The sequence below is a fragment of the Triticum aestivum genome, chromosome 1B (assembly GCF_018294505.1).
Source record: "Triticum aestivum cultivar Chinese Spring chromosome 1B, IWGSC CS RefSeq v2.1, whole genome shotgun sequence".
NCBI lineage: Eukaryota > Viridiplantae > Streptophyta > Magnoliopsida > Poales > Poaceae > Triticum > Triticum aestivum.
In genome coordinates, this window is record NC_057795.1 from 63,084,433 (window position 1) to 63,156,521 (window position 72,089).

A 72,089-nucleotide genomic window follows, 5' to 3' on the forward strand; every position below is an offset into this window, starting at 1 on the left:
AAGACAATAGGTCCATCAACTGAATACAGGGACCAATCAATGAAGAGATCATCTTTCTACAACAAACACACAAACACAAGATATCCCTTTGGAAATGAACTAGGTTAGACAAGCTTTTATCTTCCAACTCTCCAAGTTGTCGTTTAGCTTAAACAACTAGCTCAGGGGTATCCAACACGGATTCTTGGAGAAAGGGTGGTTTCGAAAACCAACTTGGTCACGAGCTCAACATAGCAATCAGGTGACAACCTGGTGATACTTCCGAGAAGATAATCAAAAAATCACGAACCACCGATATGCGATTAAGCTCGAGAACAATCTTGCTTTTCAGGGCAAGGCGAGATGATCAAATAAGCAAGGGATTGGCATAGCCCCTTCTCATTGACCGAAAGGTGCATCGGAAATAAGGACTAGGTAGCACGATCTATCTTAGAATGATGATTCAAGAACGAATACGCTAAGAATGAAATTATTGTCCTTTAACTACCAAGCAACAGAGTTGCTAGGAGTATAGATTTCACACATCATAGTTCACCTGTCGGCATTCCGGTTGCAACAACATGGAAACCGAGAAATGAATAATGAGGGCGAGAAGTATCACTGTATCAAGAGTTCATAAGATGATGTGTAATTCCTATGACTTTCTTGACATAAAGAGGGTAATACTTCAGGGTAGAACAGAACAAAAACTAGATTAGTATTTTGATCTGCGGAGTATGACTACTTTGACCCAATCCTAGATATGGATGAGGTACTGGAGTTCATTTCTCCTAGTCATTCTGGGATAGAATGGCTTGACGGAACACAAGAATAATAGGCATCGATGAACGAAGACACGCATACTCTTGACTATCAATTGATAGACGAAGGTCAAAACACAACTAAGGAGGGACAACTCAAAGGACCATATATCTTTCTGAGTTGTGGATGCATAGGTTAGTATGTCGAACAAGTTCAACATATTTCTTCCGGATAACCCATGCGGAAGAGGAAGGACTAGCAGATCCACAACTATGAATGGAGGACTCATCAAGAGCACTCTGGTTGTGATCTTTTGGTTCAAAGAACTTCTGCCATAAACGGTTCATAGTACTTGGAAGAAGGAAATACCACGGACCTCGAGGACTAACACAAAGGTCACTAATAACCTAAGGGAGCTAGCAATTACTATCAACATGATGTAAGTAGGGTGAATCTCGGGTTCAAAACCGAGAAGTGGAATACCTACATACTAAATGGCATCACGGGATGCTTTCAAAAATGAAGGCCAGAATCATCACACTGGGAACGCAAAACAAGACTAGATTACAAGGTGGTTAACTAAGACACCTAGGGTCATAATAATAGCTCCAACTTATATATCGAGGCAATGAAGTACCTCAACACACTGGCTAGTGTGGTTAATCTGACCCAAAAGGACATCGAGAACAGAAAGAAGTGATTTGCAAATGCATCAGACTATTTAGAAACCTGGGATGACTCGGACAGCATAACGACTGTAAATGCTCAAAATGATTTGAGACATCCTACAAAATGGTGGCATAACCACTCGATCATCACAATATCAAGGTTCTGAAATCAACTATGAATACACGGAGATAGTAGGAGTTGAACTCAAGTTTAGAACCATCACTCCTATAGGTCTACAGATTAGTAACATGTGATCCTGATAGAAAGAAGAGATAGCCTAGTTCCTTAACCCCCGTAGGAAAGAAAAGATGACTCAGATCAGAAGGCCGCGAGGTAAAGGAGTAAAGAGAGCCTTACGTTCCATCCCACAATCAATTCCCTTATATAACTAAAGAATTTCTAGACTCAACTTCGACCAGTTTGGCTTGGTAATCCTACAGGCAGTCAAGCTCTGATACCAAAGCTGTCAGGACCCCGGCTCAATGCCACATCAATCCAGCATGTAACACATCATATCACTTTGCGGCCTCACGCATGGTATCCCCACGGGTGTCGCCTTACCTTTGCCCAGGACCGTTTGCGCCTTTTGGCACACGTATATGATAGTGTCGCTAGCATCCACATGATAAGGAGCCCGGGCTGACATGGCTAGTCGTAAACCCAAAGTGGCACAAACTTACAGGGATAGGCATCCATGACCCAGCATCGAACGTGTCAGTCATCAGTGAGTGAATCCAGGCTGAAGCACTGGGCTAGCAGGACTCCGGTGAACCGGGCTGTAGCGGGCTAACAGGACTCCGGTATTCATCGCGTGACATTTCCCCGAAGGGACAGACACAGGATCGAAGAAGGACACATGCCGGCTAGCCTAAGTGTTCCGGAGCAGTAGCAAGCTACCATGGCTCAGTCGAAGCACTAGGAGACATTTCCCAGTAAGAGAGGCTACTAAGGATAAACAACTAGATAGTCAGATCCCACACATACCAAGCATTTCAATAACATACACACAATATGCTCAATATGTGCAAATACATCATGGCATCACAACATGACTCTACAACTCAAGTATTTTAATCAATAGGCTCCGGGGAGCGAGATATTACAAACATGGGTCTCATGACCCAACATTCAGAGCATACAAGTCAAAGCACAAGCGGAAGCTTAACTTGTCCGAGTACAGACAAGTACAAATGAAAGAAAACTGAAAAGCCTGATTATCTACCAGATCCTGCCGAGGGCACAAGATCGTAGCTGAGGTAACAAGCTAAACATCGAAGTCCACGCGGTACTACTAGCGAGACTGAAGTCTCTCTGCAAAAACATAAATTAAGCAACGTGAGTACAAATGTACCCATCAAGACTTACATCAGAACTAACTACATATGCATCATTATCAACAAAGGGGTGGTGGGGTTTAACTGCAGCAAGCCAGCTTTGACTCGGTGGCTATCCTGAACTACGACTGCAAGTAACTCTTTGAGGTGGCGCACACGAGTCCACATATTCACCATATCAATACACCACTATGGATCCACTCCCGTCTCCCTACGAGAGCGCCATCCATAGCACTCACGCTTATCTTGCGTATTTTAGAGTATCCACTTTCACTTGTCTATGAACTGTACAGGCAACCCAGAAGTCCTTTACCGCGGACACGGCTATTCGAATAGATCATATTAACCCTGCAGGGGTGTACTTCTTCACACACGCTCTCACCACTTACCGCCGTTTACACGACATGTACTCGGCAACCTTCAACCGGAAGCCCAGCGAGGGTGTCGGCCACGACCTGACTAACCACACAAGTCCCTAGTCCATGTTTATCACCTATTCGGGTTCCATCCGCAAGGAGATCTGGCCGGGGTGTCGCTCACGGCCCCAAACGATGTGTGCAGGGTTCCCAAGTCCACCATCCGGGTGCCACTTGGTACACCGGGCCACTGTGCCTAGTCTGTCCCAAGCCCACCTGTACTGGGTGCCACTTGGTAGACTACTAGCACTACCTACAAACACCAGAAACTAGTTGCAACTCCTGGACAGAGATCAAGTTGATTAATAAGTCGAGAGGGGTCGAGTTACCGGAACCCAATGTGTGGTAGTAACTGTTCATGGATCACAAACACAGAACTCAGTTCCTAAGGACGGCTTCAATGAGACAACCCACCATGTACTCCTACATGGCCTCTCACCGCTACCTTTACCAAATAGTGTTCACACACTTAGCTCGCACACAGTAGGACATGTTCACACACCTCCAATTCATCCCCAATGAATCAGACCTGACTCAACTCTAAGCAGTAGCAGGCATGACAAACAAGCATGAAAGAGTAGGCACATCAGGGCTCAAACAACTCCTACTCATGCTAGTGGGTTTCATCTATTTACTGTGGCAATGACAGGTCATGCAGAGGAAAGGGGTTCAACTACCGCAGCATGTAACAGCTGAATCATTGTTGTCCTAATGCAGTAAAAGAGAGCAGGAGCGAGAGAGTGGGATTGTATCGGAATGAACAAGGGGGTTTTGCTTGCCTGGCACTTCTGAAGATAGTATAGCTCTTCATCGGTGTCATCGATCTCATCGTCGGTACACGTCTACTGAGAGGGGACAAGCACCGACAACAAAGAAGAAACACAATCAATGCAATGCACAATATGATGCATGATCATGACATGGAATAATGAGTGTGTTGGCCTAATGCAACTACAACAGATTAAATGGAGTTGGTTTGAATCCAGGATTCAAATTCAAACCCCATATGTGGATATTCAAATGCCATTTATATGATTTGTCCTAAACAGTACTCATAAGTTGTTCTAACATGCATGAAATCAGTACAAATGGATAGATTGGATTTTTCTGATCATTTTTCATATATAAATTATTTCATTCTGAGTTACGGTTAAATTTCTATGAATTTTAGAAGTTTAGATCAATTTCTGAAATTTATAAATCATTTCTGATTTATTTTAATTCCAGAAAATGTTTAATGCGTCAGCATTAGGTCATGCTGACCTCAGTAGGTCAACAGGCGCCGCCAGGTCAAACCTGACTAGTGGGGCCCACTGGTTAGTGACTCAGTTAGCTAACTGAGTTGATTAGGGTTAAACTAATCCTAACAAAAATGTCAGCAGGGCTGGGCCCACATGTCAGTGGCTCAGGTTTAGTTTAGCGAGGGAATTAGCACCTAACAGTGGTGATTATCACTAACTAGCATCTAACTAATCCAGCTAGTGCCAGCCCCACATGTCATTGACCCAGGTGGGGCCCGACCGGGGTCAAAGTGGGTCAAACCCAGGCCGGCGGGGTCAAACCCACCGGCGACTCGACGCCGGCGAGACCCGAGACGGCGGCGCGGCTCGGAGTACGCCCACAGGGCACGGACGAGGCCGTTCTTGGGCTCGTTGGAGAGCTCTTGCAGGCGCGCGTCTAGTGGTGGTGGAGGCCGGGCCTATGGTGGCCGGAGCCAATGGCGGCGAGCACGAAAGCGGCGGCCGACGTTCGGGTGAGTTGCGAGTTCGGTGTTGCAGCTCGCAAGCGAGCCAACTAATGCGCTGGGGCTGCTCTACGGTGTGCTACGAGCGTGTTGGAGTCGCCGGGGTGACCAAATGGTCACCGGAGCTGCGTCGACGGCGAGCTCGGCCGGCGGCGTGCTGTGGGCAGCAAGGGGGCGATGGCTACGGCGAGCAAGAGGCAGCGGGGTTAGGGGGGTTAGATGCAGGTGCTCACAGCGAGTCCAACGAGCGCGAGGGCGAGGTCGGGGACGTCCGGTAGCTCCCGAATCGGCGGCGATGGGCTTCGGTGGCCGGCGATGGAAACGGCGATGGTGACGATGAAGCCGTGCGTCTGAGGCCGGGACAATCGTCGAGGAGGAAGAGGCAGATGAGGCGGAGCTCGTGGACTAGCTGGCTTGGCATGGGGATGCTGGTGGACGCGGCAAAGGCGAACGACGACGACGGTGGTCCTCGGGCGTCGCGCGAGAGAGCGAGGGAGAGAGGCAGGGGGCGAATGAGGTGTCCACGGGGTCGGGGCGGCGACATGGAGATCACCTAGGTGTCCAGGGGCGTGGGCGGCAAGCAGGTGGCGTCGTGGCGAGCTTGTGCTCGCCGGTGTCACCTCTGTGCCTGCCTGGCGAGGAAGAAGCAGCTGGCTGGCATGGGCCAGCACAGTGCTGGGCCTGCCAGGTGGGCCGGCCAGGTAAGTGGCCCAGGTAGGTGTTCTCTCTCTCTCTCTAAATTGTTTTCTGTTTTCTATTTTTCTGTTACTTCTGGGCTTTATTTAAAATACAAAAACATTTTCAAAAGTCCTGAAGATAATTGTGGGCTCTATTTGGAATATTCCCAACAGCCCTCACTTAAGTTCAGAATTAAGTGAGCATTTAAAATATTATATAGCATTTAAATGCCCAATTGCAAATAGCATATGATTTAATCCAGAGCCCAAATATGACATGGAAAAAGGTGCAACACCTCTGGTTAATCCAACTAGGGATGTGACAAGTAATTTCAAAAAAATTCCTACGCACACGCAAGATCCATCTAGGTGATGCATAGCAACAAGAGGGGAGAGTGTTGTCCACGTACCCACGTAGACCGAAAGCGGAAGCATTATGACAACGCGGTTGATGTAGTCGTACGTCTTCACGATCCGACCGATCCTAGTACCTAAAGTACGGCACCTCCGCGATCTACACACGTTCGGCTCGGTGATGTCCCACGAACTCTCGATCCAGCTGAGTGTCGAGGGAGAGCTTTGTCAGCATGACGGCGTGATGACGGTGATGATGAAGTTACCGACGCAGGGCTTCGCCTAAGCACTACAACGATATGACCGAGGTGGAATCTGTGGAGGGGCCCACCGCACACGGCTAATACAACTGTCAACTTGTGTGTCCATGGGGTGCCCCCTCCCCCGTATATAAAGGAGTGGAGGAGGGGGAGGGCCGGCCCTCTATGGCATGCCCAAGGGGAGTCCTACTCCCACCGGGAGTAGGATTCCCCCCTTCCCTAGTTGGATTAGGAGAGGAAGGAAGGGGGAGAGAGGGGGGAGGAAAGGGGGGGCACCCAACTCGGATTGGGCTTGAGGTGGGCGCGCCCCCTCCTAGGCTCCCTTCTCCTCTCTTCCACTATGGCCCAATAAGGCCCATATAATACTTCCCGGGGGGTTCCCGTAACCTCCCGATACTCCGGTAAATGCCCGAACTCACCCGGAACCATTCCATGTCCAAACATAGCCATCCAATATATTGATCTTTATGTCTCGGCCATTTCGAGACTCCTCGTCATGTATACTATGAAATCCGGGACTCCGAACAACCTTTGGTACATCAAAACACATAAACACATAATATCGATCGTCACCGAATGTTAAGCGTGCGGACCCTACGGGTTCGAGAACTATGTAGACATGACCGAGACTCATCTCCGGTCAATAACCAATAGCGGAACCTGGATGCTCATATTGGTTCCTACATATTCTATGAAGATCTTTATCGGTCAAACCGCATAACAACATACGTTGTTCCCTTTGTCATCGGTATGTTACTTGCCCGAGATTCGGTCGTCGGTATCTCAATACCTAGTTCAATCTCGTTACCGGAAAGTCTCTTTACTCGTTCCGTAATGCATCATCCCGCAACTAACTTATTAGTCACATAGCTTGCAAGGCTTATAGTGATGTGCATTACCGAGAGGGCCCAGAGATACCTCTCCGATACTCGGAGTGACAAATCACTACTAGGGAAAAGCCTAGCAGCAACGTGGGTTTTAGGCCTCTCAGTAGCGTGGGGACCGGCGCTACTAATAAGGCACTACAGCTAACTTATAGCAGTAGCGCCTATTGTCCCACGCTATTGCTATACATGAATAGCTGTAGCGCTCTTTAGGAAAGGGCGCTGCTGATATTATCTGCAGCGCTTTTTACAAGGAGGCGCTACTGCTAAATTTCCCCCCCCCCCTCGCTACTACTAGTTTTATTAGTTTTTTCCCTACATATTTGTTTTGTATTTGATTAGGCTTTATACAATAATCTTTAGCATATCATACACATACAAAATGTAATCATAGCATATACATACAATTAGTCTCATCAAATCATGTCATCATCATAATCATCATCCAACACAAAGTGGTCTCTCGTCATCATCTCGAAAATAGCGATACAAGTCTCGATTACTTGCAAATACATCGTCATCCATCTAAACAATGATATACGCGAGAAGAGCTATCACTTTGAGTACATGAGTTCGTATCTCTCTCACACATTAGCGTGAACCTAACCTAACTACTCCCTGTCGCTTGAAAACTGGAAACCGGTACACCTGAGCCTGACACTCCGGCCACTCGTCGTATATATACTCCTGGCGTAGCACTTTTTCGCCATCTATGATCTATGCACCTGCATCGTCACATGAGTCGATGATATGCAACATATATAGTTGAGCAACAGAAAGAGACAGACTTGGCAAAAATAGAAACAACATATCATAAGCATAAATAACAAAGTTCATCGTACCCAAAATGCCCTAACTAGAGTGATTTTCGCTAGTCGAGGAGGAGGACAGTTTAATTACATCACAAATAAAGTTTCACCGTGCATAACTCAAAGTTTTGTCATACAGAAAGTATGGACTAAATGGACACATTGTCATATATCGACAATCACTCCACCATGTCGTGCCATCCATCCATGTCAGGGAGATAGTCCTCGAGCTTAGTGAAAGGCTTCATGTCGAAACGCTGAGAGGCTATCCATGTTTGGACGTCTTCCCGTGACATTTGTCCTTCTCCATAGAACATCCCTGTTTTTCCGACGACCTCCTTCATGATGATTTGGGCAAGTTCGTGCTGGATGTTATAGAACTCAGCTCAAAGTCGATGATCCTCGATATCTCCTATGTCCTTTGCCCATTGCAGACTATGGGCATCGCTGGATCTAGGTGACATGCGAAGGTTCTGGTGATCCCGTCTGTACTCCAGCATGTGGTGTAGGACATAGAATCCATCATTAAGAGAATCGTTTGGTTGCTGGATGCAGCAGAAGTCAGTCTTATGGCTGAAGGCGACCCTGCTGCCCCTTCTCTTCTTGTCCCTGACCTCTCCACCCCTTGCTTGGTAGTAAACCATAGCACTGTAGAGAACATCCTTGATGTGGGTGTAATCCTTTTTGTGAATGTTCTTCGACCTAAATCTAGCCATGTTTACCAGAACCCTGTCCTTCATCGTTGCTAGCCATGTTTCCTATGATTAAATCTAGTCAATTAATTCTAGACCTAATAAAATGAATAATGACACAAAAGAAGGCCTATTGTTTTGCAGGAACGTTGACTCCTTCCTGGTGCGGCAAATCCCGGGCACTCGATATGTCCTAGTTTGTAGCACAAGTCATGCCGAAATTCACGGAAAATTTCGGCATGACCTTTGCTAAAAAGTGGACAAATCGAGAACCTGAAATTTGCTGGAATGGAAATGAATCAACATTCTGGCAAAACATATATAGGCCACTCGGCTTCATTGAAACAACAAAGCCACTTGGGCACAATCGAACCACTTCAATGAAAAGATATAACATGACCACTTCAATGAAAAGATATAATCAACAATAGAAGTCTAGGAAGGGATCATCTTTAAAATAAAACTTGCCTAAATAACCTAGATAATTAACCTAATTAAACTAGTTAACCTGACTAGTTCTCTGTCAAAGCCCTAACTAAATTTTTGCACTAACCTAGATAATTAACCTAATTAGAATAGTTAACCTAACTACTTCTATGTCAAAGCCCTAACTAAATTTTTGCCCTAACCTAGATAATTAACATAATTAAACTAGCTAACCTATGCATGAGAGAGAGAGGAGGGGTGGGGGCTTACAGAGGATAGCTTTGGTGGTGGCGAGGGAGGCAGGGATGGCGAGGGAGGCAGGGGCGTCTCCGGTGACGGCGAGGGAGGCAGTTGTGGCGAGGGAGGATCCGGTGGCGTCGACGGCGGCTCCAGTGGCGTTGATGAGGCCGCGCGGCTCTGTGGCGTTGGGGGCGGCTCCGGTGGCGTCGACGGCGCACGACTCTGGTGGCTCCGGGGGCGTCGACGTCGGCAGGAGATGGCGGCGAAGTGGGGCGATGGCGAATCGGGAAGATGGCAGCGGGGTGGGTCGAGAGATTTGGGGGACAAGTGGTGGCCGGGGGGAAACGATTTTTTGGTTAAGTCAAAATTAGCGGTAGCGCGTTTCGCAAAACGCGCTATAGCTAAGGTAGCTATAGCACTTTTTACAAAACGTGCTACTGCTATAGCTATGTAATTTTCTTCCTTTTTTTATTTTCTTTTCTGTTTCTATAGCGGGGGTCTAGGAAACGCGCTGTAGCTACGTTAGCTATAGCGCCTCTTACAAACACACGCTACATCTATGCCTTTCTCTGTTTTTTCGCTTTTTCATTTATTTTGCTTTACATTTTATTTTTTTTCTTTCTCCTTTTTCTGTTTCTTTCATTTTCATTTACTTTTCTATTTGTTTTTCATTTTATTTTATTTCCATTAGCAGTAGCGCTTTTCTTAGGAAACGCGCTGCTATTCATGCCCTAGCGGAAGCGCGCTTCCTCCAAGCCCGCTACTGCTATGCGTAGCCTATCGTTCCACCAATGGGAATATTAGTAGTAGCGCTTTTACGGCCACACGCGCTACTGCTACAATTGTATCTGCAGCGCAGTTTTTTCTGAACGCTGCTGCTATCTAGCACTAGCGCCCTTTTTTGAACCGCGTTGTTGCTAAATTTCTATGTATAAGGTTTTCCCTAGTAGTGAATCCTAATCTCGATCTATGCCAACTCAACAAACATCAGCGGAGACACCTATAGATCATCTTTATAATCACCCAGTTACATTGTGACGTTTGATAGCACACTAAGTGTTCCTTTGGTATTCGGGAGTTGCATAATTTCATAGTCATAGGAACATGTATAAGTCATGAAGAAAGCAATAGAAAATAAACTAAACGATCAAGTGCTAAGCTAACGGAATGGGTCAAGTCAATCACATCATTCTCTAACGATATGATCCCATTAATCAAATGAAAACTCATGTCTATGACTAGGAAACTTAACCATCTTTGATTCAATGAGCTAGTCAAGTAGAGGCATACTAGTGACACTCTGTTTGTCTATGTATTCACACATGTACTAAGTTTCCGGTTAATATAATTCTAGCATGAATAATAACCATTTATCATGACATAAGGAAATATAAATAACAACTTTATTATTGCCTCTAGGGCATATTTCCTTGTTTTTGCTTTTCTCTTTTATTTGTTTGTTCAAGAAACCAAAAACTCCAAAAATATTTCAGTGTGTTTATCTGAATTTCTTTTCTTTTTATTCGAGTCGTACCGAGGAGAAGACCACGATGAAAATGTTGAGTGGCTCTCATATGAATAAATGTTAATGTAATAAAGAGCCATTTTACCTTGTCTTCTCTTGTTGAATAAAATGTTTGCAGATTCCAGCTTAGTCCACGGCACTCTTGCACTATTATTATTTTCACATCGTTCGGTCGTGCAACTGAAAGGCAATAATGACAACATCCGATGAACTGGCCGTGGCAGAGAGAAACGGGTATGAACTTAACTTGTTTTGTTTGTGTAAATATGTTTAACCTAGTATCCATGATTCAGCCCGTTATAATTAAACATGTTTGCAATGTCCAATGTTACTTATGCATAATGCATGGTTATGACTGTTGTTGCTCTCTAACTGGCCGCTTCTCAATCTAATTGCTAGCCTTCGCCTGTACTAAGTGGGAATTCTTCTTGTACATCAAAAACCTTGAACCCAAAGTTATTTAGATGAGTCCACCATACCTACCTATATGCGGTATTATCCTGCCGTCCTAAGTAAATTTACATGTGCCACCTCTAAAAACTTCTAACAAATATCCTTTTTGTGTGCCTGGATTGTTCATGGAACGACAGTAGATGGTCATTATCTTCCATGCTAAGCGGGTTATTCTCAGGTTGAGTGTTTATTCACTCGCCATCGCACAAGAAAAGGGCGGTAATAGGGATGCCCAGTCCCAAATTGCAAAAGAAATGATCTCTCAAATAATCAAACAAAAACTCCTAATGGAGTCAAAACATTTACTTTTTATTGCTTGGGAACCGCCACTAGCTCGCTTAGCATGGAAGATGTTGATAACTGATGGTCATGAAGTAAATGAGAAGGATGCATGTCTCAAAATATCTTTTTTTGTAATTAAATATCATTTACCTTTGTTTTAAAAACTTGAGCTCTGGCACCTCTGCAAACTGTTTCCCTCTGCGAAGGGACTATCTATTTACTTTTATGTTGTGTCATCACCTTCTAAAACAAGCGCCAGAACCTGAGAGCACAACTGTCATGACTTATGCATTGTGTGTAGCTAATGTTGGATGCATCATGACTGGATATTTTCTACCATGAATTACAATGTTTAGTCACTGCTTGAACCTTGGAGGTGCTCTGCATTTATGTTTTACGATCTCAGAAAGGGCTAGCGAGATACCACTATTGTCATATTATATCATGGTTGTTTTGATAATGTGTTGCTGTTTGAGATATCTTATTATTGGTCGCTAGCTGATTATGTCATTGATATGAGTTAATATAATCTTTAAGAGTTATTGTCGGCATGGTTAGTTATAATATTAGCTGAAAACCTGGGTGCTGTTTAATCTTATTTATGCAAACAAGAGCAAAAGAGTTCGTAAAAGTTTTTCTTTTTCACTTTCAGTTTATCAACTGAATTGCTTGAGGTCAAGCAAAGGTTTAAGCTTGGGGGAATTGATACGTCTCCAACGTATCTACTTTTCTTAACGTTTTTCCTCTTGTATTGGACTCTAATTTGCATGATTTGAATGAAACTAACCCCGGACTGACGCTGTTTTCAGCAGAACTACCATGGTGTTGTTTTTGTGCAGAAATAAAAGTTCTCCGAATGGAATGAAACTTTGCAAGGAATTTTTATACCAATAAAGAGAATTTCTAGAGCCAAGACCCACTAGAGAGGGGCACCTGGGTGGGCACAACCCACCAGGGCACGCCCCCCTCTGCTGGCGCGCCCAGGTGGGTTGTCCCCACCTGGTGGCCCTGCAGACCCTGAAACCGACGCTATAAAATCCTATTTTCCAGAAAAAAGGAAGAAAGAATTATCGCGATCCACGAGGTGGAGCGACCGTCACCTCCTGTTCTTCATCGGGAGGCCAGTTCTGGAGTCCGTTTGGGGCTCCGGAGAGGGGGGTCTTCGTTCTTCATCATCACCAACCCTTCTCCATCGACAATTCCATGATGCTCCCCACTAGGAGTGAGTAATTCCTTCATAGGTTCGCTGGTCGGTGAGGAGTTGGATGAGATTCATCATGTAATCGAGTTGGTTTTGTTAGGCTTGATCCCTAGTATCCACTATGTTCTAAGATTGATGTCGCTATGACTTTGCCATGCTTAATGCTTGTCACTTTGGGCCCGTGTGCCATGAACTCAGATCTGAACCGTTTATGTTTTCATCATTATATCCATGTTTTAGATCCGATCTTGCAAGTTATAGTCACCTACTACATGTTATGATCCGGCACCCCCAGAGTGACAGTAGTCGGGACAACACCCGGTGATTACCATAGTTTGAGGAGTTCATGTATTCACTATGTGTCAATGCTTTGTTTCCGTTCTCTATTAAAAGGAGGCCTTAATATCCCTTAGTTTTCAATATGGACCCCGCTGCCACGGGAGGGTAGGACAAAAGATGTCATGCAAGTTCTTTCCATAAGCACGTATGACTATTTACGGAATACATGCCTACATTATATTGACGAACTGGGGCTAGTGCCATATCGCCCTAGGTTATAACTATCTCATGATGAATATCATCCAACAAGTCACCGATCCAATGCCCATGAATTTATCTTATATTGTTTTTGCTAAGTTACTACTGCTATCATCACTGTTACACTTGCTACAAAAATACTGCTATCACTGTTACCGTTACCATTGCTTATGTTACTACTATCAAAACTATCATATTAATTTGCTATTGATTACTTGCTGCACATAATTAATCTCCAGGTGTGGTTGAATTGACAACTCTGCTGCTAATACCTTCAAAAATTCTTTGTCTCCCCTTGTGTCGAATCTATAAATTTGGGTTGAATACTCTACCCTCGAAAACTGTTGTGATCCCCTATACTTGTGGGTTATCACACATCTACTTCACATGCATAAAGGTGAATCATCTCATTTACACATGTACATCTGTGCCCTTCGAGGATGGTATACTACTTGACCCCTCTCTCATGTGAATACATAGGTGTGAGCGGAGCTACACATTCATATAGGAGGAGTCCAAACTCAAGAGAACAACAACACCATCCAAGAGGGAAGCTTGGCAGCGGAGAAGGAACTGTTGAGAAGAAAGCTAAGTTCCACCAGCATCGACGGGTGTCCACGAGAAGGCGACATGCTGCGAGCCTCTGGATACCCCGGGCGCATGGGCCTTTGGACCCCGTGTGCACGGGCTAAGTCCCTAAGTCTCTGGATACCCCGTGCGCAAGGGCTCTACTTACCTCGTGCGCACGGGGCCTCCTGCGTGCAACTGTTGGGCTTTGCCCATGTAGTCCCTATTATGCCCCTACTTACCCCTTCATGTCTTGGACCTATATATACTCCTCCTCCACCTCATTTGTAGGATAGCTAAGAATATATCTAGACATTGGAGCTTAGCTCATGTACCTCCCCTTGTGGGATTCCTCTTGAGAGAGGGACACTCCATTGGAGTTCAAGACCTTCATTGGAGAAGATACTTAGGGATTCAAGACCCCTTCTAGGGAAGGATCTATCTAGATCATCAAGACCTCATCTCCATTGGATTTGGGACGAACTCTACCTTGTATCTTTTCCTTTGATTGTTCATGTACCTTGTGGATCTTGTGTGTGTGATTGTCTAGTGGATGTGTGATTCGACTTGTTCTTGAGTGTTTCTCTTGTGATTTCCCCTCGTGTTCTTCGTGTTCTTCGCGTTCCTCTTCGTAGCCACCTCCAATTTGTGAACATCCGGACAAATTGGGGCACTTTGGCCCATGCACTACAACATCATGGTATCATGAGCCATGTTGACACGAATTTGGAGCCCCATCCCTCATGTTCTAGCCTAATTGGTTAAACAGGTACGGTGAGGACATCGCCCATCCAATTTTCTAGATCTAGTCTATGAATCAAGCCATATATATCTAACTTGGGTTAAGGTGTGATGGCTTGTGTAGAAATAAAATGGTAGCATGTGACACTTAGGTCGCGCCAAGGGCTTGGTAGTGGGCTCCGCAACGTGTCCATGGGTTCCTGTGATCTGTTTTCATTGCATCACGGTGGAGTCGGAGACGTGGTAGCATCGTTCAGGCGATGATAGGTCACAATGGATTAGATCGACGCAAGCCATCCACATCTTTTCTTCTAAGTTCATCTTCAAAATAAGGATATGTTTTTTAGAAGGATTACATTATCTATAAATCTAGAATTTAGATAAATATACACACACATATGAATATATTCTATATCTTCTTTATATTCTGATAAGAAAACGAAAGGATAATAAGAAAATTCAAAAAAAAGAGGGTATTGATATATATTATGATCTCATGTGCTCTTCATGTCCTTCATGCAAGTTTGTTTGATTCCTATGCATACTTAGCTCTTCGACTAAAGAGGGCATGAAAATAGGAAGGCCAACCACTACATAAAGCACGTATGTGTTTGTCTGTCATGAAGTTAGGGTCGCTATGCCGTGAGGGGGTGGGGTGATGGCGATCACATTAGGGGCGGCTGAATTTTCTTGTTTTGATGTGTGGACTTTGTTTTGTCGTGGCCATGCCGTTCTCGGGTGGCCTAAATCTTGTTGGCTGACCGTTGAATCTTGTAGGAGTTTTTCTTATTTTAAAACTGAAAACCTTTTACTATTTTTGTTGGTTCTGTGCACATACGGCTAGCTTCTGAAAATCAATCTCTCTTTTTTTTTTTGAGAAATTGTGAAAATCAATCAAAAGGGCAAAAAATCTTCGTTTATGCGTTCTGGTTGTGTGTAGTGGGCTTTCTTTTACTTGAGCTCTCGTGGGCCGTCTCTTCTCTCTCCGGATTGACAAAGAAAGGAGTGTCACTCCACATTGTGGGCTGCTGCTGCTTCGACCCCACCACCTCCCCGCATCAGCTGTGACGAGATGAGCCGCCGCCGCCGCCCATGCTCGCCGCCGCCGCCGCCCGCGCCGGTGCCGCCGCTGGAGGACGACAACCTGCTCTCCGAGATACTCCTCCGCCTCCCGCCAGACCCGTCCTCCCTCCCTCGCGCCTCCCTCGTCTCCAAGCGCTGGCTCGGCCTCGTCTCCGACCCCGGCTTCTCTCGCCGCTTCCGCCTCCACCACCGCCACAACCCTCCTCTCCTTGGTTTCTTCGAGGGCTTCCGTTTCCATCCTACCATGGATCCCCCCAATCGTGTCCCGGATGGCTACTTCTCCGTGCGCATCGACACCGGCGGCATGTTCAGGAATCTTGGATCCCGCCATGGCCTCCTACTCCACTTCCACGGAACAGGGAACCAGCTCCTGGTGTGGGACCCCTTCAACGTCGCCCAGCACCGCGTAGCCGTTCCCCCAGGGTTCGATGAGAAGAAGACCTTTATCGGTGGGGCGGTGTATCGCGCCGCCGGAGAGATCCAACACTTCCAAGTGGTCTTGGTAAGCGCAGAGACAGACGAGCTTCAGCATAGACAGGTCATCGCCCGCGTTTACTCGTCGGAGACTGGCGCATGGGGTGATCGCATCTCAACACCATATCCATCCAGACTTCCCAGCAAGAATTGTATGGGCTTTACTCTGAGTGTGCTAGTTGGGCATTCCCTTTACTGGTTGTTCGTGGACATATCGACTGGCAGAGTGGATGGCATAGTTGAGTTTGATTTGGAGATGCAGATCCTAGCTGTGAAACCGGTGCCAGTCGATATTGCCAAGGAAAAACAGGGCAAATTCCAGGTTATGCGGGCAGAGGGCGGTGGCCTTGGTATTCTCTTTCTGTTTAAATTCAGCGCCCAGTTATGGAAGATGGAGACCGCTTCTGATGGTGTTGCATCATGGGTGCTGGGAAGAACCGTTGAACTGGACAAGCTACTCCCCCTGGGTCTAGAAGAGGAAGAGAACTCAGAAGAGGAGTGCTCAGAAGTGGAAGATAACGATTTCCCATTCCCAGGTATACAAGGGTTTGCTGAATACAATAATGTGGTTTTCCTGTGGACACATATCCACAACTTCACAGTCCAGCTTGAGTCACTGCAGTTCAAGAAAGTGTCCAAAATACACATGTTGGCTCGCTATTATCCATTTGAAAGTGCCTATGCTGCAGGTATGCCTTTACATTGTGGGTATAACAAAAATCTAGATATTATTTGTAATTGGTTGATCGAATTCTATTTTCACATCCTTCCGCTCTAAGCTAATAATTTTAGGTGCCATATGAATTGTTTCTTTTGCTACTTGATGATCTTTTCTCAACATATAGCGATTTTGTTCTAGTGTTTCTTTTTGGATGTTTGTGTGGTGGTGTTCTATGTAACGGTTATGATTTGGAAAAAACAACTTTTAGTGGTAGCTAGCCAGTTCTGATTTTCTGGAGAGGTGATTTTACTATATCGTGATTTTTAGTTCCCTTAGTTGAAACCAGTTGTGCACCTCCTTTGTCAAAAAATTAGATAAAATGTAGCAATGTTTTTCTTTGTTGTTCTCATACTCTATTATGGACTTATATGGTTTGAATCAGAGGTGTGAAATTCATTATCTGTTTACTCTGTTGTCATCCTAGAATGAAACAATGACAAAGAGATAAGCAGTTTTTGTATAATAATTGAACTAAATTTTATTGTTGGCTGCCTATTGGCATATTCAAGAATTGTATAACGTTAGTATTAATGCATAGCTACAGAGCAGATGCTTCTCAAGATGAGATACATAACGTTTGGAAATTGAGACAACTACATGACAAAAAAAACAGCTTGCACCAAGTGAGATGTCGAATAGGTAGATTAGTTGGCACATTATGAAGCTTTCATTCATTCAATATTGTTATCACTGGTCTTACGAATCTTAAATCCACAATAATGACTTGGTTTGATACTTGAAAAACATTTGTTCTGCCAGTGGCAAGTTAGAAAAATAATAATTTGAGTTTATTTCATCTTTGCCGGTTAAATGTATTTGAACATATGAATAGTCATGATCCTTTTTATTGCTAGAGTTTATCAGCATGGCTATATTTTATTTTATCCGATATGGCATGGAGCGAGCTTAAGTATAATTTTAGGTAACTTGCCCCTTCAGGTCAGGTCAGCTAATAGTCTGAGTGCGCATATTCTTCATTTTTATGACACTAGTTAGTAAATTCTTTTTTGAGAATATTCTCTTTATTTGATAGTAGATGGGTATATGTTTATCTACTCATCGTCATGATATTATTAAAACTGAGTTATTTTCCTCAAATTATATATGTGTGCTTATCCGAATATCTCATCGATTTCCCCTCGTATCTACTTAATCTGATAGGAATGGTACTATTAGTGCATAGCTGCAGTGCAGATGTTTCTCAAGACGAGATACATAATGGTTGGAATGCCCCCTTGTAGGCACGGGCATTGGTGGTGGACATGATGGAGCTAAACTTTTGCACAATACCTAAGATGATTGGTCAGATGGATATGCTATTGTGATGTATTAATAGAGTAAGTAAGCTTATCTTTAAATAGTAGCACAATGAAATATTCCCCTTTCTTCTGCTTCATTGATAATTTCTGTTTACTTTTACGGGTTGCAACATTGCATTTGCTATTTTTGTGGCTACAAATCGATGAGATCCAAGTGTGATTTTAAGTTGTCCCCTGCACACAAGTAATTGATGCCCAACAATACTGAGCATTTGGTTTTGAACTTTTTTTTTAAAACTCGGACCTATATAAATTGCCATTTCACATTGCTTTCACTGGGATTGTTGTAATGCCGAGTGCTTGGTTGCAATTTTTTAATAATCTTACTTGATACATCTGGTTGTTTTCAGTAACTCTATAGTTTATTTTTTTCTCATCCTCACTAATTACTCCCTCCGTTCCTTAATATAAGACCTTTTAACTATTTCAAAATATTGACTACATACTCCCTCCGTCCGGAAAAGCTTGTCCCTCAAATGGATGTATCTAGCACCAAGTTAGTGCTAGATACATCCATTTGAGAGACAAGCTTTTTCGGACGGAGGGAGTACATACTAAAATGAGTGAACATACATACTAAAATGTGTCTAGATACATACGAATCAAGAAAAAGCTAAAAGGTCTTATATTAGGGAACGGAGGGAGTATTTGAGATTGAAAGCATGCAAAACATTACAGCTAAATCTTGCAAATACAATTTTGAGATAGTATCAAACTTATAATATTCTCACTGTAGTTTTTCACCATCAGTTTGTAACTAAAATTTACATATCAGATTTCTAAATCCAAAGTGAGAACTGTTTACTATACTACGTTAAGGTTTTATCTTTACATTTTTTCATAAGAGAATAATAAATCTGAACACATAGTTTTTGTTTTTACCTTGGCTGCCTTGACTATGGTCTTCCCTAATACCTTTGTTAAACCTCTTCCAAGATTCACCTTGAATACATCCCTTATGCTCTCTCCATTCAGACCAAAGTACCTAAATCAAAGGTCTTCCACCTCGAGAACTTTTGGGTTGACCACCCAGGCTTCACAGAGTTATTCCGACAAGCTTGGAGTCTCCCTTTGAAACACTGAGACGGCAGAGGCACATCTCTTACATTTTCTACTCCCTCCATTCCAAAATAAGTGTCGTGGTTTTAGTTCAATTAAAGGAGCCTTTCAAATCTGGAGCAGAAATCTTTCCCGACTCTCATCGCTATTGCAAATTGGAACTTAGTCGTCAACCTTATCAACGGACTTGAAGAACAAAGGCCTATTCTTGACTTTAGGAATTTACCAACCCCTATATATCACCTCTGAATTGATATGGTATCTGCTATTCTTGACTCTTTAGTTAAACGTACGTATTACAATGTAATCTGTTGTACATGGCAGTCACAAGTGGAGTGAATCATGACTGAACAAGGAGCAGTTCCATCCAAATAAATCTCATATTTTGAATGAAGGCAATATAAATTGCTATAAGTGGAACACTTACATAAGTCAATTCTAGTCTAGATCAATGGGGGGCTGAACGAAGTACTAATAAATGATTAATGCTCCGCAGGTAGCAAGGGGTGCAGAGATGGGCGTAGGCTCTTCTGTTCCGTGTGGCCGAGATGCAGAAATGGCTTGTTTGGCTGTGATCATTTGGCGTGTCCCTCTTCGTACTACTCGTAGCGCGCACCGGTGAACTGAACTGTGCAGATAGTGGGCTCGTAGGAATTTAATCGCCTAAGGTGCTGACTAGCGTCTATTATTATGCTGAAACTTTTATCGGGTCCTGGCTAATGAGTGTTGGATGTTGAACTGTAACTGCCTGCCTGGTGCTGCTTTCCTTCCTCCTTTTCTTTGATGATGAGATGCGGCTACTAGAGTATTGGTTGAGTTGGCTTCTGAACTGAAGATACAAGATAGTCTGCTCTGTGTTGCCAGTTGTCAGGCCACGCGTGTCATTTGTTCACTGTCATCTGAGAAATACGCTCCCTCCATTAAGCCAAGTTTAAGCCCTGTAAACTGCTCAGCCCTAAAATGTTAAGCGGAGAAATACACGTCCTTCATTAAACCAATATTCAGCGCCTTATGCGCTGGTTATATGAGGTGTTTGGGCAAACCGCCCCCCCCCCCCCCCCCCCCCCCCCCCCCCAAAACCCCCTTGGGCTCGGCCCATTTAACACCTTATTTTTTCTCACCGGTTTTTTCTAGAGTGGTTTCCCTGCTTTTTTCCAGGTTTTCTTTTTTTTCAATTTTTTCACTCTTCTTCAAAATTCGTTTTTTTCAAAATCGTGAGCTTTTCTTAAATTTTCATACATTTTTCAAATTCATAAATATTTTTTTAAAAAAAATCAATTTTCCATCATTTTTTTCTTCGTATTTTTCTTCCTTTTTCTTTTTTTCTCAAAATCCCTTAACTTTTTTCAAAATCCATGAACGTTTTTAGGAATTTTGATTTTTTTTATATATGTGAACTTTTTGAATTTTTTTAACTATTTTCAAATCCACAATTATTTTCAAATTTTGATTTATCTTCCATTTACGAATTTTTCAAAAATCAAGAGTCATCGGTCAACCAGTCAACTAGTCAATGGTGAAAAGGTCCACCTGTCTGCCGGTCAACTGATCCATCTGGCAACCCATCAAAGGTCCACTTGTGAATCCAGCAGGCATAGCTGGGCCGGCCAGCACGCGCGCGCGAGCGCCAGTTGGCCTAAATGGCGCTTAAGGCGCTGGTTAGAAGCCCTCATACTGATGCTGCCGGAGACACGGGTTCAGCGTCTGGCCTGGATAGACATCGGGAGACCACGCTAAGGCAGAACCTCCTCTATGCTTTGGTTGGTAAGAGAACATCTATCTCTACTCCTATAAAAATGTGAGTTTGTGATGATGGTGTGTCTGCCTTTGTGTCATTTGCATCGTACGATCTGAAAGCTAAGGCTGGGAATGAAATTGGTTGTACTCAAGCTAAGCAATGCTCTGGAGGTTTCTCGTTCTCTCACGATACAAACGAGACTTCGAGATAATACGCCCCGCATCACCCGCAGCACAGCCCTGTCCCATCTCTCAAACCCCCTGTCTTGCCTCCTGGCTGAGCGAATCCCCGTCTCCTCGCACGCCATGACCTGCGAGATGCCTGACGCATAGGGAAAGGCCAATTCCACCTGCAACACCACCACCGGCGTGGCACCTTTTGGTCCTCGTACGCCTGCGGCAAGTTCACGTGGCGGCCGAATTTCGTGTTTTGACCCTTTTTGAAAAGTATTTCAGGATCTGACCCCTGTTTGAATTTTTTTCGAGATTTGACCCTTTTGCCTACCGCCAGGGCCCATGGCGATAGGGTTCGATAGCCTACCGCCACGGCCCATGGCAGTAGGAAACTTATCCACGTCAGCGCGTGGAAACGGCGCCGTCCCCCTCCGTCGCACCCTACCGCCAGGTGCCCTGGCGGTAGGCTGTCTAACCATACCGCCAGGGGCCCTGGCGATAGGGTCCGGGCAGTTATTTGCCCCGAAACCCCCGCGCCCCTGCCCATCTCCCCACCCCTCCCCTCCCCCCGTCGGCAGTTCATCCTTTTCTCCCCCAAGTCGCCCCTCTCTCCCTCTCTCATCTCCTCCACTCCCCCCCTTGGATCTTCACCTATTCTTCACCGTTTTGGCGGATCGAGATGGCCCCGAGGAGAGAACCGTAAGCTCCTCCGATCCCTCCAATTAGTTTTTGCAAACTTGCTACCGATTTGACGCATTATTTGCTTGAAATCCCTCATGTTTTTGAACTTAATTGAATATTTTTTTTCACCTAAGATTGATTGTAGTTGTAGTTCTTAGTTCTTTAGTAAGTAGTGGTATTGGATATGTACTCTAATCAATAGTTCATATGTTAGTGTGAAGATGAACCCTAGTTCATAATTTTTTTTGTTAAAAAAATTATGATGTAATGTTGATAAAGGGATGAACCCTAGTTTGATGATGCATGTGATATGATGATATGATCTAGTGTGAAGATGAACCCTAGTTTGATGATGCATGTTGATATGATGATATGAAGATGTTGTTTGGAAAATTTTGTTTAAAAATATGAAGCTATGATGTATGTTGGAGGTTTTTTTTATATGATGCATGTTGATATGATTTGATCCATCATGTGTAGTAGATGTTGTTGGAGGAATATGCTTAAAATTTTATCTTGATATGATTTGAGTTCATTGTTTGTTTATGTATGCTTATGCTTATGGTGCTTTTGTTTATGAAACTCTATTAAGGCGGCCACCTCTTGCGGACAACATCGGCCCACGGTACTGCATGCTGGACTGGGCATTCGACAAGGGTCATCGTGCCCGTTTCATAGAGAACGGAGAGGTAAGTGATATGAAAGAAATTTTGATCAAAGTTCTCGGATTGATGAAAATGATTTCCTAACTTTTTGGCGTTCACTTTTTGACAGACGCTCCAGCCACTGCGCATGAGGGGTCACGGGGTTCATGGGCATATGGACTACGACGAGCGCTACGCGCCGTTCTTCAAGAGAGCCCGTCTGTTGGGTTTCGTGCTGCAGTTCAAGCGTCAGCCGCCGACGCTTGTCCATGTGGCTCTCACAGCTCTGATTGACCGTTGGAGACCGGAGACCCATTCTTTCCATCTGCCATGCGGGGAGATGACGGTGACCCTAGAGGACTGGGGGATGATTACTGCAATGCCGATCGAGGGTCATGTACTCACCGGTCAAGTGGAGAGGGCCAACTGGGAGGAGAGGGTCACCACCCTCATCGGCGACTGCCCCGGTGCCAAGAGTAACCGTACATCCGGTGTGCCGTTGATCTGGCTCTCGGAGCACCGGAAGACATGCCCCCAAGGCGCAGATGAGGCGACTGTGGAGTTGTACGCGAGGGCCTATATGTGGTATATTCTCTCGGAGGTCGTGTTTCCAGACAGCTCCAGGAACTCCGCCAACTGGGCGTATCTGTTCTTCCTAGTGGACTGGGATGTAGGGTACAGTTGGGGGACGGCATCTCTCGCCTACCTATACCGTTCGGTAAGAGAGTGTCTAATTGCATACCTACCTACGAAAGTGTGTCCATGACATTTTCTTATATCTGATCCTCATTTGATGTTTTGCAGCTTTACGACGCAACGCAGAGGACGGGAGACAAGTCCAATATGGGTGGCTTTGTCTGGGCCTTCTCCATTTGGATGTGGGAGCGGCTGCCGGTGGGGCATCCGGAGAAGTTGCGAAGACGCCCATGGGAAGACTATGGCGAAGAAGGCGACGAGACTCGAAACCCCACCGTAGCTTACGAGTGGGACATTGTCAAACTCTACACGGGCCTAAACAAGACTTCGTACAAGACCTACACCAACGATTTGGACGCTTTGACGCATACGCAGGTATATGAACTCGCCCAACACCTTTCTCTTTGATTCCGACTATTGACCGAGAGTGCGAACTTACCAAGGTATATGTAATAGGTAATCTGGTGCCCGTATCGACAAGAACGAGAGTGGGACTTTGATCTGAACGTGATGTGCGATGCGGACCGTGGTCTCTGGCGGTGCATCGTGCCCATGATCTGTGTGTACGCCGTCGAGTGGCATTTGCCACAACGCGTGGCCACGCAGTTTGGGATTTATCAGCATACCCCACCGGGCCAGCCCACTGATACCGGCGGCCACGCGCTCCACCTGTGAGCTCTTTGTTCTCCGTGAGATTATCATGTTTCTTGTTGCTTATGATGATCTCATTGCGCTTATGATGATTCTTGTTGCTTATGCCTTGCAGGATGAGCCGGCAGAAGAATCAGTCGATCACAGACTGGGGAGAGGAGCATAAGACTCATGTGACGGAGTGGAACCGACGGAGGTACCGTAAAGACGTGGAGAGGAGAGTGACTAACTGGGATGATTACCTGGGCCGACACATGAGGTGGTACGATGATGGCCAGAAGCACCGTCTTCGTCTCAGGCCTCGATGGACGGCGGAAGACATCGCGGAGCTGGAGTGGGCTGACCCCGATGAACAGGCATACCAGACCGGCATCAGAGACATGCACAGTGGATTTAGGGAGTTTGCACCCCTCATCAACAGAGTGGTAAGTTCGAACCGACGGTTGATTTAAAATATTTTATTCGTCATCGTGACTGACTTATGCCGTTGCAGTCCGGTGAGCTGAACAGATGCATCTTCGATGCCTCAGATGCACTAGGTGATCTTCCCGGGAGCATAGAATCGGAGACCAGAGTCAGGGGGACGATGAAGGTACATTTTCAGCCTCCTCGGAACAGATGCATCTTTTTCACTTGCAATCAGTCGATCTGATACTTATTATGACCTTGCTTCATTGTGTGTGCAGAAGTTCGTGCAGCGTTGTCGCAAGCTGGTAGGGCTGCTTGGGTGTGCTGGAGCTGGGTCAGTTGAAGCTTATCAGCCTGTAGCCACACAGGGTATCATCGGCTCATCAAGCCATGCTCCCTCGTCGTCTAGGTTGGTTGGGGAGGAGGAGGATGAGGAGGAGGAGGAGGAGGAGGAGGAGGAGGCCACATATGAAGAAGGGGAGGAGGAGGATGAGAGCAACGGGGAGGAGGAGTACGATGAAGATTATGGACCTCCAGCAACTCAAACGTCTCAAGCATCTCAGCTGCCGAAGAAGAGGAATCCGAAGACGAAGGATTTGCTGAGTCCGGAACCTTTCCAGAGACCGGTTCCTCGACGGCCCAAGAAGAAGACCGAAGAGACTCGTTCAAAGAGTAACGAGGACCGTACCTCCAAGAGGGGAAGGAGCAACTGATTATGCTCTTCGATAGTTGGCTCTTTTAGTTTGGTTGAACTTCGTTTGGTTGAACTTTTCTAGTGGTTATGAAGCTACGTGGAACTATGTGTTTGCTATTTGTGGATCTATGTGTTTGCTATTTGTGAAACTATGTGGAACTCCGTTTACTAATTAGTTGAAGTTCGTTTGAAATGTTCTATGCACTTCAAATTTGTTAATGTGTATGTGATGCCCAAGTTTAATTGTTTGAGATCTGTGATATTGTTGTCATATTTGTGAAACTTGCTATAATATTACTGTCATATTGAATTTGAAAAGAAGCAAGCAATTGAACTTAAATTCATAAAACACAGGACCCTACCACCAAGGACCCTGGCGGTAGGGTCAGACAGCCTACCGCCAGGGCACTTCAATTCTTCGTTACAGAACATTACACTGAAAAAACAGGACCCTACCGCCATGGGCTCTGGCGGTAGGGTCGCACAGCCTACCGCCAGGGCCCTTCAATTCTTCGTTACAGAAACATTACACTGAAACAACACCCTACCGCCATGGGCTCTGGCGGTAGGGTCGCACAGCCTACCGCCAGGGCTCCTGGCGGTAGGTGCTTAACCACGTTCAGCGCAGTCAAACGGCCGCCATCCCCCTCCGTCGCACACCTACCGCCATGGGCCGTGGCGGTAGGCTATCTAACCCTACCGCTAGAGGCCCTGGCTGTAGCAAAAGGGTCAAATCTTGAAAAAAATTCAAACAGGGATCAGATCCTGAAATACTATCCAAAAAGGGTCAAAACACGAAATTCGGCCTCACGTGGCCGGCGTTCCTGGTTCCTCAAACAGGAGCCCCCCCCCCACCACGTGGGATTCGAGTGCCCAACGCTACATGTACGCCTGCCCCTCCACTCTCTTACCGCCGAAATTCAGTTGAGCGGGCGTCCCAACTCTTATCGTACAGTCGTAGTTGTAGTTAGGGTCTGAATAAATGTGTTCTGGACTTCTGGTTGTAGTTAGGGTCTGAATAAATCTCTCTTTCTCCGATAGAGAGATGGTTGGCTGATCCCGTTGGAAAGATCATAGTGCCGTCCAGGCATGCACTCCCGGTCAGGCCAACTGGCAAGAGGTTCAGGCCGCCGTTGTCAAGCAAGTTGAGCTGCGGGCGCTCCAGGCTGCTCTCCGCTATCATGGCATGCCCAATATCGGTGATGATATGTACGTTAGCATCCGCCTTTCGCCGGCCGGGTCCCTTGTGTGCTCATGCATATCAGCGGTGTCCCATGTTTATTCTGACAAGCACTGCGAGGTCTGAAATGTGCATGTTCTTGTGACAACGAGCACTTGAAGTACATGCTTCAAATCTGGACAGTATCTTCAGGGCAAGTTTGTATGCTTGACATGGTTGACTATGTCAAATCTCATGGATGAGTAATTGTATCCTCAGGTTACCGTATTATCTGCAGGGCTAGATCCAAAATTTTGTGAACTAGCATTTCCTATAGTTCAAAGCTGCAACTTTACTGCCAGTATTGAGGTGGATGGCCTCTGTTTTAAATTCCACATAAATCTGCTTAACTAATAAAGTAGCAAATATGAGGCTGGGTCACTGTTACCATTGATCCTAATGCATCTCCTGTATATGATTTTGTAGCAATAATATTGTCAAAGATAGTTGTATGGGATAAGTTGGTGACTAATAATCTAAGTACATGGAAAAAACTCGAGCGTCTTATTGTCGTGGCAACAATGTTACATGCAGAGCGCATAAGTGCGCATGCATTGTTCTATGCACATAGTAATAAAGCGAAAATAAATTTTGCTAATAGGATGCACTTTAATTAACTAGATTGTGGCTTGCATACTACAAACTTTAGTAGGATGCACTTAAACGGTTTAACCCGAATATCTGAGCAGCATGTGAATTAAGGCAAAGGATATTGAAATTTTTGGTTGAAGTTATATTGTTATTTGCTTTATATGGTATATCAAATACTTACAATTTTTTTGTGGAAGATCAATAATGATTTCCCTGGACCAAAATCTCCATGAATCAAGTGAGGATGAAGCACTGGAGAATTAGAATAATAGGACAATGTTTTAATTAAGATACGTTGAGTTGCGCTTGGACTACGTTACTTTGCTTTGATTAATATTACATGAATGATGTCGTGGACAATGATGGCAAATGCTTTTATGATCCTTGTTGTAACGGAAACCAAGTTTCATTTATGAAGTGAAATCTTAAGGTGGTGTAATGCCAACAACACTTCAACGATATGTAAGTTGGTGTGTTTTCTAGGTAAAGTAAAATGTAACAACTTCGACGCGTGTTAGGTTTGCAAATAGTTGTGCACATGTGTTATCTAAGATATATCTAATCATAATGTAGCTGGTGTGAGGCTCCACATAACTTTGTGATGTTAATAGCGTCATATTACAAAGAGTTTTTTGGCTATGGCTAAAGCTTAACCTTTTCTTGACCAAAGTCTTAGAATACACGCTTGGGTTTGTACTTTTGTGATTCCACTTCATTTCATGTGATTCCGTAGCGTAGCACGTGCATGTTACTAGTGTTTTCTTGAATTTGGAGCACCGGGAGTACTCGAGCTTGGGAGCACCTGATATTTTCCCGGTGTGCTGCTGTAATGCGTTGGTAGGATTCACCATTGGGTTGCGGGGAGCAGGTTCTCGAGCTGGGGCGAACGATACAACTGCATGTATTGCAGGCGTTGTAGGTTGTTACGCGGCTATTGCACGACCCATTTGTCTTGCGTCCGATGGCCCAATCGTAGACCTCATATCATCCATTTTGTATCTGTTTGACCCCATTTTTTGATCAAACTTGCTCGTGATTTGGGTTTGAAGTGGACACAAACCGAACGTTTTTTGTGTCTATGTTATCCGAATGTGTCCTCTGCATGTGCGGCCAGGCTCACCTATCACACACCCACCCACCTCCCACCTCTCTCGCGTCTTCTTTTTCTCTCTTCCCCACCACACCGCCCACAAGTAGCAATGCTAGGCGTCGAGGCCTCTGGCGCTCCCTTCGGTGCCGCTCAAGGCCAGACGCGGCGGCGCCACCTCCGGCATGGCTCAAGGCCAAGCGCGGTGGCGCCCCTGTCTCCCCAGTCGAGCGCTCTCGGAGGCCCGCATCTCATCCCGATCCAACGCATAGCAGGCAGGCAAGACACGGTGAGCGCGACGGGGCGAGGGCGCGGCGAGCGCGCATGCGAGGGCGCGACGGGACAGTGGGACGATGGGATACGAGCTAGATCTGGCGAGCGTGCGGGCAAGGCACATCGCATGACTGGCAACCTCAACCACGGCAGCACCGGGCGCTGTTGCAGCAACCCCGTCGGGTGAGCACGGCGGGCGCGCCCGAGCGCGGGAGAGCGGCTGGGCGGGCGAGGCGGGCGCGCAGGTGGGCGCAGGTAGGGGGGGGGGGCATGCGAGCTTGGGCAAGGCACATGGGAGCGCGATGGGGACGCAGATGAACACTTTTTGAGATGATTCGGCCGCGTTGGGAGCCTCGGACCAAAGCCGAACATGGGCGTAAAGTAAAAAAATGTTTTCCCATTGCGACGTATGGGTCTCTTGATTATAACTTAAGTAAATAATATTCTACTAATCGTTTCTTATCCCGTAGCGTAGCACGGACATCTTACTAGTCATTTACAACACCATTAAGAACACATCAATCAAACTTATAAACTACTCCCTCCGTTTCATAATGTGAGACTTTTTTGACACTACACTAATGTAAAAAAAAACATCTTACATTATGAAAAAAACATCCTATATTATGAGACAGAGAGAGTATCATCTATCAATTAGTACAATTCTACTAGGAATATGCACTGAATTAGGAATTTATATAAGCTAATATACGTATGCTCAAATAAATCCATACAACACTCATTCTATATTTTTCCTAGCTCACCCAAAACCTAAAATAAAACTGTGTCTAGACAAAACAAAAGGAAATACCTAACTGTAACTTCTTTATACGATTGCTTTTAAGTTTTGGCTCTCACAATTTATTCAAAAATTGTTGCCGCCGCCCTCGTTGTCCACGTATAGGTCTTGTGAGCCATTGCTGACTTCCCATGTTACACGTGAGAGATAGCGTTCAAGTGCATGAAGTTCTTTCCATCCGTTCAGATTTTTGATTGTGTTGACGAGTACATGAAGCTTAACACTTTGCATCAACTTTAATAAAAGATTGTGTGCATTACTATAATGCAGAGGCCTATGGTTTGAACCTCCTTTTCAAGAGAGAAAACTGGATGGACCCCTAAGTGAAAACAAGACTTGTGAAGCTACAACGAGCACCGCTATTCCGCTAACAACATGAGTACCTACCTCTATATGAGCGTTTGGGTTTGTACATGCTATGAGGATTTTGTAGACACCAACAATCTCAGCACGACATCGACAAAATCTGCAAGCCGAAGGAGAAGACTTGCTTGGTCACCAAGTCCAAACCTACTGCACATGCACGGTCGTCACTGACTAGTGACTACTCCCTCCGTTTTAAAATAGATAACTCAATTTTGTACTAACTTTAGTATAAAGTTGAATTATTTATTTTAAAACAGAGGGATTATTTGTTTGTAGTAGGAGTACAAATGGAGTACTACTCTAGTTGGAACGACAACGCGTTTCCTTGCGCGTCCGGCCGAGGCAACGAGACAAGAGCGCAGTCAGTCTCAAAGCCCAAGACCCAAGTCCTAAACAAAACAAGTCTTCTTGGACCGCGTCTTCATCAGTGTCGAAACCTCCAACGAAGCTGCCACTCTGCTTTCTCGCTCGCCCTCTTTGATTCTAGCTATATATAGGGATTGCAGCCTAGAAGCGAAGGGCACTCTGCTTCTCACACACTGCAAGGTCCGCCTCCTCACGCACTCCACACAAACAGACGCAGCAGCCGGCATGACGCAGAAGATCGTGATCGCGGTGCAGATGGGGAGCAGCAGGTGCCGGTCCAAGGCGCTGGCGCTGGTGGCGGCCACGCCGGGGGTGGACTCGGTGGCGCTGGCCGGGGACGGCAAGGACCAGGTAGTGGTCGTCGGCCATGGCGTCGACTCCGTCAAGCTCACCAGCGCGCTGCGCAGGAAGGTCGGACACGCGGAGCTGCTGCAGGTCGGCGACGCCAAGGAGGACGGGAAGAAGCCGGCGGCCGCGGCCGTGGTCGAATACTACCCGTACGGCTACTACTACCCATCGCAACCGGCGCCGCTCAACTTCTTCTACGGGCAGCACTACCCTGCTGCTGCCGCCGTCGAGGCGTACGGGTACCCATGCTCGCGGCCGGAGCCGGGCACCTGTTCGGTAATGTAGAGCACATCACATGCTGATAGTGATAGGGTAGCACGTTGATTACTTGTATGGACCTTTGCCGGTCGTACTTGACGATCAAGAGCTCGGCACCTCTCAAGTTCTCATGGTGGTATCGGACTTGAGGAAGGAGTATCTACTAAGGTTCAGCTAGCTACTGTGTCGAGTTTCAGTTAGTTAAGCTTCCTTCGATTTCAGGTCTTGTGTTCTCAAAGAGCAGAGTTTCTCACAAAAAAACAAGCGGACCGTCAGCATGACAAGTCCGGTTTCGAGTCCAGCAAAATCTGTCACGCGCCCGGAAAATGAATATGATTTATACAACATGGCGCGTGACATATCTTCTGCTCAACTCCGTAATCGGCAGGCGGCAGCCCTCAACCTCAGCGCTGGTCTTTTTTTTTTAGAAAAGGGGTATAACCCTGGCCTCTGCATCAGAACGATGCATACGGCCACACCTCAACGATGGTCTATTTAGATGGTTATAACAAGTATGTATAATGGTAACGGTTATCTAGAGACGGGGAAAGAAAGTAATCGAGCTTGCTAGAAGTTTGAGATTGGCAAAGAATTCTACCAATTTTAGATGTTTCAACTGCCAAGCTCACCCATTATTACCTCTAGTATTCTTTGTACTATTAAGATTAAAGATGAATAGATTGAAAGTTTTTCCAAAAAAAAACAAACAAAGAAGAAGCACACACGTTATGAAGATAGAAGGATGGTTCACAGGTGTCTTGTCATGCAGGTATGCAACATCACACTGCAGGATGAATGTGTCGCTGTTGCTTCAAGATGCTTCTAACCGGACCTGCAAGAATATGCTGGCATGTCTCGTGCTCGTAGTATGATCACATCACATCACATTTCTTGTGTTGTACTTCCTTCGTCTCAAAATAACTGTCATAAATTTAGTACTACCTCCGTCTAGGTGAATAAGTCATTTGCGTAGTTCTAGATCGTCGATTTGAGGAATTAAATATGTGTTATATGTCATGAAAAGTATATCACTAAATTTCTACACGTATGTAGTTTCTAAATATATATATTTTGTCATATATAATACATATTTAGATAGTTAAATCATCGACCTAGAACTACGCGAATAACTTATTCACCGAGACGGAGGTAGTACAACTTTGTACTAGAGCTAGTACAAAATTAAGACACTTATTTTGAGACGGAGAGAGTAACATGATCTTCAGAGGCAATATGGCCAAGCACTTCGGAAAAATTAAAAAGAATGGCCAGGAACGAGTGCTCTGCTTAATAGTGGAAAACATCCGTGCTGCAAACGACTAACACTGCAGGTAGTTGCAGAGGTGCTAAGCTTCGTGCGATAGCAATCTCATCATTCTGATTTAAAAGAAACATGTCGTTGTTTGAGCTTTTATAATCAATTAATTGGAAAGATGTTGTTATTTGTTAAGGTTATCATGAAAATAACTTGAAGGAAGCTGGATAAAATAAGGACGCCGATAACGCCCACACGTGTGGGCGTTAAGGGGTCTGCCCACACAATTTGTGTGGTGTTTTAAGAAGATCAGTCCACACGTCTACATGTAGGCAAAACAAGTAATGCCCACATACCTCCTTTTTTACCTCGCGGTCCCTCTCACATGCCTACGTGTGGGTAAAATTGATAACGTCCACACGCCCGTATGCCAGACCTCCTACCTTATGGTCCCGCACGCCCCGTGTGACAATCATCACGCGTCGCCGCAGTTGCCATGGTCTGAACCCTCTTCCATGTTCATTTAACTACAGTTACTATGTCACTGAACTACAGTTGCCATGTCGCTGAACTACAGTTGCCATGGTTGCTCAACTGCAGTTGACATGTATGGTCTGATCTACTGCAGTTGTCATGATTTCAAAACTTTAGGAGTTGCCACCTGATAACCCACAAGTATAGGGGATCGCAACAGTTTTCGATAAGTAAGAGTGTCGAACCCAACGAGGAGCTAAAGGTAGAATAAATTTTCCCTCAAGTTCTATCGACCACCGATACAACTCTACGCACGCTTGATGTTTACTTTACCTAGAACAAGTATGAAACTAGAAGTACTTTGTAGGTGTTTTTGGATAAGCTTGCAAGAAAGTAAAGAGCACGTAAATAAAGACTAGGGGCTGTTTAGATAAAGACACAACTAAACTAGTAAAAGTAAAAAGCTTGTTGTCACGAGAAACTTATTTGTCCCTAGGCAATTGATAACTAGACCGGTAATCATTATTGCAATTTTATTTGAGGGAGAGGCATAAGCTAACATACTTTCTCTACTTGGATCATATGCACTTATGATTGGAACTCTAGCAAGCATCCGCAACTACTAAAGATTCATTAAGGTAAAACTCAACCATAGCATTAAAGCATCAAGTCCCCTTTATCCCATACGCAAACAACCTACTTACTCGGGTCTGTGCTTCTGTCACTCACGCCACCCACCATAAGCAAATCATAAACATATTGCAAACCCTACAGCGGGTATCCCTCACGCTTGCGCGACACGGAGGGCACCATAGGACAGCACCAATAATAAAACATACAACTCAAACCAATCACGATCATCAAATAGCCATTAGGACAAAACAGATCTACTCAAACATCATAGGATAGCCATACATCATTGGGAAATAATATATAGCGTTGAGCACCATGTTTAAGTAGAGATTACAGCGGGTAAGAGAGAGGTTACACCGCTGCATAGAGGGAGGAAGAGTTGGTGGAGGTGTTGGTGAAGATGACGGCAGTGTTGGTGAAGATCGCGGTGATGATGATGGCCCCCGGCGGCGTTCTGGCGCCACCGGAAGCAAGGGGGAGAGCCCCCCCCCCTTTTCTTCTTCTTCCTTGGCCTTCTCCCTAGATGGGAGAAGGGTTTCCCCTCTGGTCCTTGGCTCCCATGGCTTGGGAGGGGCGAGAGCCCCTCCGAGATTGGATCTATCTTTCTGTTTCTGCGTTCTCTGCGTTGGCAGATTCTACCCTTTCACCGTTTTCTTTATATCCGGAGATCCGTAACTCTGATTGGGGTGAATCTTTCGCCCAGATATTTCTCATAAAAATAGCTTTCTTGCGCCAGAAGAAGAGCGTCAACCACCTTACGGTGGGCTCACGAGGGTCAGGGGCGCGCCTGGGGGGTAGGGCGCGCCCCCCTACCTCGTGCCCACCTCGGATACCGTTTCGCGTTGATTTTACTTCCAGAAAATCATAAATATTCCAAAAAAAATCTCCATCTGTTTTTTTCCTTTTGGACTCCGTTTGATATTGGGTTTCTGCGAAAAAAAAATATGCAACAGACAGGAACTGGCATTGGGCACTGGATCAATATGTTAGTCCCAAAAATAATATAAAAAGTTGCCAAAAAGTATATGAAAGTGAATAATATTGGCATGGAACAATCAAAAATTATAGATACGACGGAGACGTATCAGCATCCCTAAGCTTAATTCCTGCTCGTCCTCGAGCAGGTAAATGATAAAAAAGAATACTTTTTGATGTGGAATGCTACCTAGCATAATCTTGATCATATGTTTAATCATGGCATGAATATTAAGACACGAGTGATTCAAAGCAATAGTCTATCATTTGACATAAAAAACAATAATACTTCGAGCGTACCAATAAAGCAATCATGTCTTTTCAAAACAACAAGGCCAAAGCAAGCTTATCCCTACAAAATCATATAGTTTGTCCATGCTTCATTTTCGTCACACAAAATGCTCCCATCATGCACAACCCCGATGGCGAGTCGAGCACTTGGTTCATACTTTTTAACGCGCTTCAACTTTTTCAACCCTCACGCAATACATGAGCGCAAGCCATGGATATAGCACTATAGGTGGAATAGAATATAATGATGGAGGTTATGTGGAGAAGACAAAAAGAGAGAAAGTCTCACATTGACGCGGCTAATCAACGGGCTATGGAGATGCCCATCAATTGATGTCAATGCGAGGAGTAGGGATTGCCATGCAACGGATGCACTAGAGCTATAAGTGTATGAAAGCTCAACAAAAGAAACTAAGTGGGTGTGCATCCAACTTGCTTGCTCATGAAGACCTAGGGCATTTGAGGAAGCCCATCATTGGAATATACAAGCCAAGTTCTATAATGAAAATTCCTACTAGTATATGAAAGTGACAACATAGGAGACAATCTATATGAAGAACATGGTGCTACTTTGAAGCACAAGATATGAGACTCACTACATGAAGAACATGGTGCTACTTTGAAGCACAAGTGTAGAAAAAGACATAGTAACATTGCCCCCCTTTTTTTGTGGGCTTCTTTGGCCCCCTTTTTTATTTAGGCTTCTTTGGCCTTTCCCTTTTTTTATGGGGCAATGTTCTATAATGATGATCATCACACTTTTATTTACTTACAACTCGATATTACAACTCGATACTGGAACAAAGATATAACTCTATATGAATGCTTCCGGTGGTGTACCGGGATGTGCAATGATCTAGCGTAGCAATGCCATCAAAAAATGGACAAGCCATGAAAACATCATGCTAGCTATCTTACGACCATGCAAAGCAATATGACAATAAATGCTCAAGTCATGTATATGATGATGATGAAAGTTGCATGGCAATATATCTCGGAATGGCTATGGAAATGCCATAATAGGTAGGTATGGTGGCTGTTTTGAGGAAGATATAATGAGGCTTATGTGTGATAGAGCGTATCGTATCACGGGGTTTGGATGCACCGGCGAAGTTTGCGCCAACTCTCGAGGTGAGAAAGGGCAACGCACAGTACCGAAGAGGCTAGCAATGATGGAAGGGTGAGAGTGCGTATAATCCATGGACTCACATTAGTCATAAAGAACTCATATATTTATTGCAAAACTTTATTAGCCCTTGAAGCAAAGTACTACTACGCATGCCCCTAGGGGGATAGATTGGTAGGAAAAGACCATCGCTCGTCCCCGACTGCCACTCATAAGGAAGACAATCAAAGAAACACCCCATGCTTCAAATTTGTCACACAACGGTTGCCATACGTGCACGCTACGGGACTTGCAAACCTCAACACAAGTGTCTCTACAATCCACAACCACCCACTAGCATGACTCTAATATCACCATCTTTATATCGCAAAACTATTGCAAGGAATCAAACATATCATATTCAGCGATCTACAAGTTTATGTAGGATTTTATGACTAACCATGTGAATGGCCAATTCTGTCATCTCTCTAAATAGATATAAGTGAAGCAAGAGAGTTTAATTCTTTCTACAAAAGATATGCCCACGCTCTAACAAATATAAGTAAAGAAAAAGAGCATTCTACAAATGGTGGTTTTCTATGTGAATATAAACAGGCAATCCAGACTTCAAATGATATAAGTGAAGCACATGAAGCATTCTATAAAGCCATACTCAAAAGATTTAAGTGAAGTGCAATGAGCATTCTATAAATCAACCAAGGACTATCTCATACCAGCATGGTTCATAAAAGAAAAATAAAAACCTAATTGCAAAAGACGCTCCAAAACTTGCACATAATGCATGAACGAAACGAATCCGAAAACATACCGATACTTATTGAAGAAAGAGGGGATGCCTCCCCAGAATCCCCAAGCTTAGACGCTTGAGTCTCCTTGAATATTTACTTGGGGTGCCTCGGGCATCCCCAAGCTTGAGCTCTTGCCTCTCTTCCTTCTTCTCACATCGAAACATCCTCGATTAGACACTACATCCAGACAAAACTTCAACAGAAAACTCGGTAAGATCCGTTAGTATAATAAAGCAAATCACCACTCTAAATACTGTAGAAAATCAATTCATATTTTGTTTTTGCATTGTGTCTACTGTAATATAACTTTTCCATGGCTTAATCCACTGATATAAATTGATAGATTCATCAAAACAAGCAAACTATGCATCAAAAACAGAATCTGTCAAAAACAGAACAATCTGTAGTAATCTGAACATCCACCATACTTCTGGTACCCCAAAAATTCTACCAAAATTAGTAAAAATAAACAAGTTATATAGAAAGACAGTGCAAAAGGAATCAGAACCAATTGACGTTCCAGTTAAAAATGGAAAATCGCACACTACAGCCAAAGTTTCTGTCCTGCACCGTACAAACCAGCAAGCATTGTAAACATCCTAAAGGCAAACCTTGGCACATTATTTTTATAATATAATGGAATTGTACAAGGGGATAATTATTTTTGATGAAAAGTTTCTGTAATCAAGATTCACAAAGTTTCCGTAAGCATGAACAAAGTTGAAGGAGCTCTCCCACTTCAACAATGCTTGTCTTTCTCACTTTCACTTTCTCTTTTGAAAAGCTTTTGGGTTCCCCTCTTTATTCTTTTGTTTTCAAACTATATAAAAGCACTCAACAGAAATAAATGACTCTCTAAAACTGCCGGGTTTTCTCCCTGGCAGCGCTTTCTTTAAAGCCATTAAGCTAGGCATTTAGTGCTCAAGTAATGGTCCACCTGGATCCCAAGGTATATCAAAGCCAATTTTAATTAACAATGATTTGTAATTTAGCAGTGAGCACAAAGTAACATAAATCATGTAATGACGAAGTCTAACTCTCTTCCTAAGCATCGGCATGTCATAAAAGAACAATTCATGCACACCAAGTAAAGGCCAATGCATAGTATAAACAGTTTCTTGCAATTTCATAGTATGGGAAACATAAAGAGGCGGAGATAGAGTTCCTCTCTCATAATAATTGCAAGTAGGAGCAGCAAGCACATGCATATTACATTCATCAAAATCATCATGTGCGAGGGTAAAAGGCAACCCATCAATATAATCCTTAATAAGTGCAAGCTTCTCCGATATAGTATAATCGGGAGAATTTAAAAAGGTAATAGGACTATCATGCGTGGGTGCAATAGTAACAATTTCATGTTTAACATAAGGAACTATAGCAAGTTCATCTCCATAAGAATAATTCATATTGGCATCTTGGCCACAAGCATAGCAAGTATCATCAAAAAGGGATATTTCAAGAGAATCAACGGGATCATAATAGTCATCATAGCAATCATCCTTCAGTAAGCACGAAGGGGAATTAAATTATGTATGAGTTGAAGAGTTACTCTCATTAGAAGGTGGACACGGGTGATCAATCCGCTCTTCCTCCTTTTGTTCTTCGCGCTCCTCATCATCTTTTTCATCCAATGAGCTCACAGTTTCATCAATTTCTTCTTCCATAGCTTCCTGCAAAATATTAGTCTTTTCTTGGACAGCGGAGAATTTCTCAATATATTGTTTAACATAGGCATTAGAAGCATAATTATAATAACAATATTCAAGTATGGCAAAATTTTCAGATTCGTAAAGAGTAGCACCATACTTTTCAATCAAAAAAGCAATTTCGTAAGCACCCTTAAAAGCAACAAATTCTTCAATTTGTTGAACATCATAGTAATTATAAACACCCTTAGCATACGAGGATAAGATTCCATTATCAATAAACTCACATTGGTAGGGAAGGTGTTTCTTAGGGTTTTCAGAACAACAAGTAAAATCATAATAATAACATAAATTCCAAGCATAGCATTGCAAACGTTGAATTTGACCCCATAATAGTTTCCCTTTTTCAGATATACGGTGTTGCACATAACAAGCATGCTCATCTAAAGATTTGCCCTCAACTAAACTAGTGGGGGTTTCAACACGAGCACATAGGGATCGAAGATGATCCAAGTAATAAGCTTCAGCAGTGTGATAGATTTTGAGTGGTTCTTCAACCATTGGAGCAGTAGGTACAACTAATTTTTTTGGTATTTTGCGTTTCCTACCCATGACTAAAGATAGAAAACAACTAAGGACATCAAATAAAAATTACTTAGTGATAAAGCAAACAAGCACACACGAGAATATTCACCCCACGCTATGACTCCCCGGCAACGGCGCCAGAAAAAGGTCTTGATAACCCACAAGTATAGGGGATCAGAACAGTTTTCGATAAGTAAGAGAGTCGAACCCAATGAGGAGCTAAAGGTAGAATAAACTTTCCCTCAAGTTCTATCGACCACCGATACAACTCTACGCATGCTTGATGTTTACTTTACCTAGAAAAAGTATGAAACTAGAAGTACTTTGTAGGTGTTTTTGGATAAGCTTGCAAGAAACTAAAGAGCACGTAAATAAATACTAGGGGATGTTTAGATAAAGACACAACTAAACTAGTAAAAGTAAAAAGCTTGTTGTCACGAGAAAGTTATTTGTCCCTAGGCAATCGATAACTAGACCGGTAATTATTATTGCAATTTTATTTGAGGGAGAGGCATAAGCTAACATACTTTCTCTACTTGGATGATATGCACTTATGATTGGAACTCTAGCAAGCATCCGCAACTACTAAAGATTCATTAAGGTAAAACCCAACCATAGCATTAAAGCATCAAGTCCCCTTTATCCCATACGAAAACAACCTACTTACTCGGGTCTGTGCTTCTGTCACTCATGCCACCCATCATAAGCAAATCATAAACATATTGCAAACCCTACAGCGGGTATCCCTCATGCTTGCGCGACACGGAGGGCACCATAGGACAGCACCAATAATAAAACATACAACTCAAACCAATCACGATCATCAAATAGCCATTAGGACAAAACAGATCTACTCAAACATCATAGGATAGCCATACATCATTGGAAAATAATATATAGCGTTGAGCACCATGTTTAAGTAGAGATTACAGCGGGTAAGAGAGAGGTTACACCGCTGCATAGAGGGAGGAAGAGTTGGTGGAGGTGTTGGTGAAGATGACGGCGGTGTTGGTGAAGATCGCGGTGATGATGATGGCCCCCGGCGGCGTTCCGGCGCCACCGGAAGCAAGGGGGAGAGAGCCCCCCTTTTTCTTCTTCTTCCTTGGCCTTCTCCCTAGATGGGAGAAGGGTTTCCCCTATGGTCCTTGGCTCCCATGGCTTGGGAGGGGTGAGAGCACCTCCGAGATTGGATCTATCTCTCTGTTCCTGCGTTCTCTGCGTTGGCAGATTCTACCCCTTCACCGTTTCCTTTATATCTGGAGATCCATAACTCCGATTGGGGTGAATCTTTCGCCCAGATCTTTCTCATAAAATTATCTTTCTTACGCCAGAAGGAGAGCGTCAACCGCCTTACGGTGGGCTCACGAGGGTCAGGGGCGCGCCTGGGGGGGGGGGGTAGGGCGCGCCCCCTACCTCGTGCCCACCTCGGATATCGTTTCGCGTTGATTTTACTTCCAGAAAATCATAAATATGCCAAAAAATTGCCATCCATTTTTTTTCGTTTGGACTCCATTTGATATTGGGTTTCTGCGAAACAAAAAATATGCAACAGACAGGAACTGGCACTGGGCGCTGGATCAATATGTTAGTCCCAAAAATAATATAAAAAGTTGCCAAAAAGTATATGAAAGTGAATAATATTGGCATGGAACAATCAAAAATTATAGATATGACGGAGACGTATCACCACCTACTAACACTAGGCAGTTGCCATGTAGCACTACAAAAAAGGCATGGCAAAAAAACATGTTCGGATAAAAAAGAGAGTTGCCATGTGCTCACAAGCATGCTAGAGAAGTTGCCATGTAAAAGAAAGAGTTGTCATCTGCTTACGTGCACGCTAGGGCAGTTGCCATGTATCATGCAAAAACATATGGCAACTCGGGTAAAAGAGAGTTGCCATCTGCTTACAAGCAAAGCTAGGGCAGTTTCCATGTACCCTGCAGAAACACATGGCAACTTGACAGCTTGGGTGTGCGAGGAGATGGGCGTGTGGGCGAAGTGATAAACGCCCACACATCAGCCCCTCTGCGTGTGTGAAAACCGGTGTGTGGGCGAATTGCTAAACGCCCACACACCAGCCCCCAGTGTGGTGAAAAAGGACATGTGGGCGACCGGACAAATGCCCAAACACCAGCCCAGTCCTATGTGGCACACAAAAACTGCTAGAACGCGCCAAGATTCGTGCAGAATTGGTTGGACGAGGATCCATGCGTGTGGGCGAGTTGCCAGACGCCCACACATGAGGGCGTTAGTCTTTACGTAAAATAAAATCTACCTGGGACGAAAGAAACCACAGATATATTGTTAGCAGGGAAAGACCACAAATCACGGATATCAATCCTTGACTCCAACAGTCCAACTCTTGGACATTTGTTGAAGGTGTGAAATATTCATATTCATTGTTGTACATAGGGAAATCAGTTTGCTTTTTTTTATCAGCACCTAAAAGAGCCCTGCCTCAAGGCCAGTTCGTTTCACCTCTCAATTCTCCAGAAATTGATTCTGGGAATCTGCCCACAAAATCGTCTGCTGGCTTGGTGAAGACGGGGCCGGGCGGAGAGGAGACGGGCGGGCGGGTATGGTGAAGACAGCTAACCGGGCGTACGGGACGATGTGGCGGAGTAGGGTGGCTGCTGCCAACGGATTTGATGGCGGTAGGTCAGGGTTGCCGGTTGGAGCCGGGAATCCTAGCTCGAGGGCTCACGTGGCTGGTACGGTGAGAAGAACGCGATGGGAGAGGACACGAGAGATGTTAGGGTGTGTTCTCGGCCTCTGTTAGTCTGGACCGAGTGGCAATTTGGACGTAAATTGGTGGTCAAATAGGGGTAGTAGTTCAAAACGAACTGGACTTGAGGGATCGCCCACTTCTTTACTCTTACTAGTGGCTGGGCCGCCACCTAGTGGTGCCTCTTAAGGCAGGATTGTCCGCACTAATCAAGCTCTCGTATTTGAGGTGGGATTATGCACACTAATCAAACTGACGTATTTGTTAACATGTTGACAGTGTATTCGGTTACATGTTCTTTTCAATCATGTAAAAAAATTCCAAACCTGAACCGGATAGATAGTTGTACAAGTAATAAAGCAACTCGTTACACCCTCACAAAATGTCTGGCCGACAGTAACCTAGAAGTATTATATGTTAACAGAATTGTTCCCAGAGTGTGAAAATCTCACGGACTCTTCTTCACAAATAAATAAAATGTAATCCACAGAAAGCTAATAGGAGGATAGAGTAACTAAAATTGTGTGATAATAAGCTCCGGTAGAAAAAAAAAATCAATTCTACGTGCATAAAAAGAAATTCAAATCTTAGAGGACATGAAGGAGGCAATTTCAACATTGATATACCAGTTTTAGCTTAACATGCCTACAAACTTAAAGTTGGCTGATTATAACTCTACGTTTATGTAATCTGGTACTTTTCTTCAGATATCATTATTAATTTTGCTAATTACGAGTAAGTAGATCAGCGTTGTCGATCAATATTTTAGTTACTAAACCATCTGGGTCCATTAATAATCTGCAGGAGTTATAATTGAAATGCTCCTTTAGGATATTGTACAATTTCATTTTTTGTAAAAATTTATAACTAAATAGTCACGAAAACAAATATAAGCATGGAACATTGCACTGAAATGGGACATCGAGCACGTATTGGTAAAATACTGCTAATACATAACAATTTATACCGCCAAACTCACGTGCAGCATCACTATTTATAATAAAACTTTAATAGATGTTTAAAAGTATTTTCTTAATTACAGACTTACAGTCGTAGCTAATTACTATGTAAATGAAACTACATTTTTCTTTACATTTTTCAATATAATATGTTTAAAATATTTAAATCAATTCCACTTAAATGTGCTAAAATCATAACGGAGAATTTGCATGCCTTTTTGAATTAATTTATGAATCTTGCAGTAATATAGGTATATGTATGTGCCATTTACTATCTTAATAAATAATTCTAAATATTGTGGTGTAAAAATGTACTCCCTCTGTCCCATAATATAGGACCTTTTTTGACACTAATTGATAGCCGTGTTTATAATTAGATATATCTAAATAGAAAAATCTGGAGTACACAAAATGTTTAGAAGGAGCTTTCTACCTAATAATTGACACGTGTTTTATTCATTTTTACTGATCAACTGATTCTAATGTAATATCATGGGTTCGATAATTTTAGAAGTATCACACCGTCATTCCCCGTGATGAACTAACAGTAACTCTTCATCCCGCGGCCTGGCTGGGCCTGGCTGAAGAGGCCCTTTTCGTCCACGTATAGGCTGAATAGTGACTCTTTATTTGCACACAAGCTCAAGAGGCACTCTTCATTCCAAGCCCACCGATGACATGGATTACGGTGCACGCGACCAATGACAACAATAGGGTGATGCACAATGTTTACAAGGTTAGGAACATCTAGATGAACATATGGATGAGAGTAATTGGAAGATTTCTCACCGAGCACGATGTAGGCTTGTGAGTTGTGACGGGCGATGTACATTGAAAGGCCAAATTTCGGCCCTGTTCGGAATTGATCCGCTCAACAGAGTTGCGGAGCTCGGTTTTGGCAGCTCTGTCAAAGTGAGCTGCAGTCTCGTCCGCTCCGGGAGCGGAGTTAAAGGAGCGGAGATGAACCGAACTCCCTTATTTTCCACGATGCACAATTCTAGTTTGGTTTGAATAAAATTTCTCGGCATTGATATGATCCTGATGGCATGGCAGGGACGCGAGCTTGCCTTAGCTTACTGTATGTAGGTGTAGTCCTTTTGTTTCGGGCCCAAAGCAAAAGAAGATTGCCTCATGACCATACGAAAAGGGCATCTTTGGCCCATAAGCAGATGAAGAGTCACTCTTGGTTCGACATGGGACCGACGAAGTGATACTTATGATTTTTCTGAATCAGAACCATAATTTTGATATTGCGTAAAAAAATTATAACAAAATTCCAATAACTGAATTGACCACTCAATGCAAACGACACTTCTAAGCTACCAAGAGCATTGCCTACCTCTTTTCTATAATTAAGCACACATGCTATCGCATAGCGGAGGATTTTGTAGCCACCCAACAACCTTGGCACGAAATCGTCAAAACCTGCAAGCTGATCGGAGGGGAAAACTTGGTTGATCACCAAGCTGGACGCTCAGTCCAAAGTCCAAACCATTGCACAAACATAGTCGTCGTTGACTATTTTTTTTTAATACTCCCTTCGTTCACTTTTATAAGACATTTCAGACAACCGACATTGCCCTGTTTTGGGTGATGTCTGAATTGTTTATAAGGTCTTATAAAAATGAACAGAAGCAATACTGTATGAGTATAAGTGGAGTATTTTCATGGTTGCTAGTGCCCCCGGCAAGCAACGGGACAAACCTGACAACGCGTCCGAGGCAACGAGACAAAGCGCAGTCAGTGTCAGTCTAAAAGCCCAAGTCCTATAAACAAAACAAGTCTTCTTGCTGCACCGCGTCTTCATCACTGTCGAATCCTCCAACGAAGCTGCTGCTCAGCTTTCTCGCTATATATTCGGATTGCAGCCTTGCAGCGAAGGGTACTCTGCTTCTCATCCACTGCAACTGCAAGCTCCACCTCCACACACACAAAGAGGCGCAGCAGCAGCCAGCAATGACGCAGAGGATCGTGATCGCGGTGCAGATGGCGAGCAGCAGGTGCCGGTCCAAGGCGCTGGCGCTGGTGGCGGCCACGCCGGGGGTGGACTCGGTGGCGCTGGCCGGGGACGGCAAGGACCAGCTGGTGGTCGTCGGCCACGGCGTCGACTCCGTCAAGCTCACCAGCGCGCTGCGCAGGAAGGTCGGCCACGCGCAGCTGCTGCAGGTCGGCGACGCCAAGAAGGAAGACGCGAAGAAGCCGCCGGCCGCGGTCGTGGTCGAATACTACCCGTACGGTTACTACTACCCATCACAACCGGCGCCGGTCAACTTCTTCTACGAGCAGCAGCACTACCCTGCTGCTGCCGCCGTCGAGGCGTACGGGTACCCATGTTCGCGGCCGGAGCCGGGCACCTGTTCGGTAATGTAGACCACATCACATGCTGATTGGGTAGCGCGTTGATTACTTATACTGACTTTTGCCGGTCATACTTGACGATCAAGAGCTTGGCACCTCTCAAGTTTTCATGGTGGTATCGGACTTGATGGAGTATCTACTAAGGTTCAGCTAGCTACTGTGTCGAGCTTCAATTAGTTATAAGCTTCCTTCGATGTCAGGTCTTGTCTTCTCAAAGAGCAGAGTTTCTGACAACAAACAAGCGGACCGTCAGCATGACAAGTCCGGTTTCGAGTCCAACAAAATCTGTCACGGGCCGGAAAAATGAATACTCCCTCCGTCCCTGAGTATGATTTATACGACATGGCGAGTGACAAATCTTCTGCTCAACTCGCTAATCGGCAGGTGGCAGCCCTCAACCTCAGCGCTGGTCTATTACAAAGGACAACGCTAACGTCCACACGTGTGGTGTGAACCAAATCTGCCCACACATCCTATACACGCAGGTTACGCCACGTCATCGCGTGCATGCATGTGGAAATCTTTTTGAATTTTCAGTTTTTAAAATGTTTTATCTCTTAAATAAAAATATCATATTGAAGGTTCGTTTTCACCATTAGATCCCTCGCGACAAGATCTTCGAAACTAGATCTCATATCAATATATTTCGATGATTTTTTATTATTAAAAGTTGCCATGTCTACTGCACATGAATTGACATGATGTTTAACTGAAGTTGCCATGATATGTTTCAGCTATTTTCTTCTACATTAGTAAATTTTGACATATTATAAAATGATGAATTAAGAAACTAGACTTGACATGAACTATAAACTAAAATTGCCATTGTTAGAATATATAACCGTATTATGTGTATAGATATACGGTTGTATATGTGTAGTCTTTGTATAGGTGTCCGTGTATTGTATGATACGAACTCTGCCTTGTAACCTCTATATATTGATCAATACAAGGCACCACAACGTGTGGTTTTCCCCAATCTTACATGGTATCAGAGCTGAGCAGCCGGTTTCGTCGATGCCATTCACCGTGCCAGGCACGGTGACCCCGGATGCGACTCCACCGTCGCCGCCACGGTCGCCGTCGCCGCCGCCACGGTCCTCTCCCTGGTCGCCGCCACCGACTTCGCCTCGGTCGCCGCCACCGACCTCGCCTCGGTCGCCTGGGTCTCGAGCCACTGCCGAGAGCCCTGCTGGGAGCTCCGATGGCGACCCTGCCGGGAGTCCTTCTCCTACTACAGTAGCGTCACCACCGGCAACGCCGTCGCCAGCTCCTGTAGCTGTGGATCCACCCCGGACCCGCCGGACGCGGGCCCCTCCACCGCCTCCATCTCATGCCATGGCCACTCGTGCTAAACAGGGCATTGTGCAGCCTAAAAAGATATTTGATCTTCATGTTGAGGGTTTATCTCCCATACCGAAGACTTATTGTGGTGCTCTCAAGGATCCAAATTGGCATTCCGCTATGGTTGAGGAGTATGGTGCTCTTCTCTCCAACAACACTTGGGACCTCGTTGATCCACCTCGCAATGCTAACATTGTTACTGGTAAGTGGATCTACCGTCACAAGATGAAGTCTGACGGTTCTTTGGATCGCTACAAGGCTCGTTGGGTGCTTCGTGGATTCACTCAGCGCGAAGGTATCGATTTTGATGAAACTTTCAGCCCGGTCGTCAAGCCAGCCACTATTCGTACGGTGCTCTCTCTTGCTCTCTCCAGTGACTGGTCCATCCACCAACTTGATGTCAAGAATGCATTCCTCAATGGAACTCTCATCGAGACTGTTTATGCTCGTCAGCCTTCTGGGTTCACTGATCCTCGCTTCCCTGACAAGGTTTGTCGTCTCAACAAATCACTCTACGGTTTGAAACAGTCGCCTCGTGCATGGTTTCAGCGGTTTGCTTCGTTCATTGCATCGGCTGGTTTCATTGGCTCCAAGTCCGACAGCTCGCTGTTCGTTTATCGGCGTGGTGCTGACATGGCCTATCTCCTGCTCTATGTGGATGACATTATCCTAACTGCATCATCCTCGACATTGTTGCATAGTTTGATTGCCACTCTTCATACCGAATTCAGTATGACGGATATGGGCGATCTTCATTATTTTCTGGGCATCTCTGTCACACACAGCAAGGACAGTCTGTTCCTCTCACAGGAGAAGTATGCATTGGATCTTCTTGACAGAGCTGGCATGTTGCAGTGCAAACCCATCTCTACTCCAGTTGATACTACCTCCAAACTTTCAGCCAAGTCCAGTGATCCCGTTGCAGATCCCACCGAGTATCGTAGTATTGCAGGCGGTCTTCAGTACCTCACATTCACTCGGCCGGACATCTCTTATGCAGTGCAGCAGATTTGTCTTCATATGCATGATCCTCGGGCTAATCATTTGCTACTTGTGAAGCGTGTGCTTCGCTATATCCGCGGCACCACCGGCCATGGCCTCACTTTGTTTCGACGCAGCTCCAACAAATTGCTGGCCTACTCTGACGCTGATTGAGCAGGTTGCCCTGACACTCGCCGGTCTACCTCAGGTTATTGTGTCTTCCTTGGCAATAACCTGGTGTCGTGGTCTGCTAAGCGGCAGCACACGGTCTCTCGGTCTAGCGCCGAGGCCGAATACAGGGCTGTTGCAAATGTCATGGCTGAAACATGTTGGTTACGGCAACTTCTTCAGGAGCTTCATCGACCAGTGACTGGTGCCACTGTGGTGTTTTGTGATAATGTGAGCTCTATTTACATGACACAGAATCCCGTTCATCATCAGCGCACCAAGCATGTGGAGATCGATTTGCACTTTGTGCGCGACCATGTCACCACAGGCGAGGTCCGGGTTCTTCACGTTCCGAGTTCTTCTCAATTTGCGGACATCTTCACCAAAGGATTGCCATCCCCTGTCTTCTTGGATTTTCGGGACAGTCTTAACATTCGTCGACGCCCATTTACGACTGAGGGAGGGTGTTAGAATATATAACCGTATTATGTGTATAGATATACGGTTGTATATGTGTAGTCTTTGTATAGGTGTCCGTATATTGTACGATACGAACTCTGCCTTGTAACCTCTATATATTGATCAATACAAGGCACCACAACGTGTGGTTTTCCCCAATCTTACAGCCATGATATATGCACTTAAAATTGCCATGGTTCATACAAAAAATAATTATCATGGTCAAAGTACTGGCATTGCCATCATAAAAAACTAAAATTGTCATGCTCTACAAACTAAAATTGCCACATGGCAACTTTAGTTTAAGCATTATGCCAACTACAATGTAAACATCATGGCAACTTTTGGGCAATTTTTTTTCGTCAAAACATATCAATATGTGGTCTAGTTTTGAAGATCTCGTTGAGACGGATTTAATGGTGAAAATGATTTTTAATTTGGTTTTTAATTAGGAGATAAACCATTTTTAAGCCGAAAACAAAAAAGATTCTTGCTGATGTTATCTGTTCATACGTGGCAAAATGAGTGGTGTTGGAGATGTGTGGGCGATGTGCAAGATGCCACACGTGTGGGCGCTAGTTTTTTCAATTACAAATCTATATAATGGTAACCGTTATCTAGAGACGGGGAAACAAAGTAATCGAGTTTGCTAAAAAATTGAGATTGGCAAAGAATTCTATCAATTTTAGATGTTTCAGCTGCCAAGATCACATGTTATTACCTCTAGTGTTCTTTGTACTATTAAGATTAAAGATGAATAGATTGAAAATTTCTTCCGAAAATAAACAAGAAGCTCACACGTCATGGAGATAGAAGGATGGTTTGTAGGTGTCTTGTCATGCAGGTATGCAACATCACACTACAGGATGAATGTGTCGCTATTGCTTCAAGATGCTTCGAACCGGACTTGCAAGAATATGCTGGCATGTCTCGTGCTTGTAGTATGATCGCACCACACCACATTTCTTGTCTTATACTCCCTCGGCCCCAAAATAACTGTCTCAAGTTAAGTACAAACTTTGTACTAGAGCTAGTACAAAATTGAGACACTTATTTTGGGATGGAGGAAATCATGATCTTCAGGTGCAATATATACACGAATGGCCAAGACTTCGCAAAAATTAAAAAGAATGACCAGGAACGAGTGCTCTACTTAATAGTGGAAAACATCCGTGCTGCAAACGACTAACACTGCAGGTAGTTGCAGAGGTGCTAAGCTTCGTGCGATAGCAATTTAATCATTCTAAATTAAAAGAAACATGTCGTTGTTTGATCTTTTATAACAAATTAATTGGAAAGATGTTGTTATTCGTTATCATGAAAATAACTAGAGGGAAGCTGGATAAAATAAAATCTACCTAGGATGACTGTTTCTTAGGTGTCTTTATGAGAAGATCATACTTAAGGTCATGGTGAAAGAAACCGATATATTGTTAGCATGGGAAAACCATAAATCCTGGATATCAATCCTTGACTCCAACAGTCCAACTCTTGAACATTTGTTGAAGGTGTGGGAGAATCATATTCATTTTTGTACATAGGGAAATTAGTTTGCCTTTTTTTTATCAGTGCCCCTGCCTCAAGGCCAGTTTGTTTCACCTCTCAATTCTCCAGAATCTGATTCTGGGAATCTGCCCACAAAATCGTCTGCCGGCTTGGTGAAGACTGGGTCGGGCGGAGAAGAGACGGGCGGGCGGGCGCGGTGAAGACAGGTAACCGAGTGTACGGGACGATGCGGTGGAGTAGGGTGGCTGCGGCCAACGGATCTGACGGTGCTAGGTCAGTGTCGCCGGTTGGAGGCGAGAACCCTAACTCGAGGGCTCACACGGCTGGTACGGTGAGACGAACACGGGAGAGGAGTGCGAGAAATGTGAGGGTGTGCTTTCGACCTCTGTTAGTTTGGACCGAGTGGCAATTTTAACGTAAATTGGTTATCAAATAGGGGTAGTAATTCAAAACGAACTGGCCTTGAGGGATCACCCACTTCTTTACTCTTATAAAATAGAACTACATAACAATTTATACCGCCAAACTCACGTGCAGCATCACTATTTATAATAAGCTTTGATACTTGTTTAAAAGTCTTTTTTTAATTACAGACTTACAGTCGTAGCTAATTACCATGGTAAATTAAACTACATTTTTCTTTACATTTTTCAATATAATATGGCTTAAAAATATTTAAATCAATTCCACTTAAATGTGCTAAAATCAGAATAGAAAAATTGCATGCCTTTTTGAATTAATTTATGAATCTTGCAGTAACATAGGTATATGTATGTGTCATTTACTATTTTAATAAATAATTCTAAATATTGTGGTGTAAAAATGTACTCCCTCTGTCCCATAATATATGACGTCTTACATTATTGGATGGTGGGAGTATTTGATAGCTGTGTTTATAATTAGATATATCTAAATAAAAAAATCTGGAGTACGCAATATGTTTAGAAGGAGCTTTCTACCTAAAATTGACACGTGTTTTATTCATTTTTACTGGTCAACTGATTCTAATGTAATATTGTGGTTTCAATAATTTTAGAAGTATCACACCGTCGTTCCCATGTTGAACTAACAGTAACTCTTCATCCCGCGGCCTGGCTGAAGAGGTCCTTTTCGTCCACGTATAGGCTGAATAGTAACTCTTTATTTGCACACAAGCTCAAGAGGCACTCTTCATTCCAAGCCCACGGATGACACGGATTATGGTGCGCGCCACCAATGACAACAATAGGGTGAGACACAGTGTTTACAAAGTTAGGAACAGCTAGATGAATAGATGGATGATAATAATTGGAAAATTTCTCACCGAGCACGATGTAGGCTTGTGAGTTGTTGTCACATCCCTAGCTTCTGGCATTGCTCTAGCCTAGCTTCATGTGTGCATCATGTCTATATTTTTGAAACTTGAATTGAGAAATATTGGAAGCCTCAAAACCCTAAATAAAAGAGGGGCAAAAACCCTAGAAATCTCATTCATTGCTCCAAAAGGCTCTTCTTAAATGTTTGATAATTTTTGGTAAGGGTTCTGGTCCCAACCAAAATATTGAACATTTTTAAGGATTTATTTTTGGGACTTTGAATTTAAATCATTAGCTATTTGAATTTGAATTATATTCATATAATTAGAATATAATTTCAAATACCCCTGAAATATTATGAGCTTTTGGAAAAGTCCATCTAGCCAAATAAAATTATTCAGAGGAGTTTTTGGCATTGTTTGAATTTGTTTAAAATTCAAAACAGTGGCAAAACGAAATTAAATAAAACAAAACAGAAGAAAAAATAAAAGAGAGAGAGAAGGACATACCTGGCCTCACCCGTGCAGCCCACCAGCCGGCCCAGTTCCCCCCCAGCCGGCCCAGCCCACCTCCTCCTCCTTTGTCCTCTTCCTCCTCTGCCAGGAGGACGAGCAGAGGCGAGGCGTGGCGCTCGCCGACGCTGCCTCGGCCACCTCCTGCTTCCCCCCCTAGCCACCTCCTGTTTCCTCCCCGACTCCCTCGCGACGCCACGGAGCCGCCCTCGCCCCCTGCACCTCCCCTCTCTCCCCCTGGACCCCATTCCCTCCTCTGTTTCCCTCTCGCGCACACCACCGAGCGGAGCTCGCCGCCATCGTCGCCGTACCCATGGCCACCGGCCACCCCTAGCCTCGCCGACGCCCCAGGAAGCTCCGCCGGTCCTCCCTCGACCTCCTCGTCGTGTCACGCGACCAGAAGAGCCCCGGAACGCCACCCCCGACGTTTTCCCCTCGCCGGCCGCCAAGGAGCTTCTCCGTCGATTCGGCCACTCCGGCGCGCCCCCGAGCCGGCCAACCATCCCTACGGCACCGCTGTGAGCTCCTACGCCTCCCCTCCCTCTTTCCCCCTTCGATTGCGCCCTGTAGCCGCCGCCCCACGAGCACCCGAAGCCGTCGTCCGCCATGGCCGGTGAGCTCCGTGCTCCCGAGCTTCTCCGCCTGCGCTCGTTGCCTCCGGGTGTTCCTGGTGACCCCAGCATCCCGTAGAGCCCATCGGCCGCGCCCGCCGTGCCATGTAACGCCGAAACCGAGCACACCCGAGCTCCGGCCGCCGCCTCGCTCGCCGTCGGCACCGATTCCGGCCGCCCCGAGCGCAACTGACTCCACCAGGAGCTTCGGCTCGTCCCCAGCTCCTCCTAGATGCCCTCCGCGGCCCATTTGGTCGCCGGAGTGGCCAAAACCACTCTCGCCGCCGCGTCGGGCTCGCCGGCGGCTAAACACCGGCAGCCGACTTTGACTTTGACCACGGGTGGGCCCCGGTTGACTCTCCTGAGTCAATGACAGGTGGGGCCCAGCCCTGTTGACTATTAGGATTAGTTTTAATTAATTTTAGTTAAGCTAATCACACTGACATGTGGGTCCCAGTGTCAGGTTTGACCTGGAGGCGCCCAGTTGACCTGCTGACGTCATGATGACGTCAGGCTGGCGCATTAATTCAATTACTGGATTTATTAATATCCAGGAAATTCCAGAAAATGCCTAAAGCTTCCAAAATTCATAGAAAATTAACCGTAACTCCAAATTTAATAAATTACATATGAAAAATTATCAGAAAAATTCAAGGAATCCATCTGTACCATTTTCATGCATGTTAGAACAACTTATCACTACTGTTTAGGGCAAATGAGGTAAATGGCATTTAAATAATCACATATGGAGTTTGAATTTGAATCTTGTATTCAAACCAACTTCATTTAATCTGTTGCTAGTTGCATTAGCTCAAAACACATTCATTTTGCCATGTCATGATCATGCATCATATTGTGCATTGCATTGATTGTGTTTTTCTGTGTTGCCGGTATTTGTCCCCTCTCGATAGACGCGATACCGATGATGTGATCGTTGACACTGATGAAGACTCAATGTTATCTTCAGAAGTGCCAGGCAAGCAAAACCCCCTTGTTCATTCCGATAAAATCCCACTCTCTCGCTCCTGCTCTCTTTTACTGCATTAGGACAACAACGACATATTTGATACTTGCTGCGGTAGCTGAACCCCTTTATCCTTTGCATGACCTGTCATTGCCACAGTAAATAGATGAAACCCACTAGCATGAGTAGGAGTTGTTTGAGCCCTGATGTGCCTACTCATTCATGTTTGTTTGTCATGCCTACTATTGCTTAGAGTTGAGTCAGGTCTGATTCATCGGGGATGAATCAGAGGCGTGTGAACCTGTCCTACTATGTGTGAGCTAAGTGTGTGAACACGTTTTGGTAAAGGTAGCGGTGAGAGGCCATGTAGGAGTACATGGTGGGTTGTCTCATTGCAGCCGTCCTCAGGAACTGAGTTCTGTGTTTGGGATCCATGATTCAGCTACTACCACGCATTGGGCCCGAAACCAATGGACCCTCTCGGCTTCTTGATCACCCTTGTCCTCTGTCCAGGAGTTGCAAGTAGTTTCTGGTGTTTGTAGTATGCTGGAGGCCGTGGACAGCGCTGACCGTAGGGGTGGGCTGTGATGCGGTAGGCACGTGGCACGGTGTACCGGGCGCCCGTTTGGTGTCTCGGGAACCCTGTTCACATCGTTTGGGGCTGTGAGCGAAACTCCGGCCGGATCTCCTCATGGATGGAACCCGAATAGGCGATAAACCTGGACTAGAGACTTAGGTGATTAGGTAGGTCGTGGCCGACACCCACGTTGGGCTTCCGCTTGAAGGTTGCCGAGTACATGTCGTGTAAACGGCGGTAAGTGGTGAGAGCGTGTGTGAAGAAGTACACCCCTGCAGGGTTAACCTAATCTATTCGAATAGCCGTGTCCGCGGAAAAGGACTTCTGGGTTGCTTATATCAGTTCATAGACAAGTGAAAGTGGATACTCTAAAATACGCAAGATAAGCGTGAGTGCTATGGATGGCGTTCTCGTAGGGAGACGGGAGCGGATCCATAGTGGTGTATTGATATGGTGAATATGTGGACTCGTGTGCGCCACCTCAAAAAAATTACTCGCAGTCGTAGTTCAGGATAGCCACCGAGTCAAAGCTGGCTTGCTGCAGTTAAACCCCACCATCCCTTTGTTGATAATGATGCATATGTAGATAGTTCTGATGTAAGTCTTGCTGGGTACATTTGTACTCACGTTTGCCTATTTTATGTTTTTGCAGAGAGACTTCAGTCTCACTAGTATTTCCGCGTGGTCTTCGACGTTTAGCTTGTTACCTCAGCTACGATCTTGTGCCTCGGCAGGATTTGGTAGATAGTCAGGCTTCTCAGCCTTTTTCATTTATAGATGTCTGTACTCAGACATGATAGCTTCCGCTTGTGCTTGATTTGTATGCTCTGAATGTTGGGTCATGAGACCCATGTTTGTAATATCTCGCTCCTCGGAGCCTATTGAATAGATTACTTGAGTCATAGAGTCATGTTGTGATGCCATGTTGTATTTGCACATATCGAGCATATTGTGTGTATGTTATTGAAATGCTTGGTATGTGTGGGATCTGACCATCTAGTTGTTTATCTTTAGTAGCCTCTCTTACGGGGAAATGTCTCCTAGTGTTTCCACCGAGCCATGGTAGCTTGCTACTGCTCCGGAACACTTAGGCTGGCCGGCATGTGTCCTTCTTCGTTCCTGTGTCTGTCCCTTCGGGGAAATGTCACGCGGTGAATACCGGAGTCCTGTTAGCCCGCTACAGCCCGGTTCACCGGAGTCCTGCTAGCCCAGTGCTACAGCCTGGATTCACTCGCTGATGACCGACACGTTCGATGCTGGGTCATGGATGCCTATCCCTGTAAGTCTGTGCCGCTTTGGGTTTACGACTAGCCATGTCAGCCCGAGCTCCTTATCATATGGATGCTAGCGACACTGTCATATACGTGTGCCAAAAGGCGCAAACGGTCCCGGGCAAAGGTAAGGCGACACCCGTGGGAATACCGTGCGTGAGGCCGCAAAGTGATATGAGGTGTTACATGCTAGATCGATGTGGCATTGAGTCGGGGTCCTAACAGTTGTGACGGGCGATGTACATTGAAAGGCAAAATTTAGAGCAATTCCACTCGTTCAGCCCCCAACGTAGCGGCCGACACTATTTTGGATTGCACGATGCTTTTTAGGCACTGGGGGGATCTAGGTCCCAGCCACGCCCCCAGGGCCGGGCCCCAAGACGTTTAAATTCAAACATGACATTTCCCGCTATCCAAAAAAGCGCCACAAGTGAGGCGATCAGAGGCACAGGTCCGGCGATCACCATGCCATAGTTCGGCGATCAATAAACTTGAAAGTTCGGCGTTCAAAAGGAAGGACGTGTAGGCAATGCATCAAACGGCGGTGCTGTCCTCCGGCGTTGGACTGGCGGGAGTCGGCGTGCGCGGGCTCGTCGGTGTCGGCGCGGCTTCTGTGCTAGGTGTCGTGGAGGCGTCGCTCAGGCTTGGCGGCGATGTTGGGTTCGGCGTGGGAGTTGGCGCCGCCGTCGACGGTATCTGGTTCAGGATGAGGCCACGCTCCGCCAGGTACCACGCCCTGACCTTCTCGTCCATCGTCGACATGACCGCCCCCCCCATCAGGAAAGCCAGGTCGGTGTTTCTCTTATTCGCGGCGACGTTGGTCCGGAGCAGGTCGAGCTTGACGGCGTTGTTCATCATCAACGCTTACCATCGCGCCTCGGTTTTCTCTTTCCTCTGGACGGCGCGGGTCTTGGCGTCGGTGATGCAATGGTCGATGGACTCTTGCAGACGCGCGGTAGCCGGCGCGGCATCCTCCGCCGACTTGGCTCGTTTGTTGCCGTCCGGGCGCCCATTGACCGCGCCCGGCGTCGGCGCGTCCGACTTGTACGTGTCCTTGGCCTTGGCGTGGGTGCGCCGGACTTCCGCCCACTTCTTGCACTTCTCGATTCGGTCGAACACGTGGAGGTACTTGAAGTCTTGATTGGTGCTGCTGTCCTGGCGATACATGGCGAACATCCGGACCATCTGCGCTGAGGAACAAGTGTCGGCGATACACACGACAAAAAAGAGCGAGAGACTAGTGTCATACCTGACCCTCTATGTTGGCGCCGCTCTCCGGGTGAGCCGCGATCTCCTTGATGATCCCAATGCCATTTGTTGCATGTCGTTTGGATGAGCGCCCAATGGTTCGACACGGCCTTCGAGCCGCGCTACATGTGGATGCGGGCAAAGTAGGGGTCGACCAGCTTGCGCTCATCGAACTCCGACTTGATGCGCTCCCAGTACGTGTTGGCATTCTGGTTCGTGCCGGTGATCGGGTCGAGGAAGATGATTTTTCACGCTTCGGCAAGGCACTCATCTTCTTTGGACGCCCACTTGACGTGCGGCTCGCCGGTCCTGGCCGCCCGCTTCTTCTTTTTCCCTTTCCTCGCCAGAGTAGCCGCCGAATCCTCCTCGTCCTCCTCCTTCTCTGGCTCCTCCTCGCCGTAGTCAAGCTCATCATCCATGTCGCCGTTGAGGTCCATTGTATCTTCGTGGGCATTGAACCCGGAGGAGGCGGCGGCGGCCGCCGAGCCGGTCGTCATGATGTCGTCCATGTCGGCCTCCATCACGTCGGGGTTGCCGAGATGCAACGACGAGGCTTGTGAGAAGAGTAGTGCGCTATGAAGTAGAGGTGGAATCAGGGAGGATGCGTAAGCCGGCGGCGAGTAGGTGTACGGGGGTACTGGACGCCGGCGAACGCGGGTGAGGGCATGCGCTGGCCGCGTGACCATGTGGAAAGGTGATGTTGGGGTTGAACCCGCTGTGCGCGTTGAGGGAGTCCTTGATTCGGGGGTCCTCAGTTGTCCGGCCTAGGAGTATCGGCCAGGTTGCATGGGCCATACAGGATCAAGCTAAAGATCACCGACCGTGTCCGGATTGGACTTCTCAATACATGGACGGCAAGAATAGAGTCCGGAGGTTTCTGTACCTTACAAACCCTAGACCCCTCTGGTGTGTATATAAACTGGAAGGGTTAGTCTGTAGAGTGCAACTCATCATCATCATCAGAATCTTCATAGGCTAGACATCTAGGGTTAGCCATTATGATCTCGAGGTAGATCAACTCTTGTAATCTTTATACTCGTCGAATATAATCAAGCAGGAGTAGGGTTTTACCTCCATTAAGAGGGCCCGAACCTGGGTAAACATTGTGTCCCCTGGCTTCCTGTTACCATTGATCTCTAGACGCACAGCTTGGCCCCCCTACCCGAGATCTGCCGATTTTGACACCGACATTGGTGCTTTCATTGAGAGATCCGTTGTGCTGTCTGCAAAAAGCGATCCATGGCTCGCCTAGTCATCAATGACAATATCGCTTCTAGAGGGTGCATGGCTTCGGGACAGACCCTCCGATTCGGTGGTTTTACCATGAGGGCCCGTGCGGCCATCGAGCCCGTAACTCCTCTCATGGCTGCCGGACACCGTCCTTGCATTGGCCCCAAGTACTCTGAAAAATTGGATCCAGCAGATGTTTCGTCTTTAAATGAACGGCTAGACAGAATCGCCGCCCTGGGGGTCTCAACGGACTATGTTCGGATCGGGCTCAAGCCCGACTGGAGGGAAATTAATCACATGCCGATCACCCACTTCGTGGCGATCGTCGAGGAACCGTCCACTGACGCCTCCACCCCCATATTGAGGACCAAGTATGTTCGGGTCCCCGAATACCCTGAGCCGGATACTTCCCATTCGGAGGGGACTTTACTCCCGCCGGACTCTGGTTCAGCGGTAGGATTGCAAGAGCCTTCACACTTAACCGGACCCGAACCAGTTACTTCGGAAGCCATACCGGCTCTGAACACAGACATGGGACAGGATATAAAATTTAATCCACCCACCCACCACAATCTACATTCTCCAAGCAAATCAGGTCCTTCAGATATATACGACCTAATGTATGTGTGGCAGTAGCCCCAGGAAATGTCCACCACTTTTGGGTCAGATTCCTGCTTGTTAAAAACAAGATCAAGGACTGTTCGGACAACGACGTAGTTTCGGTCTTCCACCATATCTGTACAGACGAAGGGATTGAATGCCCTCGACCGTTGCCACATACAGAGCTTCACGGAGTTGTCGCATGTAGTACAAAAGTATTGTGCGATGGAAAGCATATGGAGGGCCCAGAAAACTCAACTTGAGCCCGCCACCTCGACACAATGTGCGGCCCGGGCTAAAAGAATATACCCGGCGGGTCGCCCGACCATCGGGCTATGGATAAGAAGAACAAGCCCTTCACGGGACATAGATCCGTTCTTGACGAACATTGGACAAACCCTGCCCGATCCATACTACTCCGCACACAGTCTCAACCCATAGCCTCCAGGCATGCTGGGTACTCTGACAAGTAGCAAAAAGTGGAGAGGCCATCCTCACCATAACTCCAGAAGGATACTCATCGGCGAGGGACAACTTTAACGTCCTAACAGTATTCGAGACTTTCTCTTCTAACAACTGGTGCAAACGGGCGCTCTACGACCTCGCCGAAGTCCATCAAGTTACCGCACTGAGCCCATGGAACGACACAACGATAAACTTTACGCCCGAAGACGAACCAAAGGCTCGGTCCGTCCGAGCACCTGCCACCTTGGTACTAAACCCCATCATTGATGGTTTCCGGCATACTAAAGTACTCATGGATGGCGGTAGTGGACTTAACCTCATCTATGAGGACACTCTCGACAAGATGCAGATGGATAGGTCACGCATCAAGCAAAGCAGCACCACCTTTCGAGGTATTATCCCCAGTCGAGGGGCACACTGCTCTGGAAAAATCAAACTGGATGTGGTGTTCGGTACACCAGAGAACTATAGATTCGAAGAGTTTCTCTTCCATGTGGTCCCCTTTAACATTGGGTATCACGCTATTCTCGGCCGAGACGCTTTCTCACGCTTTCAAGCTATACCCCATTATGGGTACATGAAGCTCAAAATGCCCGGCCCTAATGGAATCATCACAATCCCGAGCGACATGGACAAAGACCTTCGTGTCGAAAACAAAACAACATCGTTGGCCCTCGAGGCACTATCTGAAGCCCTATTGGCAGAAGAACTAACCACCTTACAAGCTACGGTGGATAGGGACGATGTGATCCTTGATAAAAGATCCAAGTCCACCTCTTTCAAGCCAGCAGAAAAAATAGTAAAATTCCAAGTGCACCCGACGGACCCTAATAAAACAGCGTCTATTGGAGCACAACTGGACCCGGCAGTGGATGCCGCCCTACACGCCTTCCTGTGCGAGAATTGGGATATCTTTGCCTCACATCCTTCATACATCCCCGACATCCCACGAAAGACTGGCCGAACACAGTCTCAATATAATCAAGGGGTTCAAACCCGTAAAACAGACACTATGGAGATTCTCCAAGCCCAAGCGTCAAGTCACGGGAGAAGAGTTAGCCAAGTTACTAGAGGCTGGGTTCATTAGGGAAATCAAACATCCGGATTGGCTAGCCAATCTGGTCATGGTACCTAAAACGGACAAATCGTGGTCGACTTCAAGGACCTGAACAAGGCTTGGCCCAAAGATCCTTTCCCATTGCCCCGCATTGACCAAACTATTGACGCAACTGCAGGACACGATTCTCTATGTTTCCTCGACGCCTATTCCGGATACCATCAGATTAAAATGAAGGAAGCGGACCAGGCTGCAACCACATTCATCACCCCTTATGGCCCCTTCTTCTTCAATACTATGCCCTTCGGACTCAAAAACGCCCGAGCTACTGTTGGAGAACGTAGCAGAAAAAAAATCTACGCTTCACCAAGATCAATCTATGGAGTCATCTAGCAACGAGAGAGAGGAGTGCATCTACATACCCTTCTAGATCGCGCGTGGAAGCGTTCAAGAGAATGGGGTTGAGGGAGTCGTACTCGTCTTGATCCAAATCACCGGAGATCCTAGCGCCGAACGGACGGCACCTCCACGTTCAACACACGTACGGTTGGGAAGACGTCTCCTCCTTCTTGATCCAGCAAGGAGGAAGGAGACGTTGATGGAGATCCAGCAGCACGACGGCGTGGTGGTGGATGCAGCAGCGATCTCGGCAGGGCTTCACCAAGCACAGCGAGAGGGAGAGGTGCCACGGGAGGGAGAGGGAGGTGCCAGGGGCTAGCGTGCGCAGCCCTCCCTCCCCCCTCTTTATATAGGGGTCCAGGGGGGCTGGCCCCTCTAGATCCCATCTAGATGGGGGGGCCAAGGGGGGTGGCTTGCCCCCCCCCCCAAGCCAAGTGGGTGCGCCCCCACCCCTAGGGTTTCCAACCCTAGGCGCAGGGGGGCCCAATGTGTTGGGGAACGTTGCAGAAAATAAAAAATTTCTACGCTTCACCAAGATCAATCTATGTAGTCATCTAGCAACGAGAGAAAGGAGTGCATCTACATACCCTTGTAGATCGCGTGCGAAAGCGTTCAAGAGAACGGAGTTGAGGGAGTCGTACTCGTCGTGATCCAAATCACCGGAGATCCTAGCGCCGAACGGACGGCACCTCCGCGTTCAACACACGTGCGGTTGGGAAGACGTCTCATCCTTCTTGATCTAGCAAGGGGGAAGGAGAGGTTGATGAAGATCCAGCAGCACGACGGCGTGGTGGTGGATGCAGCAGCGATCACGGCACGGCTTCGCCAAGCTTCTGCGAGAGGGAGAGGTGGTGCGTGGGGAGAGGGAGGCGCCAGGGACTTGGGTGCGGCTGCCCTCCCTCCCCCCTCTTTATATAGGCCCCCTGGAGGGGGCGCCGGCCCTTGGAGATGGGATCTCCAAGGGGGGCGGCGGCCAAGGGGGTGGCTTGCCCCCCAAGCTAAGGGGGGCGCCCCCACCCCTAGGGTTTCCTGCCCTAGGCGCAGGGGGAGGCCCTAGGGGGGCGCACCAGCCACCAGGGGCTGGTTCCCCTCCCCACTTCAGCCCATGGGGCCCTCCAGGATAGGTGGCCCCACCAGGTGGACCCCCGGGACCCTTCCGGTGGTCCCGGTACAATACCGGTGACCCCCGAAACTTTCCTGATGGCCGAAACTTGACTTCCTATATATGAATCTTTACCTCCGAACCATTCCGGAACTCCTCGTGACGTCTGGGATCTCATCTGGGACTCCGAAGAACTTTCGGGTTACTGCATACTAATATCTCTTCAACCCCAGCGTCACCGAACCTTAAGTGTGTAGACCCTACGGGATCGGGAGACATGCAGACATGACCGAGACGCCTCTCCGGTCAATAAGCAACAGCGGGATCTGGATACCCATGTTGGCTCCCACATGCTCCTCGATGATCTCATCGGATGAACCACGATGTCGAGGATTCAATCAATCCCGTATACAATTCCCTTTGTCAATCGGTACGTTACTTGCCCGAGATTCGATCGTCGGTATCCCAATACCTCGTTTAATCTCGTTACCGGCAAGTCACTTTACTTGTACCGTAATGCATGATCCCGTGACCAGACACTTGATCACATTGAGCTCATTATGATGATGCATTACCGAGTGGGCCCAGAGATACCTCTCCGTCATACGGAGTGACAAATGCCAGTCTCGATTCGTGCCAACCCAACAGACACTTTCGGAGATACCCGTAGTGCACCTTTATAGTCACCCAGTTACATCGTGACGTTTGGCACACCCAAAGCACTCCTACGGTATCCGGGAGTTGCATAATCTCATGGTCTAAGGAAATGATACTTGACATTTGGAAAAGCTCTAGCGAAACGAACTACACGATCTTTGTGCTGTGCTTAGGATTGGGTCTTGTCCATCACATCATTCTCCTAATGATGTGATCCCGTTATCAATGACATCCGATGTCCATAGTTAGGAAATCATGACTATCTGTTGATCAACGAGCTAGTCAACTAGAAGCTCACTAGGGACTTGTTGTGGTCTATATATTCACACATGTATTACGATTTCCGGATAACACAATTATAGCATGAACAATAGACAATTATCATGAACAAAGAAATATAATAATAACCATTTTATTATTGCCTCTAGGGCATATTTCCAACACAAGGGGTGGCGCACCAGCCCACCAGGGGCTGGTTCCCCTCCCACTTCAGCCCACGGGGCCCTCCGGGATAGGTGGCCCCACCCGGTGGACCCCCGGGACCCTTCCGGTGGTCCCGGTACAATATCGGTGACCCCCGAAACTTTCCCGATGGCCGAAACTGGACTTCCTATATATAAATCTTCACCTCCGGACCATTCTGGAACTCCTCATGATGTCCGGGATCTCATCTGGGACTCCGAACAACTTTTGGGTTACCGCATACTAATATCTCAACAACCCTAGCATCACCGAACCTTAAGTGTGTAGACCCTACGGGTTCGGGAGACATGCAGACATGACCGAGATGCCTCTCTGGTCAATAACCAATAGCCGGATCTGGATACCCATGTTGGCTCCCAGATGCTCCTTGATGATCTCATCGGATGAACCACGATGTCAAGGATTCAATCAATCGCGTATACAATTCCCTTTGTCAATCGGTACGTTACTTGCCCGAGATTCGATCGTCGGTATCCCAATACCTCATTTAATCTCGTTACCGGCAAGTCACTTTACTCGTACCGTAATGCATGATCCCATGACCAGACACTTGGTCATATTGAGCTCATTATGATGATGTATTACCGAGTGGGCATAGAGATACCTCTCCGTCATACGGAGTGACAAATCCCAGTCTCGATTCGTGCCAACCCAACAGACACTTTCAGAGATACCCGTAGTGCACCTTTATAGTCACCTAGTTACGTTGTGACGTTTGGCACACCCAAAGCACTCCTACGGTATCCGGGAGTTTCACAATCTCATGGTCTAAGGAAATGATACTTGACATTTGGAAAAGCTCTAGCAAAACAAACTACACAATCTTGTGATATGCTTAGGATTGGGTCTTGTCCATCACATCATTCTCCTAATGATGTGATCCCGTTATCAATGACATCCAATGTCCATAGTCAGGAAACCATGACTATCTGTTGATCAACGAGCTAGTCAACTAGAGGCTCACTAGGAACATGTTGTGGTCTATATATTCACACATGTATTACGATTTCCGGATAACACAATTATAGCATGAACAATAGACAATTATCATGAACAAGGAAATATAATAATAACCATTTTATTATTGCCTCTAGGGCATATTTCCAACAGTCTCGCACTTGCACTAGAGTCAATAATCTAGTTACATTGTGATGAATCAAACACCCATAGAGGTCTGGTGTTGATCATGTTTTGCTCTAGGGAGAGGTTTAGTCAACGGATCTGCTACATTCAGGTCCGTATGTACTTTACAAATATCTATGTCTCCATCTTGAACATTTTCATGAATGGAGTTGAAGCGACGCTTGATATGCTTGGTCTTCTTGTGAAACCTGGGCTCCTTGGCAAGTGCAATAGCTCCAGTGTTGTCACAGAAGAGTGTGATCGGCCCCGACGCATTGGGTATGACTCCTAGGTCAGTGATGAACTCCTTCACCCAGATTGTTTCATGCGCTGCCTCCGAGGCTGCCATGTACTCAGCTTCACATGTAGATCCCGCCACGACGCTTTGCTTGCAACTACACCAGCTCACTGCCCCACCATTCAAAATATACACGTATCCGGTTTGTGACTTAGAGTCATCCAGATCTATGTCGAAGCTAGCATCGACGTAACCCTTTACGATGAGCTCTTCGTCACCTCCATATACGAGAAACATATCCTTAGTCCTTTTCAGGTACTTTAGGATGTTCTTGACCGCTGTCCAGTGTTCCATGCCGGGATTACTTTGGTACCTTCCTACCAAACTGACGGCAAGGTTTACATCAGGTCTGGTACACAGCATGGCATACATGATAGACCCTATGGCCGAGGCATGGGGGACGACAATCATCTTTTCTCTATCTTCTGCCATGGTCGGACATTGAGCCGGGCTCAATTTCACACCTTGCAATACAGCCAAGAACCCCTTCTTGGACTGATCCATATTGAACTTCTTCAATATCTTATCAAGGTATGTGCTTTGTGAAAGACCTATGAGGCGTCTTGATCTATCTCTATAGATCTTGATGCCTAATATGTAAGCAGGTTCTCCAAGGTCCTTCATTGAAAAACACTTATTCAAGTAGGCCTTAATGCTGTCCAAAAGTTCTATATCATTTCCCATCAAAAGTATGTCATCCACATATAGTATGAGAAATGCTACAGAGCTCCCACTCACTTTCTTGTAAACACACGCTTCTCCATAAGTCTGCATAAACCCAAACGCTTTGATCATTTCATTAAAGCGAATGTTCCAACTCCGAGATGCTTGCACTAGCCCATAGATGGAGCGTTGGAGCTTGCATACCTATTTAGCATTCTTAGGATCGACAAAACCCTCCGGCTGCATCATATATAGTTCTTCCTTAAGATGGCCGTTAAGGAATGCCGTTTTGACGTCCATTTGCCATATCTCATAATCATAGTATGCGGCAATTGCTAACATGATTCGGGCAGACTTCAGCTTCGCCACGGGTGAGAAAGTCTCATCGTAGTCAACCCCTTGAACTTGTCGATAACCCTTAGCGACAAGTCGAGCTTTATAGATGGTAACATTACCATCCGCGTCCGTCTTCTTCTTAAAGATCCATTTGTTTTCTATTGCTCGTCGTTCATCGGGCAAGTCTGTCAAAGTCCATACTTTGTTTTCATACATGGATCCTATCTCGGATTGCATGGCTTCAAGCCATTTGTTGGAATCTGGGCCCACCATTGCTTCTTCATAGTTCGAAGGTTCACCGTTGTCTAACAACATAATTTCCAGGACAGGGTTGCCATACCACTCTGGTGTGGAACGTGTCCTCGTGGACCTACAAAGTTCAGTAGTAACTTGATTCAAAGTACCTTGATCATCATCATTAGTTTCCTCTCTAGTCAGTGCAGGCAACACAGGAACATCTTCTTGAGCTGCGCTACTTTCAAGAGGTAGTACTTCATCAATTCCACTTTCCTCCCACTTACTTCTTTTGAGAGAACCTCTTTCCCCAGAAAGGACCCGTTCTTGGCAACAAAGATCTTGCCTTCGGATCAGAGGTAGAAGGTATACCCAATGGTTTCCTTAGGGTATCCAATGAAGACGCATTTTTCCGACTTGGGTTCGAGCTTTTCAGGTTGAAGTTTCTTGACATAAGCATCGCATCCCCAAACTTTTAGAAACGACAGCTTAGGTTTCTTCCCAAACCATAATTCATACGGTGTCGTCTCAATGGATTTAGATGGTGCCCTATTTAAAGTGAATGTAGCTGTCTCTAGAGCGTATCCCCAAAATGATAGCGGTAAATCAGTAAGTGACATCATAGATCACACCATATCCAATAGAGTGCGATTACGACATTCAGACACACCATTACACTGAGGTGTTCCAGGCAGCGTGAGTTGTGAAACGATTCCACATTTCCTTAAGTGCGTACCAAATTCGTGACTTAAATATTCTCCCCCACGATCTGATCGTAAGAACTTTATCTTTCGGTCACGTTGATTCTCTACCTCATTCTGAAATTCCTTGAACTTTTCAAAGGTCTCAGACTTGTGTTTCATCAAGTAGACATACCCATATCTACTCAAGTCATCAGTGAGAGTGAGAACATAACGATAGCATCCGCGAGCCTCAACGCTCATTGGACCGCACACATCAGTATGTATGATTTCCAATAAGTTGGTTGCTCGCTCCATTGTTCCAGAGAATGGAGTCTTGGTCATTTTGCCCATGAGGCATGGTTCGCATGTGTCAAACGATTCATAATCTAGAGACTCTAAAAGTCCATCAGCATGGAGCTTCTTCATGCGCTTGACACCAATGTGACCAAGGCGGCAGTGCCACAAGTATGTAGGACTATCGTTATCAACCTTACATCTTTTGGTATTCACACTATGAATATGTGTAACATCACGTTTGAGATTCATTAAGAATAAACCATTGACCAGCGGGGCATGACCATAAAACATATCTCTATATAAATAGAACAACCATTATTCTCGGATTTAAATGAGTAGCCATCTCGCATTAAACGAGATCCAGATACAATGTTCATGCTCAAAGCTGGCACTAAATAACAATTATTGAGGTTTAAAACTAATCCCATAGGTAAATGTAGAGGTAGTGTGCCGACGGCGATCACATCGACCTTGGAACCATTCCCAACGCGCATCGTCACCTCGTCCTTCGCCAGTCTCTGCTTATTTCGCAGCCCCTGCCTTGAGTTACAAATATGAGCAACCGTACCGGTATCAAATACCCAGGAGCTACTACGAGTGCTGGTAAGGTACACATCAATAACATGTATATCACATATACCTTTGGTGTTGCCGGCCTTCTTGTCCGCTAAGTACTTGGGGCAGTTCCGCTTCCAGTGACCATTTCCCTTGCAATAAAAGCACTCAGTCTCAGGCTTGGGTCCATTCTTTGACTTCTTCCCGGAAACTGGCTTATCGGGCGCGGCAACTCCCTTGCCGTCCTTCTTGAAGTTCTTCTTACCCTTGCCTTTCTTGAACTTACTGGTTTTATTCACCATCAACACTTGATGTTCCTTTTTGATCTCTACCTCCACTAATTTCAGCATTGAATATACCTCAGGAATGGTCTTTCCCATCCCCTGCATATTGAAGTTCATCACAAAGCTCTTGTAGCTCGGTGGAAGCGACTGAAGGATTCTGTCAATAACCGTGTCATCTAGGAGATTAACTCCCAACTGAGTCAAGCGGTTGTGCAACCCAGACATTTTGAGTATGTGCTTACTGACAGAACTATTTTCCTCCATCTTACAACTGAAGAACTTGTCGGAGACTTTATATCTGTCGACCCGGGCATGAGCTTGGAAAACCATTTTCAGCTCTTTGAACATCTCATATGCTTCGTGTTGCTCAAAACGCTTTTGAAGCCCCGGTGTAAAGCATACCGCACTGAATGAGGGAGTAATCATCAGCACGAGACTGCCAAGCGTTCATAACGTCTTGGTTCTCTGGGATGGGTGCTTCACCTAGCGGTGCTTCTAGGACATAATCTTTCTTTGCAGCTATGAGGATGATCCTCAGGTTCCGGACCCAGTCCGTATAGTTGCTGCCATCATCTTTCAGCTTGGTTTTCTGTAGGAACGCGTTGAAGTTGAGGGCAACATTAGAGTGGGCCATTTTATCTACAAGACATATTGTAAAGATTTTAGACTAAGTTCATGATAATTAAGTTCATCTAATCAAATTATTCAATGAACTCCCACTCAGATAGACATCCCTCTAGTCATCTAAGTGAAACATGATCCGAGTCAACTAGGCCGTGTCCGATCATCACGCGAGACGGACTAGTCATCATCGGTGAACATCTTCATGTTGATCGTATCTTCTATACGACTCATGCTCGACCTTTTGGTCTTCCGTGTTCCAAGGCCATGTCTGTACATGCTAGGCTCCACCACTAGGGAAAACCTTATACACAGAACTTTAGCAGTAGCGTGGGTCAAAAAAGCATGCTGGTGCTAATTAGCAGTAGCGCGCCTGAGGAAACTGCGCTGCAGATAAAGATCTAGCAGTAGCGCGTCTGGCTGTAAACACGTTACTACTAAAATTCCCACGGCTTAGCCGATAGGCTACACATAGTAGTAGCGATCTATGACGAACCGCGCTACCACTACTTTATTTGTAGCAGCGCATTTTAATATAAACTCGCTACTACTAAAGGTTATAAAATTAAATGGAAAGAAAATGGAAAGGTAATTGAAAATGAAAGAAATAGAATAAGGTGAAAGGAAAAAAATAAAATGTGAAGAAAACTAAATGAAAAAGGGGGAAAAAGAGAAAGGAGTAGCAGTAGCGTGTATCACAGAACACGCTGTAGCTAAGATGAAGGAAATATGCCCTAGAGGCAATAATAAAGTTATTATTTATTTCCTTATTTCATTATAAATGTTTATTATTCATGCTAGAATTGTATTAACCGGAAACATACTACATGTGTGAATATATAGACAAACAGAGTGTCACTAGTATGCCTCCACTTGACTAGCATGTTAATCAAAGATGGTTATGTTTTCTAACCATGGATAAAGAGTTGTTATTTGATTAACGGGATCACATCATTAGTTGAATGATCTGATTGACATGACCCATTCCGTTAGCTTAGCACCCGATCGTTTAGTATGTTGCTATTGCTTTCTTCATGACTTATACATGTTCCTGTAACTATGAGATTATGCAACTCCCGTTTACCGGAGGAACACTTTGGGTGCTACCAAACGTCACAACGTAACTGGATGATTATAAAGGAGTACTACAGGTGTCTCCAAAGGTACTTGTTGGGTTGGCGTATTTCGAGATTAGGATTTGTCACTCCGAATGTCGGAGAGGTATCTCTGGGCCCTCTCGGTAATGCCCATCACTTAAGCCTTGCAAGCATTGCAACTAATGAGTTAGTTGCAAGATGATGTATTATGGAACGAGTAAAGAGACTTGCCGGTAACGAGATTGAACTAGGTATTGGATACCGACGATCGAATCTCGGGCAAGTAACATACCGATGACAAAGGGAACAACGTATGTTGTTATGCGGTCTGACCGATAAAGATCTTCGTAGAATATGTAGGAACCAATATGGGCATCCAGGTCCCGCTATTGGTTATTGACCGGAGACGTGTCTCGGTCATGTCTATATTGTTTTTGAACCATAGGGTCCGCACGCTTAAGGTTTCGATGACAGTTATATTATGAGTTTATGAGTTTTGATGTACCGAAGGAGTTTGGAGTCCCGGATGAGATCGGGGACATGACGAGGAGTCTCGAAATGGTCGAGACGTAAAGATCGATATATTGGACGACTATATTCGGAGTTCGGAAAGGTTCCGAGTGATTCGGGTATTTTTCGGAGTACCGGAGAGTTACGGGAATTCGTATTGGGCCTCTTTGGGCCATACGGGAAAGGAGAGAAAGGGCCAAAAGGGTGGCCGCACCCCTCCCCTTAGACTAGTCCGAATTGGACTAGGGAGGGGGGGCGCCCCCTTCCTTCCTTCTCCTTCTCTCTTCCCTTTCCTTCTCTCCTACTCCTAATACATGGAAGGGTTCCTAGTTGGACTAGGAAAAGGGGAATCCTACTCCCGGCGGGAGTAGGACTCCCCTAGGGCGCGCCATAAAGAGGGCCGGCCCTCCCCTCCTCCACTCCTTTATATACGGGGGCAGGGGGCACCCCATGGACACACAAATTGATCTTCGTGATCATTCCTTAGCCGTGTGCGGTGCCCCCCCTCCACGATATTACACCTCGGTCATATTGTAGCGGTGCTTAGGCGAAGCCCTACGACAGTTGAACATCAAGATCATCACCACGCCGTCGTGCTGACGGAACTCCTCCCCAAGGCTTTGCTGGATCGAAGCCCGGGGTGCGTAATCGAGCTGTACGTGTGTCAAGAACTCGGAGGTGCCGGAGTAACGGTGCTTGGATCGGTTGGACCGGGAATACGTACGACTGCTTCCTCTACGTTGTGTCAACGCTTCCGCTTCGGTCTACGAGGGTACGTATACAACACTCTCCCCTCTCGTTGCTATATCATCACCATGATCTTGCGTGTGCGTAGGAATTTTTTTGAAATTACTACGTTCCCCAAAAGTGGCATCCGAGCCTAGGTTTTATGGTTTGATGTTATATGCACGAGTAGAACACAAATGAGTTGTGGGCGATATAAGTCATATTGCTTACCAGCATGTCATACTTTGGTTCGGCGGTATTGTTGGATGAAGCGGCCCGGACCGACATTACGCGTACGCTTACGCGAGACTGGTTTTACCGCCGTGCTTTGCACACAGGTGACTAGCGGGTGTCAGTTTCTCCAACTTTAGTTGAACCGAGTGTGGCTACGCCCTGTCCTTGCGAAGGTTAAAACAGCATCAACTTGACAAACTATCGTTGTGGTTTTGATGCGTAGGTGAGATTGGTTCTTGCTTAAAGCCCGTAGCAGCCACGTAAAACTTGCAACAACAAAGTAGAGGACGTCTAACTTGTTTTTGCAGGGCATGTTGTGATGTGATATGGCCAAGACATGATGCTATATTTTATTGTATGAGATGATCATGTTTTGTAACCGAAGTTATCGGCAACTGGCAGGAGCCATATGGTTGCCGCTTTATTGTATGAAATACAAACGCCTTGTAATTGCTTTACTTTATCACTAAGCGGTAGCGATAGTCGTAGAAGCAATAGATGGCGTAAACGACAAACGATGCTACGATGGAGATCAAGGTGTCGCGCCAGTGATGATGGTGACCATGATGGTGCTTCGAAGATGGAGATCACAAGCACAAGATGATGATGGCCATATCATATCACTTATATTGATTGCATGTGATGTTTATCCTTTATGCATCTTATCTTGCTTTGATCAACGGTAGCATTTTAAGATGATCTCTCACTAAAATTATCAAGAAGTGTTCTCCCTGAGTATGCACCATTGCCAAAGTTTGTCGTGCCCAGACACCACGTGATGATCGGGTGTGATAAGCTCTACGTCCATCTACAACGGGTGCAAGCTAGTTTTGCACACGCGGAATACTCAGGTTAAACTTGACGAGCCTAGCATATGCAGATATGGCCTCGGAACACGAAGACCGAAAGGTCGAGTGTGAATCATATAGTAGATATGATCAACATAATGATGTTCACCATTGAAAGCTACTCCATTTCACGTGATGATCGGTTATGGTTTAGTTGATTTGGGTCACGTGATCACTTAGAGGATTAGAGGGATGTCTTTCTAAGTGGGAGTTCTTAAGTAATATGATTAATTGAACTTAAATTTATCATGAACTTAGTCCTGGTAGTATTTTGAAAATAATGTTGTAGATCAATAGCTTGCGTTGTTGCTTTCATATGTTTATTTTGATATGTTCCTAGAGAAAATTGTGTTGAAAAATAATAGTAGCAATGATGCGGATTGGATCCATGATCTGAGGTTTATCCTCATTGCTGCACAGAAGAATTATATCCTTGATGCACCGCTAGGTGACAGACCTATTGCAGGAGGAGATGTAAACATTATGAACGTTTGGCTAGCTCAATATGATGACTACTTGATAGTTTAGTGCACCATACTTAATGGCTTAGAATCGGGACTTCAAAGATGTTTTGAACATCATGGACCATATGAGATGTTCCAGGAGTTGAAGTTAATATTTCAAGCAAATACCCGAGTTGAGAGATATGAAGTCCCCAACAAGTTCTATAGCTAAAAGATGGAGGAGAATCGCTCAACTAGTGAGCATGTGCTCAGATTGTCTGGGTACTACAATCGCTTGAATCAAGTGGGAGTTAATCTTCCAGATAAAATAATGATTGACAGAATTCTCTAGTCACCATCACCAAGTTAGTAGAACTTCGTGATGAACTATAATATGCAAGGGATAACGGAAACGATTCCCAAGCTCTTCCTGATGCTAAAATCGACGAAGGTAGAAATCAAGATAAACATCAAGTGTTGATGGTAGACAAGACCACTAGTTTCAAGAAAAGGGCAAAGGGAAGAAGGGGAACTTCAAGAAGAACGGCAAGCGAGTTGCTGCGCAAGTGAAGAAGCCCAAGTCTGGTCCTAAGGCTGAGACTAAGTGCTTCTACTGCAAAGGGATTGGTCACTGGAAGCGGAACCACCCCAAGTGATTGGCGGATAAGAAGGATGGCAAAGTGAACATAAGTATATTTGATATACATGTTATTGATGTGTACTTTACTAGTGTTTATAGCAACCCCTCAATATTTGGTACTGGTTCAGTTGCTAAGATTAGTAACTCGAAACGGTAGTTGCAGAACAAACAGAGACTAGTTAAGGGTGAAGTGACGATGTGTGTTCGAAGTGGTTCCAAGATTGATATGATCATCATCGCACACTCCCTATACTTTCGGGATTAGTGTTGAACCTAAATAAGTGTTATTTGGTGTTTGCATTGAGCACGAATATGATTTGATCATGTTTATTGCAATATGGTTATTCATTTAAGTAAGAGAATAAACTGTTGTTCTGTTTACATGAATAAAACCTTATATGGTTACACACCCAATGAAAATGGTTCGTTGGATCTCGATCATAATGATACACATATTCATAATGTTGAAACCAAAAGATGCAAAGTTAATAATGATAGTGCAAATTATTTGTGGCACTGCCGTTTAGGTCATATTGGTGTAAAGCGCATGAAGAAACTCCATGCTGATGGGATTTTGGAATCATTTGATTATGAATCACTTGATGCTTGCAAACCATGCCTCATGGGCAAGATGACTAAGACTCCGTTCTCCGGAACAATGGAGCGAGCAACTGACTTATTGGAAATAATACATACTGATGGATGCGATCCGATGAGTGTTAAGGCTCGCGGCGGGTATCGTTATTTTCTGACCTTCACAGATGATTTGAGCAGATATGGGTATATCTACTTGATGAAACATAAGTCTGAAACATTTGAAAAGTTCAAAGAATTTCAGAGTGAACTGGAAAATCATCATGACAAGAAAATAAGGTTTCTACGATCTGATCGCGGAGACAAATATTTGAGTTACGAGTTTGGTCTTCAATTAAAACAATGTGGAATAGTTTAACAAATTCATGCCACCTGGAACACCACATCATAATGATGTGTCCGAGCGTCTTAACCATACTTTATTGGATATAGTACAATCTATGATGTTTCTTATTGATTTACCATTATCGTTTTGGGGTTATGCATTAGAGACAGATGCATTCACGTTAAAAGGGCACCATCTAAATCCATTGAGACGACACCATATGAACTGTGGTTTAGCAAGAAACCCAAGTTGTCGTTTCTTAAAATTTGGGGTTGTGATGCTTATGTGAAAAAGTTTCATCCTGATAAGCTCGAACCCAAATCGGAGAAGTGCGTCTTCATAGAATACCCAAAGGAAATTGTTGGGTACACCTTCTATCACAGATCCGAAGGCAAGATATTCGTTGCTAAAAATGGATCCTTTCCAGAGAAGGAGTTTCTCTCGAAAGAAGTGAGTGGGAGGAAAGTAGAACTTGATAAGGTAATTGTACCTTCTCCCTTATTGGAAAGTAGTTCATCACAGAAATCTGTTCCTGTGACTACTACACCAATTAGTGAGGAAGCTAATGATGATGATCATGTAACTTCAGATCAAGTTACTACCGAACCTCGTAGGTCAACCAGAGTGAG

At 45.4% G+C, this 72,089-nt stretch overlaps 2 protein-coding genes across 2 annotated transcripts; both read left to right on the forward strand.

The window, feature by feature from the left end:
• The first annotated feature begins 15,562 nt into the window (after positions 1-15,562).
• On the forward strand, positions 15,563-20,042 carry LOC123107114 (uncharacterized). The gene is made up of 3 exons (XM_044529117.1): positions 15,563-16,798; positions 18,072-18,167; positions 19,705-20,042. The coding sequence occupies exons 1-2, from the start codon at positions 15,625-15,627 to the stop codon at positions 18,122-18,124; spliced, it is 1,227 nt and encodes a 408-aa protein (XP_044385052.1). The 5' UTR covers positions 15,563-15,624; the 3' UTR covers positions 18,125-18,167; positions 19,705-20,042.
• A 9,727-nt stretch (positions 20,043-29,769) lies between these two features.
• LOC123107119 (disease resistance protein Pik-1) lies at positions 29,770-44,174 on the forward strand. Its single transcript, XM_044529130.1, has 2 exons — positions 29,770-29,863; positions 43,664-44,174. Exons 1-2 carry the CDS (start codon positions 29,820-29,822, stop codon positions 44,031-44,033), a joined length of 414 nt encoding a protein of 137 aa, XP_044385065.1. The 5' UTR covers positions 29,770-29,819; the 3' UTR covers positions 44,034-44,174.
• The last annotated feature ends 27,915 nt before the right edge of the window (positions 44,175-72,089 follow it).

Excerpts from the sequence above, each read along its gene's own strand:
- LOC123107114 (XM_044529117.1), top strand. The coding sequence starts at position 15,625 with ATGAGCCGCCGCCGCCGCCCATGCTCGCCGCCGCCGCCGCCCGCGCCG. Across the intron at positions 16,799-18,071 it reads TGAAAGTGCCTATGCTGCAG|GCACGGGCATTGGTGGTGGA; the intron begins GTATGCCTTTAC and ends GCCCCCTTGTAG.
- LOC123107119 (XM_044529130.1), top strand. The coding sequence starts at position 29,820 with ATGACGCAGAAGATCGTGATCGCGGTGCAGATGGGGAGCAGCAG. Across the intron at positions 29,864-43,663 it reads GTGCAGATGGGGAGCAGCAG|GTGCCGGTCCAAGGCGCTGG; the intron begins GTGCCGGTCCAA and ends GGCGAGCAGCAG.